General features: G+C 36.7%; 3 protein-coding genes and 1 pseudogene across 4 annotated transcripts; 2 read left to right on the top strand and 2 right to left on the bottom strand.

Annotated features, from left to right (window-relative positions):
• Positions 1-12,107: 12,107 nt before the first annotated feature.
• LOC120072827 (ribosomal protein S5 domain protein) lies at positions 12,108-14,908 on the top strand. The gene is made up of 6 exons (XM_039025338.2): positions 12,108-12,487; positions 12,787-12,828; positions 13,587-13,702; positions 13,903-14,008; positions 14,162-14,215; positions 14,535-14,908. Exons 1-6 carry the CDS (start codon positions 12,191-12,193, stop codon positions 14,691-14,693), a joined length of 774 nt encoding a protein of 257 aa, XP_038881266.1. The 5' UTR covers positions 12,108-12,190; the 3' UTR covers positions 14,694-14,908.
• Positions 14,909-16,498: 1,590 nt separating this feature from the next.
• On the top strand, positions 16,499-17,325 carry LOC150037152 (uncharacterized). The gene is made up of 2 exons (XM_090311894.1): positions 16,499-16,558; positions 16,721-17,325. The coding sequence occupies exons 1-2, from the start codon at positions 16,499-16,501 to the stop codon at positions 17,138-17,140; spliced, it is 480 nt and encodes a 159-aa protein (XP_090168020.1). The 3' UTR covers positions 17,141-17,325.
• A 14,456-nt stretch (positions 17,326-31,781) lies between these two features.
• On the bottom strand, positions 31,782-32,944 carry LOC120074409 (transcription factor bHLH131-like; annotated as a pseudogene). The gene is made up of 2 exons (XR_016528729.1): positions 32,523-32,944; positions 31,782-32,431 (listed from the first exon to the last, which is right to left on the bottom strand). The product of XR_016528729.1 is annotated as a transcription factor bHLH131-like (transcript).
• Positions 32,945-45,506: 12,562 nt separating this feature from the next.
• LOC120073488 (uncharacterized) lies at positions 45,507-69,674 on the bottom strand. Its single transcript, XM_090311893.1, has 2 exons — positions 69,226-69,674; positions 45,507-45,621 (listed from the first exon to the last, which is right to left on the bottom strand). The coding sequence occupies exons 1-2, from the start codon at positions 69,672-69,674 to the stop codon at positions 45,507-45,509; spliced, it is 564 nt and encodes a 187-aa protein (XP_090168019.1).
• Positions 69,675-72,089: the final 2,415 nt, after the last annotated feature.

Genomic DNA, 72,089 nt, shown 5'->3' with positions numbered 1-72,089 from the left:
AAGCCTAGCATAAATCTCACGGTGTGTACTCTTAGGGACGAGAGAGCTAAGAATAACATATCATATATGTTATTAATCTCGTACTGAAGTGTTCTATTTGTTTTAGGTAAACATTTACTTAGGTATATTTCGGTTAATAAAACAACTAAGTCTAAGTGATTTTCCAAATATAATTTTTATATTTGGATTAACCTATTATGTCTAGGTGACAAATCAGTTTTAAAACCTCACATCGCTTACGCATGCTCATAAAATTGGGTTAACAATGCTCAATTATTCGGCTATAATCTCCAAGTAGCAGGTGTTCCATAAACCGTCAACTTAAGTACCTCCAACCTTATACAAGATTATAGACCGGTTGAGTTTGTAACCATGGTTTTACAAGATAACAACCTATTTTAACTATTAAAACAAGTTGTTATTTATTAACCCTAAGTGACATGCATCTAATCTTTGTTATAGATTTTAAATGTCTAATTCATTTTATAATACTTTATAAAATATAGATATACTTCTAATCCATAACATACACCAAGCATTTCAACATTTAATATAACACTTTATATTAAACATGAAACCCTAACACATGCATACTATATATTATAACCATTTATAACATACTTTCAATGCATGCTATATGCATCCTGTGATGGGATTTTAAATCTACATGGCATACTATATGCACATACACGATTTATTTAATTATAACAAACATTCATAATGCATAAATAATTAAATACACACTAATATGAACCAATTTTGGCATCCTAAGCAATCAAACAATCTAAATTATTACAATAATAATTAGAAACAGCTTCAAATAGCCTTGAACCATACGAACCAACCCGAACCACCCGAACCGGATCTCCAAGGCTTAAAAAAGGGTTGAATCGGCCAAAACCAGACTAAACCAGACCTCCAAGCCCCAAACCGACCAAACCAGTTCACTTGAACTGTCGGTCGAGTTGCGCACATGCATTCTGGGCTGGGATGAGCAGCGTTGCGATGCTTCATCTCAGCATTGTAAGGTCATGAGAATTTGCCTCATTTTTAGGCTATCTGAAGAGCAGCATTACGACGCTCTACAGGCAGCGTTGCAACGCTGTATTGTAATAACTTCATTTCTAGTTTTGCAGCTGATCTTTCTTACTTCTTTCTTCAATTACAACCTAATTGCAACTCTATTAACTCTAACAAATTTATAGATCTTTAATCACACATTAAGGCCCATAAAAAAAGAGCCAATTACAACAATTAACACGGAACTGAAAGGAAATTTAATGCCAAAATTGAAATTATTCAACCTATGAAAATCACCCTCTAAGCTAAAATTAACACGAATTGAGCGCTTAAATCATGCTTTGATACCAAATGTTGGTGTTGACATTCAACATGCGAAAGCGATTAGGATCTTAAGCCCTCTAATTTCATCAATTTTAGTATAAAAACATGCAAGTTCATAAACTAAAAATGGGAATTTGAAGATATATCTTTGAAGAACTCTTCAATCTTCAAATCCAACTTGAATCTTCACTCCAAATGTTTGTAGACCACCACTTGATCTTTCCTATTATTCTCTAGGACCTTATGTTAGATTGTAGGATCCAAAATGAGCTGAATTTAGGGAGGATTGGAAAGGAAATTTGTTTTGGTGTTCAAGGTTTTGAAGAACCTTTCTTCAACAAATTTTTTCTGCAAAAATTCAAATTGCATGTAATGTACTTAGCTGGAATTTAGTATGCCACTCTCTTGTCTCATAATTTGACACCAAAACACTTTAATTTGAGTGGAGATCTTGGTGGACTAAGTGAGAAAAACCCAGTTAATCTATTTTACAAATTTTAAAATTTTAAATTGAATTAATTTTATTGAATTTTTAACCAAATTTAACTTTAATTTAATTTTCCAAAAAGAAAATTAAAACAAAAATGATTTAAATATTTGAATTTTTATGAAAATTCAAAAAATCAATTTTAAATAAAATTAATTCAAATAATTAATTAAACAATTCAATTAATTAAAATAATTTAATATCCAATATTAAATTATTAAATCACCAATTCCACAATCATGAATCCCTATTCGTGCATTTAATATCTAAATCAAATTTAAATATTATTCAATTCTCCAATTCTGTTTAATTCAATAATTAAACATGTAATTATATCGTATATAATCACTTATTCCCTAATTTTGAATTTGAACGTTTCAAATTGACTCATCACGCTATTCTAAGATTTAATCCATTTGTGAGCTAGTAGGGGACCTAATGGACCTACAGATCATGGGCTCCAACGATCTGAGATTAATTAGCTAAACTCTTTAAACCGAATTAATCAACATTTGTTAACTGCCAGGTCACTCTACTAAAGCCCAGTAGTTTCACTCTCTTCACCGTAGATATATTTTTGTTCACTCGATATAACCATAATCAGTAGATCGGTCCTTCACCGATTGTTCGTAATAATGGCCGGGTAAAAAGTTGTTTTACCCCCAAGATTACATCTTGTTCCTTAGGTCCCACTAATCCTCTAATGAACAATTGGTTTGTGATCCAATCACTAAACCGAGTCCCTTTCGGGCCAATTAGAGGATGGGGCCCCTTGTTCAAGACTTGGAGTCAGCACTTAAGGGAACAACCTCTCTACTGTTGGGTTTTATGTCTTAAAAACTCGTAGTTTGTAAAATGATAAATATTTTCTATTATTAATATACTTGTTATTGATCTCATAAATTGTATGAAAGTATAAATCCAATAAACTAAGACCCATGACTATTGCATGAGTACTTGAACTTTATGTGGAGACATAGGAGTGGATTAGGTTCGAGTAAATAGTCAAAATGATCTTTGGTACATGAATGAGGTTGGGTACCTTATTCTGGTAACACCGTTGGATGCGGCCTACTCTGTAGTTACAAAGAATTGTAAAGTACTACATATGATGTGATCCTAATTCGTACATGTTATGACATGAGGAGTGGGGGCGTCCTATGCAATGAGTTTGCATGAGATCAGGACCAAGAAATAAGTCACTCTTACTTTATAATGTTGTTTACTGTTTAAGACTTGACTATTTCACCTAGATGGCCTAGGTAACTCGATCTTAATCCTGAGCTAACTATGAACTGTTTATTCGGGATTGCCCTTAGATTTGCATAGTTGAGGGTTGGCTCAACAGCGCCGGCTCAATAAAACTCCCATTTCAGGGGTAAGACTGGATAGATAACTGGGGATATAGGATGCAAGACGGAGTTCACCCCTACCCGATTTAGGGATATGAGAAAGGTTGTTCTCTTAAGTACTGAATTCAGGTCTTGAATAAGGGGCTCCACCCTCTCACTGGGCTGAGAGAGTTTAGTTTGGTGATTGGATCACAAATCAATTGTTCATTAGAGAATCAGTAGGGACTTGAAGAATAAGACGTAATCTCGAGGGTAAAACAGATATTTGACCCAGCCGTTATTACGAACAACCTGTGAAGGGTCAACTTGCTGATTATGGTTAAATCATGTGGACATAATATATCTACAGTGAAGGGAGTGCAACTATAGGCTTTAGCAGAGTGACCCATTAGTTAATGAATGGGGATTAATTTGGTCTAATGAGTTTAGTCGATTAATCTCGGATTGTTGGAGCCCATGATCTGTAGGTCTGCGAGATCCCCCTACTAACTCTAATGGATTAGCTCTAGAATAGTGTGATAAGTTAATTTGAAACGTTCAAATTAGAATTAAGAGAATTAGTAATTATATGAGATATAATTATGTTTAATTTAGAATTAAACAGTATAGGAGAATTTATATATTTAAATATGATTTAAATATATAAAGATGGATATGTGTCAAAATTAATTTAATATTTGATATTAAATTAATTAAGTTTTATTTAATAATTAATTTATGAAATTATTTAATTTTTCATTTTTAAAATCAAATAGATTTATAGAATCAAATTTTGATTTTAGATAAAATTGAAAAATTGGAAAACAAAAATATAAAATGGAAAAATGGATTTTTCCATTATCCATTACCAAAGTAGCTCACACATGAAGCATTAACATTGCCTTGTCTTCTCCAAGCACGAGCTGCAACTCATGCAATTTTTCTCTTTGCATGTTGATCTGCAATATAATGAGAAGATTGGAGTGAAAATTGGGCATGCAATCCATAGAGCTTTTTAGAACTGGTTTGAAGAAAGGTTCTTCAACAAGGTTACAATAGTGAGTTTTTCTCCTTCATCCCTTGATTCAAGCTTATTTTGAGTCCCCTAACTCAATCTAGATCACTAAGAGTATAGTGGGGAAGATCGAGCTGGTCTACAACAAGATATGGAGAAGATTGCAGCTGGAGAAGAAGCTTTGAAGAAGTTCTACAAGAGGTATGTCTTGAAATCCATTTTTTCTACAGAAGCATGCTTTATTATGTCAAAATTAGTGAATTTGAGTACTTAGATGATCCTTGTGCTTCCGCTGCTGTTGATACAATCCTACCTTTACTATCCCTAAAAGCGGGTAGGAGTGAATTACATCTTGCACCCTATGTCCTTAGTGAAGGAAATAAAACATGAGGATTTCCATGATCAGCAGAAGAGATCGTTCCAAATTCCATTCAAATGAACACAATTAATTAAAGTCTAAATGGAAACTAACAGGTCATGCACAACATGATAAACGATGATAAAAGGGATAGAGGATGCACACCTTTGAAGAACCATTCTTCACGAATCCCTCGAGCAATCTACAAGTGTCCAAGAATAACACACTCAAACATAACAATTGGTACAGCCAACAAACATGAACACAATGAATGCAGCCTCCATGAACTCAATCGAGTCTAACTCGATCCACGAACTGAGTGAGGACACCACCACAATGGTTACCTTGGTATTCTCGGTGTGAGAATCTGATGACATGTAGAAATGCATGTCATCGTAAGTCGTTTACTTAGAATTATGAAGGTTGTTAGGCAAAATATGCATCAATCATGTTAGGAATTCACGTGAAAAAGAGTTTGCGTCGATCAGCATGTCGAATCTCAGCTAACCCGTTATTTTGCATTAATTATGTGTTCAATGTTCTATTTTTGTAACTAATGTAGGAAATGAATGCAAATGCAGAAACCGGACCACCGCATAGACGACCACATGTAGAGAAACACTCCATCGCGAAGGCAAATGCATCGATCAACGCATGGATGTTGCGGAAATCAACCATATGTGTCCATCGCATGGGAGTTACGCTTGTCAAGCGATTGCGGTCATCATGTAGAGTTGCGGTGTTAAGGGAATGTGGCCATTTAATGATTACGGCTACGCAACAACGCATTCTAATGGGATCAACATAAGGTAGGTGGAATGAATGCATCAACGCATCTACCTCGAGAAAATCCAAAGCTGATGCTGACATTTCACCTACCGCGCTGTTGGTGGCAGAGGTTCATAAAGGACTAACGCGCCGAACGTCAGACTCAGAGCAGTCTAATTAATGCTGTCAGTGATCTAAACTCTATAAATAGAAGCCGATGAGCAAAATTTCAAGTCATTCAAGGGACCAACCTTGTGAACCGGGGATTTTCCCTACGATCCAGACAAACTACGTGAGAAAATGGCTGAGAGTTCTTCACCTCCTTCATCCATTTCGAATGACGACCGGAGCCTTCGATCGGAGCTAGATCTCAGTCCGGCGTAATCGAAGTTGTAGTCAAAACAAACGAGACAACTCCTCTGTCCGGCGCAAGCCAAAACAAACGAGACAAAAGTTGAGTTGAATATGGAACACAATCGAAGTTGGATGCTCGCATGACACACGTGGGGGTAAGCCAAAACGAAGGGCGTAACCAGGTTCAACGCCGTATTTGAATAAGTCATCGCAAAGTTTTGAAGTATTTATGAATGAATGTATTCTCAAAAGCTAAACACAAATTTGCAGTGAATGAATAAAAATTTTTTAACAAAGGCTTGCCGGATCTAAACTTAGACAAGATCTTTTTGAAGAAGCAGACAAAGTGGAGGAGAGTATTGCGGTGATAGTCAAAAGTGTGTGTAAATTATATTATAAGAAGCATGTCATCGCAAAAGAAAGCATGAAGGAGAGTTAGAATTTCTTGAGTATAACGCATGCTTAAGGACAAACATGATTTTAAGTTTGGGGGTGTGATGACATGCAGAAATGCATGTCATCTTAGGCCTTTTACTTAGAATTATGAAGGTTGTTAGGCAAAATATGCATTAATCATGTTAGGAATTCACGTGAAAAAGAGTTTGCATCGATCAGCATATCGAATCTCAGCTAACCCATTATTTTGCGTTAATTATACGTTCAATATTCTATTTTTGTAGCTAATGCAGGAAATGAATGCAAACGCGGAAATCGGGCCACCGCATAGACGACCGCATGTGGAGAAACACTCCATTGCAAAGGCAAACACATCGATCAACGCATGTATATTGTGGAAATCAGCCGTATGCGTCCATCGCATGGGAGTTGCGTTCGTCAAGCGATTGCAGTCATCATGTAGAGTTGCGGTGTTAAGCGAATGCGGCCATTGAATGATTGCAGCTACGCGACAACGCATTCTAATGGGATCAACGCAAGGTAGGTGGAATGAACGTATCAACGCATCTACCTCGAGAAAATCCAAATCTGATGCTGACATTTCACCTACTGCACCGTTGGTGGTAGAGGTTCAAAAAGGACTAACACGCCGAACGTCAGACTCAAGAGCAGTCCAATTAATGCTGTCGGCGATCCAAACTATATAAATAGAAGCCGATGAGCAAAATTCTAAGTCATCCGGGGGATGATCCTTGTGAACCGGGGATTTTTCCCATGATCCAAACAAACTGCGTGAGAAGATGGCTGAGAGTTGTTCACCTTCTTTATCCATTCCGAGTGACGATCGGAGCTAGATCTTGAGAGAGTCGGCTCCTCCACCCATCCATGGCACCACCGACAGCCTTGACGCACATCTGCTGGAAGCAAAGTTTGCTTCCAGCCGGTCATTTCTTTTTCTTTTCTTTTCCTAAAGTGTATTGTATGACATTTTGAATTAATAAATTAATACAATGTGTTTTCAATGCATTTCTCTATTCCTTCGACTTTATCTCCATCTTCTTGCTTAGCATCTTTACTTTCATTGCAACACTTAGTGGGAGTGCTTGGGTATTGCATACTTAGTCATGTGGATTAGGAATATGAAGCATGAAGCAACCCACCGAGAGATGTACGTTGCACGAGTATGTGAGTAATCTTATTTGCTTAGTGTGAAACTGTTGCAACGCTTATCTATAGGCTAACGCATTGCTCATCTATGAGTGAAGTCAGCAACAATCAACTACCCGAGAGGGTAAGTGGTTGGATGCATTAAGCAAGGTATACATTGTTCACTAGGGATAATAACAATCTTAGGTCAGCGAAGTTTATGCGATTGTCTTGTATTATGTATGCTTCATTCGTCCATTAGGGATACTTGGAAGGGTAGTCTAAGGACAGGATCTAGGCTTGGAAAGGTCAGGTCAGAATCTAGGCTCGGGAGAGTCAGATTAGAATGCATAATAAGAGAGATAGGCGCTTAGGAATGAGCACTATTTGTTATTAATTCATCACATGCATCCTAGAGAGAGGATACGATTGTATGCTGTCACCTTACTTTCATGCATTTTGCATCATCGCATAGGATAAGAGTAGAGACTTAGGAATAAGCTTATGGATACTTTGCATTCAACACATGCGTCTTAGACTTAGGAGCATCGCATTTGCATTGGGAAATGACTTGCCGTGTATGGTTGTAACATGACCGCATAGTCTGACGCTGACTAAGGTTGCCCTTGCAGTCATTCTTAAGTATTTCAATGAAAACATCTCCACATTTTATCTATTTTTCCATACATTTATTTCATGTCAAGTGTTTTCATATCTCTCCTCTCATGCATATTCTCATTGCGTCGTCTGTTAGATAGGAGTAGGAGTAGGATTAACTTAGCAACGTCCCCTCCATTCTTTTATTTAAACTGACGCATGCACATGACCGCAAACATATAGTTACAAGTCCCTGTGTTCGATCTCGGATTACCCGAGAAACTTGCGATGGAATTATACTTGGTTCTAGCGCAAGAAAACTTGTGGCAGAACGCATGGTTATCACATACATTCATTAATGCATTATCAGTCAAATGCATGACCATTGACACATGACTATCAACGCATATCTTAGGAACAAGCATCGCATAACGCGTCCACGGGATTTTGGTTGTCGAGTAAAATTGACTTCCAATTTCCTGCCATCAGAATCCAGGAGTTGTGGGCTTTGTATGATCTTGGCTTGAGGAAGAGACTGGAGGTCTACGATCGTGTAGACGATCGAGAAAGTGGGAGATAAGATATTGTATATCATATAGATGAAGTGCTCGAGCATTTAGTAAACGACAGCCTATCGTATAGACTTAGCCACTCGATCTTGTAGCTACGATCAGCTGAATGACTATCGTATAGTCAAAGGCAAGCGATCATTTAGTCTCTGCATAGCTATCGCTTAGTGAAACTCTTTCATTTGATAGCTTGTCTCCGTGAGTTATTTCCGAATTAAGTAACTCTCTAAATTTAGGAATACAAATTTTCTTTTTATGTCACGGTTACCATAAAGCCACCAATAATCTCCCACTCAATCGGTTATTAGAGATTAATTATCATATAATTAATATATTATAAATAAATATGATAACCAACTTATCATACTATATTTATAACCTATAGTTTTAATTTTTCATCTCATGAAACATGCAAACCATAGTTCTTTTTCTATTGTATGGTACTTAATGTAAATCATATTTACATTAATTCCTCCAAATAATTTATTTCATACATCACACCAATTATATCATATATAATTAAATTTCCTCTTGTTAATTTAAACACTTCAAACTAACCCCAATAACTGATTCTCAACTTGAACCCATTAAGCTACCAAGGGGACCTTATGGACCTGTATCTTGAAGCTCCAACGGTACGTGAATAGCTGACTAAACTCTTTAGTCACAAGATCTACCATCCGTTAACTGTCGAGCACTCCACTAAAGATCGACAGCTGCACTCTTCTCACTACAGATTTATTTCTGTGTCCATATAACCAATCAACAATGCGATAACCCTTCACAGATCGCTCATAAGTCCAGCTGGACCAATTTATCATTTTGCCCCTGTAGTTACATCTAACTCCTTAAGTACCACTGATTCTCCTAATGAACAATAAGTCATAGTTCTACTATGACTGGGTTCTCTCTTGGAAGAGAGGATGTGGCCACTATGTTCAAGACCCGAAATCAGCCCTCAAGGGAGATCTATCTACTTACTCTTGCTTCGGGGAAGGAGTGAATTCCGTCTTGTGTAACTGAGTTCCCAGCTCCCCAATCAGACAAATCCTCAAAAAGGTAGACTTGTTAAGTTGGCAATATGGCCACTCTTACCCATACTAATCAAAGGACAGCCCTCATAGGCAGGAGTTCTCAAAACACTCAGGATTGAGGTCATGTCACCTATGGTCATTTTAGTGAGATGTAAGTCTTAATTATCAACGACATTATATAAAGAGACGAATCATCTCATGGTCCGGTCTTATACAAACTCTTTGTATAGAATACCTCTGCTCACATGTTTCCACATGAATGGTTAGGATCAGACCATCTGTAGTAGTTCACAATACTTGTAAACCTCTACAAAGCGGGCTGTATCCATAGTGTCACCAGGATAAGGTATCTCTCCTTTATCCTTATACTACAGACCTTTTAGGTTATTACTTAAGACATGATCCACTCGTATATCTCATATACATGCTTAAGTTTATATACAATAACCACAGATCTTTGATTATTAGATATGAGTAAATGCAAATAAAATAACTCTTATATTATTAATAACAATGTGTACAATGTTTACAAACTATGAGACTCCGGGAGAATTAGGACACCAATCCCAACACCTAGTTATCTACCCCATTTTACCCTTGAAATGGGGGGCTTATTGAGTCGGTGCTGTTGAGCCAACCCTCACCCATATAAATCTAAGGATAATCCCGAATAAACAGGAGTTCTTAGTTTTCTCTAGATTAAGGTCGAGTTACCTAGGTTATCGCTTTGAAATAGCCAGTCTTAAATAGTAAACAGTGTTATAAAGTAAGAGTGACTTATTTCTTGGTCTAGTCTTATACAAACTCTTTGCATAGGATGCTCCCACTCACATGTCTCCACATGAACGATTCAGGATTACATCGTTTGTACTAAATACAAAGTGGGCTGCATCCAATAGTGTTTTCAGAACAAGACCTAGCCTTATCCATATATTATAGACCGTTTTGGCTATCTACTCGAACTTTATCCATTCTTATGTCTCCACATAAAGTCCAAGTACTCATGTAATAACCATGAATCTTAGTTTATTGGATTTAGTGCAATTTACATATTCAATAATAGTTTTATTGAACAAAATCTCAATAACATCTTTATTGCAAATAAAATATGTTTCATTTTACAAATTGCAAGTTTTAGGACATACAACCCAATATATATATATAATATGAATTTATAAGTAATTGAAGGTTAAAAAGTAATTGTTAAATAGAAGAAAAAATGTTCTTTTTATTCTAATATGACATGTATTTTGGTGGAAAAATATCATTGTTTCACAATTAAGTGTTCAAATTGTGTGATTAAAATTAAATATGTTACATTTTTTGAAAAGAGAAAAAATGTTGTCCAATTTTTAAGAAGCATCCATGTTTGAGTGCTAAGTACTTGTGTTTAGTTATAATTTATTTGGAATATGTTTGGTGTTTAGAAATGAAGAAGAAATATGTTATGTAATTGAATGTTTAAAAATTGAATTGAAAATTTTGTGTTTAGTATATAAATATTTTGTAGAGAATCTGTTATATTTTAAGAATGAAAAAAAATAGATTTTTTTTTTGTTTCTGTTTTAAAAAAGTTAGGAAAATAGGTATATAATTGAAAATTAAAATCCACAATAAAAGAAAAAAAAAAAGACATAACCAATTTCACTTAAAAAAACCCGCACTAGATATTTCAACTCAATTCTACACTCCAAACACATACTTTCTTATTCAATTCAAACTCAATACTCTAAACATAGATAATAATTACCAAACTCACCTCAATTCTGTATAGAGAAATTTTTACAGATAGAAAAAATGTCAAACTATTTACAGAAATAGCAAAAAAAAAAAATTTTAAGATACTGATAGACTTCTATCAGCATATATCAGTGAGAGATTTCTATCAAAGACGATTAAAATTTTGTTAGTTTATGTAAATAATTTCTCTTATTTTTTTATTTTTGAAAATCCCCCCAACACAGATAATTTAACTTCACAAACAATAATTATCCAAACGCCCCCTAAGAGAGCCGCTCACTCCAACTATCGTCTATGTATGATCCATATTAGATCTGACCAACTATCCATCCTACCTCCTCCTCCTTATTATATACAACTCATTTAACAATTTCTTGCATGAGGAGAAAAAAAAACTTTATATTATAAATTTGGTTCTATGCTTTTAAAAGTTAAAATTTAATCATTATGATTCGATAAAACCTTATAAATAATTTCTATGTTTGATAAAATCTTTATAAATAACTTTGATAGTAGAGACTATTTATGAGAAATAATCCAATGCTATAGACTATTTATAAAATTTTTATCAAACTATATAGATCCTTTTTTAAAAAAAATGATAAAGACTAGATTTTAATTATAAAATATAATATCTAAATTCTATCTTCCTAACAATAGAACTAAATTTGTAGTTTACCAAAAAAAATAAAAATAGAAAGAAAAATTTTCACATATAAAAAAATGTCAAACTATTTATAAAAACATTGATAGATTTTTATTAATCATAATAAAAATAACATTGATAGATGATACATCGACATCGTCTACTTCTATCTATTTTTGTCTCTCATAAATATCGATAAATTTTTATTAATCTCTATTAAAGAAGATTAAAATTTTACTATTTTATATAAATAATTTTCCTTATTTTTCTATTTTTGAAAATCTCCCAAAAAAAACATATATTTTTTTTTTGTTTCATTTTCATTGAAACGACGTTGGTAATAATCAACTTTTTGAAACGAGAACCGCCCTCGTCTTGTCCAAAGAGAATCGGAGGCTCCAACAAATGCCTGTGGCAATTGCAATTGCAGCAGCGCCAAATCTTCGTCACTTCAAGAAACTGGGCGCGATTATCAATACTCGAGAGAAGAAATTCAATACTCGATTATCTTCCTCACTGGGCGCGGTTCCTCGAGAGAAGAAAGATATGGTTGCAACAGCCAGTAGCAGTAGCGGAGATTCAGGCGCATACACGACGATTAAAGAGATTGTAAGATTTGAAAGAGAAATCAAGAAGAGCAAGTTCATCGCAATTGCTGGTCCTGTCTCTAATGAGCAATCTGCCTTCTCTTTTCTCTCCCAGGTGTTCTATGCTTTTCCAGATTTTTTATTCCTTCATATCTGGTTCTCATGGAGTGAGTTACCTGAAATTGATCCTCTTTTGTTCTCTTGGACTCCATATGGCGTTTTGTTTGAAGTTGTAAATTATATCGCAATTTTATATCATAGATGATTTTGATTCAATTGGTAAAGTTATCTATGCTCTTGTGAAATTCGTAATTGTTAATTGTAGTATGACATTAGCATCGCTCTTTTCATTTATAATATAGTGGAGAATTTAGAATCCACTCATCTGATAGCCATTGCTGTCCTGAAACACAGGTGCGGGATCCGCGAGCTACTCACAATTGCTGGGCGTATCAGGTGCTTAGTCTTTATCTCTTGTAGGTTGTTAAAGTTCTTGAAGAATATATATTATGGGGTTGTTCGTCATCCTTCACAGTGGTCTCATATTATGCTCATCACGTGATCTGTCGAAAGTGTAATGTAAAAGAATTGTGCTAAATGATATGATAAAATAATGCAATTCTAAATCTGCCGTCTCTTTTATATTTTTACAAAAAATAATATACGAATATGGTTTTTAAATATAATGAGGAAGATGCTGTGGTTGGTTTCTATTTCACATTTCTACACTATGTTTATCTTGGTAAATTTGAAAATTTGCTGCTGCGATTGTAATATCAATTTCTTTTCTGTCATTCCCTCGTATTTTAAAGCTGGCAAAACTAGAGTCCAGAGATTTAGGATCCATTTGGATTGATTAGAGAAAAAAACCAAAAACATCATTTTTATTTTAACCCTCTTGATAAAAAAGGTTTAAAATGAATTTTGAAAGGGTTTCAAAAGCTATTTTGAGTGGTTGCCAAATACGTCAATTTTTTACCAAATGACTTATTTTCAAAATTAAATACTTGAAAAGTTAATCCAAACATACCCTTAATTTGTCGGTCAATTATTTGATGGTTAGTTGTGTTATTACTTCAAAATGCAATGTTCCAGTTTTTCAGGAAGTTTTTTGGTCAAGAGGATTCCCTTGAAGAGATGTTGGAAGGGTACATAATACATTTATTCCACTGTTCTGAATTCCTTTATTTAGTACTTGTTCTGCGTCTTTTCAGGTTGGAGATCAATACAGGTCTAATGATGATGGCGAGCCATCTGGTACAGCTGGTAAACCAATTCATTCTGCAATTGTTTCTTCAGGTATTGACAGAGTCATGGTGGTTGTGATCAGGTATTCTCTCTGCAAATGATAAGTACTCGGTTGAAATATATTGTTCAGGATCTATCTGTATGAAATTTCCTTGGGCAAAATACTTGCAAATCAGTGAATTGGAATCCTCTTGTTGATACTGCTGGTTGATATGAATGTGTATGCTTGCCATGTGCTATAGCTAACTTCATATGATATCTTTTCCCTCTACCAAAATTTAGGCATTTTGGAGGTATCAAACTTGGCACTGGGGGACTAGTCAGGGCTTATGGAGGAGTAGCTTCTGAATGCCTGAAGAGTGCCCAAACTTGTGTTGTGAAATCTAAGGTGCTTCTTCTTTCCCTTAATGTGTTCTGTCAGTCGTCACCTTGTGCTGCTAGTGTTACACAGAAGTTTAATGAAGCAAATTAACTATTAAACCATTTTAAATTGATTTTAATATGAAATGTTGTTTTTGATAAACTGGGTTACATGTTTTAGGTTCCAATGGGTGTGGAGGTACCATTCGATCTTTTAGGGGTCTTGTACCACCAGGTAAATTTATCTATGTGATTGAGAGTCATCTTGTATGCCCATATCATGGGTTTGTACCATGGGCACTGATTTTGCATTCGTTTCTACTTTGTCTTTTCCCCTAACTAATTCTTATGTCATCGTCAATGTTGCATTTACTTTTGGTTTTGGGTGGAAACATGTTAGTATAATTCAAATCATCACTTATATACCACAGAGTGATGATCTTTCGGCTCCAGCAATACATGGTTATACAGTTTTCTTATGCACTCATGCGTTTTTCCAGACAATTTTTAAATGGAGATTATTGTAAATCTGAAACCGTTGTTGGTGGTTGCAGTTACAATCTTTTCAAGTTGAGGACATTAAACAGGATTATGACAGTGGTAAAGATGGTATTACGATGGTGACATTCAAGGTTGATTTCGATTGTGTTGAGAAGTTGGAGGATGCTATCAAATCTAACTGTAGCCGTGATTTAGTCTTTTACAAGCGATAAATTATACAGCTTAGTACGTCTACATAAATGCAGAGAGGGACAGAGGGGAGATGCACATCAATATAACGATGAAATCAAGTGCGCATCCAATAAATGGTGGGCGGTATGAGGTAGGTGACTGATGACTTTGTACAACTAGTTACATTGCAGAATTAGATGTTCTCTGTATAATACATTTCCGATATTAATGAATATTTAGTTTGTTCACTGCTTCATTTTTATGTTCCTTCATTAACCTATATGCAATGCTACTGGCATGGTCACGTAGAAACATCATATTTTTCAGAAGCAAGCGGCAGTACATTCTTATTTAATTGATGATGACAACTATCAAGGAACCTTTGTCAATTTAAGGAGTTGTTTCATTTGACTATGGTTTCATGGGAAGCAATAATTGAAATGGGATTATGGTGGAAGTCGTGGTGCTACCTAAAGGTATATTAATTTTGTTTTGGTGGAAGTCGTGGTGCCTACCTAAAGGTATATTAATTTTGTTTCTTTCAACCTTCATCTGGTTATAATAGCATCCACTGCTCAGCGGAAGTTCACATCAACCATCAGACCCAGAACTGCAAACAGTCCAAAATATAGCATTACCTATAGGCTAGTGGAAGCCATTCTATGTTTAAATGGGAGTCTTGTGTTGAAGAAGATGAGATTTTGATGGAAACCATTTTATGTTTGAATAGAAGGACAAGGATCTTGGGTGTATTTACCAATCATTATACTTGTGTGAAACATTGAAGAACCAATAGAAGATCTTTGAGCAAGTTTAGCTGTCTACTTGCCAAAACAATTTATGAGAATTACGGTAAAAACCAAATGATTGAAAACCACGCTTGACTGGAATGAATAAATTCCAACATACCAGAAATAATAGTGTAAAGAAAAACGACTTTGAAACTACAGTTTGGTAGTTTGATTAAGAGTTGCTTCCATATATATGGAAAAGGATATCATCACATTCAGGCTGATGCCTCAATGTGGTCAAATTATTGAATGATGAGTGATGGAAAAGGACATTATCACATTCAGGTTGATGCCCCAATGTAGCGGGGGAAAATATTAGGTCAAATCCATGACCAAACCAGAGAAATGCATCCCTAAGGTTGAGAGAGAGTTATCCAAGAATCAACATTCTATATTCGAAGTGATATTAAAAAAACTTCTTATTACAATCCTAAAGTGGCTATTTATAGCCTTGCAAGGAAATGAGATAATTAATTAATTAATTCTAAAATACTAATGATTTTCAAGTAATGATTAAACTAGATATTAACTAACATATACTAATTATCTAATTATCCTCGTTAGTTAGGAGATCGATTTTTTAAACTAAGCATTCTTATTGAGGTTGATTTTCTTTTTCATTTGACGCTTGGTATTGTAACCTTATAGTTCATCACCTTGCTAATTATGTTTATCGTAACTGTGTGTGAATCTTAAGAACAAAACTTTTCTTGCTGGCTTTTGACTTAAATATGTCTGATAGTCTTAGTCTTCACTATCCCAGTTATTGTATTGGTTCGGGTGCATAGACCTCTTTTTAATGGTTTGATGATTTTTATTTTTATTTTTTTAAAAAAGGACATTAACTTCTCAATTTTTTTAGTTCAACCATATATGGGGTGAAGATTTGAACTTCTAATTTCTTGATCAATAGTATATATTTTAGGTCAGTTGAGCTATGTTCAAGTGGAGTACTCTTCTCCACACTCTCCATAGACATAAGTTTGAATGAAAAGTACGAAGTATTATAATATCTCAGCTAATGAAACCTATTGGCATAAATAAATATCCAAACGATGGAGCTCATACTGTATGAAAGGCCACCTCTACTAAAACTCAAGAAACAAGATCATACAGTAAGGCCTTCATTGTGATAGAAACCTCATGACATATACGAACTCACTCAAGCCATTACAAGGAACAAAGACAACATATAACGGACAAACACAGAAATATGCAAAGTCCACCAACAATGATAGATCATAAGTATAAATCCGAAGAACAAAACTAGAAGATAGTGGAGTAGGAGCTGCAATGCCCTTAAACTTCAGGTGGTTCATTTTGATGGAGGTGGCGATGAGAAAGGAGAGGCCAGCAATGGCACGGTTGGTGGTGTGGTAGGAACTAAGGGAATTGTTGGTAATGGTGGCAAAGGAGGTAAGGTAGCCTTTGGCAATGCTGGTGCTGAAGGCAATGGAGGCAATGTAGCTCTTGGCACAGTTGGCATCGGAGGGAGCGGAGGCAAGGCAGCGTTTGGCAGCGGTGGCAATGTGGCCTTGGGCAAAGGTGGCAGTGGAGGAATTGGAGGTGGAGCTGTTGGTGTATCAAGAAGGCGACGAGAACTAGCAAAGCTCATGTTGATGTTTGCCAATGACAAGGATACAAACAATAGTAACTTCAAGCAGCTGTTGAAAGAAGCCATGGTTTTGAATCAGTAAGAGGCAAGCCTTTTCCAATCCTAGTGAACTGTATTGATTGATTCTGTTTGTTGCTTGAGTTGAAGGAGCATTTGGCCATGATGGATATTTATAAACTTGAGCTTTGACCGTACTTGAGTTTGATGGGATGTAGTTGGGGAGAGAAGAATTAGTTCATCTTCTCAACAACAGAAGATCCTGTTAACGAGACCTACCAAATTTCTTTTGTAGAAGAGGTTCTCAGATTCAATAAACTATAATCCAACCAACTGCATGTTGAGAGTAATTTCAAAATAGTAAAAATCATTTTTATCCTATTCAAAATCACCATAAAATACGTCTTTATTCACTCAAATTGATATAGAGTTTGATTTTACACTTTTACGTACAATTGTCATACAATCAAAATTGATTTTAAATTATTAAAGTCATACTTCATGGTTCTCGTGAACATGATTAAAAGTGAGTTTGACTCTTACAAAATTACTTTCAAACACGCTTGAAAATGTTTGCTTGCTTGGAAGTAATTGAGTTAAAATTACTTTTGTCATGCTCCAAATCATTATCAAACATGTCTTTAATCATTTAAAATTATTGAAAGATAGAAAGAAAAGAGACAAGACAAGGTTTATGTGGAAAACCCTAATCCAAAGAGAAAAAACCACGATTAAAAAATTTTATTGTTTAATGTCATGCTTACAAGAGACCCCAATTTTAGATATAAATGGAATGAGGGGAAATCCTAATTTAGTAAATATTGAGTAAACTACAAATATACCCTTAGGGCTAATGCAACATATTTCAACACTTCCTCTCAAGTTGGGGCGTAGATATCGGCAAGACCCAACTTGCTAACACAAGCTTCAAACGTCTGTCTCGATAACCCTTTGGTAAGAACATCTGTAACCTGTTGGACTGAAGGTACATATGGAATACAGATAACCCCGTGGTCTAACTTATCTTTAATAAAATGTCTGTCAATTTCCACGTGCTTGGTTCTATCATGTTGTACTGGATTATTAGCAATACTCATGGCAGCCTTTTTATCACAATACAACTTCATGGGACTCGGACTGTCCTGGTGAAGATCAGACAAAACTTTCTGCAACCAGATTTCTTCACACATTCCCAGACTCATAGCTCTATACTCTGCCTCAACACTGCTTTTGGCCACTACACCCTGTTTTTTACTCCGCCAAGTCAACAAATTTCCCCACACAAAGGTACAGTATTCTGAGGTTGACTTTCTATCAGTCACTGATCCTGCCCAATCTGAGTCAGTAAGCGCTTCGATGCTTCGTGTGTCATATTTTCTGAACACTAAGCCCTTCCCAGGGGTGGACTTCAGGTATCTCAGAATTCGAGTCATTGCTTCCATGTGATCCTCATATGGATTCTGCATGAACTGCTTATCACACTCACAGCATAGGAGATGTTAGGCCTAGTATGAGATAAGTAAATCAGTTTTCCTACCAGGCGTTGATACCTCTCCTTATTTACAGGAACTCCTTTCGAAATGTTTTTCAGTTTGCCATTGACCTTAATAGGAGTGTCAATGGGTTTGCATCCAGTCATTCCTGTTTCCTTTAACAAGTCTAGAGTGTATTTCCGTTGAGATACATATATTCCTGCTTTTGATCTCGCCATTTCCATCCCGATAAAATACCTCAGACTACCAAGATCCTTGATTTCAAATTCGCCTGCCATCCTTTGTTTCAACTTAACAATTTCTATCTTGTCATCTCCTGATAAAATGATGTCATCAACGTACACCACCAACACAGCAATCTTCCCTAAAGGATTTTTTGGTAAACAATGTATGATTAGAATGCCCTTGAACAAACCCTTGGGACTTAACAAACACTGTGAACCTGTCGAACCATGCCCTAGGGGACTGTTTCAACCCATATAAGGACTTCCTGAGTTTGCAAGCATGATTCCCAAAATTAGCTTCGAAACCTGGAGGCGGACTCATGTAAACCTCCTCTTCTAACTCACCATTTAGGAAGACATTTTTTACATCTAGTTAATGTAGGGGTCGATCTTTATTCACGGTAACGACGGAAGAACTCGGATCATGTTTAGCTTAGCCACTGGGGAAAACGTTTCTAAATAATCAATCCCATACATCTGAGGTGAACCCTTTAGCAACTAACCTGGCCTTATATCTCTCGAGCGTTCTGTCAGACCTATACTTCATTGTGAACACCCATTTGCAGCCAACTGTCTTGTGACCTCTAGGGAGAGCTACTAACTCCCAAGTCTTATTTGCCTCGAGAGCTCTCATTTCTTCCATTACTGCCGCTTTCCACTCGAGAACTTCCATGGCCGCATGTACACTAGTAGGTATTGCAGAGCATCCAGTTGGGTAGTGAAACCCTTAAAAACAGGAGATAAGTTACTATAGGTCATAAAACTTACAGAGGGTACTTTGTACATGACCTGGTTCCCTTCCTTAGAGCAATTGGCATATCCAGAGTGGTATCATAATTCCCAATTTTCGTCGATCTCTCTCCAGTATCAGACTTCTAAGACAATTCTGCATCTCCCTGAGGATCTTCCAGCACCTCATTACCTCCTAAAATTTCAACCTCCTCTGAGCTCGTCTCATCATTTTCTATGTTCCCAGACTTCTCTTCAAGAATCTCCTCTAAAACCACAGGATCTTGAACCTGAGCTGGTTTCGATGCTTGGACACTTTCCGATGGAACACCAGGGGTTTCCTGAGTTTCCTTTATGAAATTCTTCCTATAGTATGTTATCCAGGGCACTTGTCTTGTAGGAAGGACAAACACTGGAATAGCAGAATTAGGCTCGAGACTAGGTAGATTAGATTCAAGAATATTAGGACTAGGCTCAAGATTGAAGCTAATAGTTACGGAGTATGTGGAACTGTTAGTCTCTTCATTCGTGGTATCCCTCTGAAGATTACTAACGGGAAAGAATGATTTATCTTCAAGGAACGGGACATCCATAGTAACAAAGTATTTTCTGGAAGATGGGTGAAACATTTATAGCCTCGTGATGAAGAGGATACCCGAAACACACACACTTTTGAGCTCGTGGGGAAAACTTAGTCTGGTGTAGATCATGAGTGTGAACAAAGGCTGTACACCTAAACACACGAAGAGGAACCTTAGGAATAAGATGGGTAGACTGGCAAGACTCTTTGAAGCACTCAAGGGGTGTTTAAAACTTTAGAACCCCTGAAGGCGTCCTATTAATGAGATGGGTTGCGGTAAGGACCGCATCTCCCCACAGGTACGAAAGGAGAGACACTGGAATCATCAAGGAGCGAGCAACTTCAATGAGATGGCAATTTTTCTGTTCAACCACCCTGTTTCGTTGTGGAGTATACGCACAAGAGTTTTGATGGGTGATCCTTTTTTATGCTAGGAATTCCTGGAGGGTGTGATTGACAACCTTACGACCATTGTCACTCCGAAGAATGACAATATTTGTATTGAACTGTGTTAAGATAGTGGTATAGAATTTTTTGAAGGTAGACAGAACCTCAGACTTATCAGCAAGGAGATATACCCATGTAAGTTAGGTATGATCATCGATGAATGTTACAAACTACCGTTTACCAGACAAGGTAAAGATGTTTGAAGGACCCCAAACATCACTGTGGATCAAGTGGAAAGGCTGGGTAGGTTTATAGGGCTGAGAAACAAAAGACACACGAGGTTGTTTAGCACGTATACAGACATCACAAGATAACGAAGAAACATTCACATTATGATATAAGTGCATAAACAAATATCTCATATATTGAAAACTTGGATGTCCAAGACGAAAATGCCACAATAAATAATCTTTTTCAGACATAGTAAATGAAGATAAAAGGCTAGTCCTAAAAAAGTTTCTGGAAGAAGCATCTTCAGAAAGGAAATAGAGGCCCCTGTCATATCGGACAGTGCCAATCGTCTTTTCCGAGCTCAAGTCCTGAAACAAAGCAGCATCTGGTGAGAAGACAACTCTACAGTACAAATCTTTTGTTATTTTACTTATTGATAACAAGTTGTAAAAAAGTTTTGGCACATGTAGGACATCTTGTAAAATTAATCCCTGAAATGGTTACAGTCTGCCTTTTCCAGCAACAGAAGCGAATGACCCATCTGTAATTCGAATCCTCTCATTTCCAGCACTCGGATAGTACGAGAGAAATCGATCAGATAAGCCAGTCAAATGATCGATTGCGCCTGAATCTAGAATCCATAACTCATTCCCTTCAACAAGGAAACTAAAAGATTGAGGGTTACCTGATTGAGCAACTGTTCCAATCCCTATGGTACCTGAATCATCTGGGTTGGTCACCGGAGGTTGTGTTTGGGGTTTTGTGGCCTCTTCAACCGATTCATTCACTAGAGCACGACCAGATTTTGACTTGTCATTTGGAGGGCGACGTTTACCATTTGGAGATCGGCCATGCAGTTTCCAGCATTGATCCTTCGTGTGCCACTGTTTTTTGGAATGCTCACATACTTGGGGTGTTTTGCTATTTTTCTTGTCACCATTAGATCCAGCGAATTTCACCCCAAAGGTAGCTGACTCTACAATGATAACACTAGGCCCATTCATTGCACTTGATCTATTCTCTTCCAATCTAACCTCTGAACAGACCTCCATGAGGGACGATATCGGTTTCTGCCCTAGTATTCGACTCCAAACCATACCAAATTTGGGGTGCAACCCCGCAAGAAAATCATACACACGCTTAACTTCTTCTATCTTTGAGTACTGAATTCCGTCATGCAGGTAGTTCCAGATGATCTCCCGACATAGATCCATTTCTTGCCATAACAAAGACATCTTGTTGAAGTATGACGTTACATCCATGCTCCCTTATTTGCATTCATGAACCTGTTTACATAGAGTATACAGGCGGAATGCGTTCTGACGTCTCGAATATAACCATCGGACTGCATCCCAAATATCTAGTGCGGTGGCTGAATAGAGTAAAGGTTTCCCAATTTGTTGTTCCATACTACTGATCAACATTGAGTAGAGCAATGAATCCTTGCTCTGATATCATATTGAAAGATAGAAAGAAAAGAGACAAGACAAGGTTTACGTGGAAAACCCTAATTCAGGGAGAAAAAACCACGATAGAAAAGTTTTTATCATTTAATGTCATGCTTATAAGAGACCCCAACCTCAGATATAAATACAATGAGGGGAAACCCTAATTTAGTAAATATAGAGTAAACTACAAATATGCCCTTAGGGCTAATGCAACATATTTCAACAAAAATCAATCAAATATTTGATTTTACATTTTTCATGACAATTTTATACCGTCAAAATTAATTTTAAAATATTAATATTTTAGAATAATCTTGACATTCTCAAATATGATTTTAACTATTCAAAATTATTCTCACATATGTAAAACTAAGTTGACAAGTGACAATTATTATGGAAAGAGGATTATCTAAAAACCAAACTATTAAGGAAACATAATTCAATTTCAACTCAATAAACAAAAGCTTCAGAATTTTTGGTAAAACTTATTGCCATTTTTTAACTAAATGTTGTATGTCTGTAGAGAGGCTAGCGGATGATAGAGATTATTTTTTGGAAACATAAATAATTTCTTTCCACTCACATCTTGAAAAGGTTACATTACTGTTGAAATTAGGGTTTTGCGCTCTAGGGGCAATTTTTTCTTTTTCATTGTTCCCTATGGTTTCTCTGTTCTCTATTTAAGCCTACTGTATTCCATTGTATCAGTTTTCTAATAAGAATCCATTTATCCCGTGGGTTTTCTCCCTAATTAGGGTTTTCTACGTAAATCTTTGGTGTGCTATTTTCTTTTCCCTGCTCTATTTTTCATCATGGTATCAGAGCATGGAGACGAAACCTTGGCCACCATTGAGGAAAATCAAACAGGAGAATCCCAAACCAATAACCCAGATATAACCAATATTATCCAAAAAGCCATTGACAGGTACTTCCAAACCCTTCTTCCCCACTTTCGTGAAGACCAACCGTCACCGCCCTACCCACCGCCGGCCATCTCCTTCGCAGACCCAACAACCAGCTGCCAGAACCAGCGATTGGCGACCAGCGAACTAGCCGCTACCCACCCGATCCAGCCACGCGCAGATGAAGACAGCAGCGAACCAACCGATACTTACCCGATTCGGACACATGCAGACACGATCGACCAGCGGCCGGCCACTCAAATCTTGTCCAACCGATCTCAAACGGTGCTGACCAATGCCTTGGAGCCCCGATCTGATGTACCCACCGGCTACAGGTCCAGATCTGTGATGCCCACTGCCGATTTTCGTCCGTTGGAGCCCCTTGCTATCCCCACTGCCGACTGGTCCAGAACCGTGATGCCCAACGCCGATCAGTCAAGTTTCCATCCGTTGGGTGTGCTGCCGACCTTCTCATCTTAGATCGGTGTCTCATCTCAATCTATGCCGCACCAAAGGACAGATGGGAGAACTATGGGTATTTTCCAGCCAGGTATGAACAACCGAATAGGGTAGTTTTCACCAATCACAGATGAGTTTGGAGGGGTGAGTCTTCGTCATACCACTAGGACCAAGGAAATATAATCCAAGATCAGGTTACCCAGTTGCAGTTGCAGATTAATCGACAGAACGAGATGTTTCAGCAACAGCTTGCTGCTATTGGGGAAGCCCTGGGATCGACATCCAAGATCCAACCATACCCTGAAAACTCGGTAAGTTCGTTCCCTACTTACCCTTCAAATTTATGTTCTGGAACTATAGGCAATTCCTCTGGAATTATTATAGGAGAAAAGTTGAATGGTGATAATTACTTCTCTTGGTCTCAATCTATTAAAATGGCCCTGAAGGGCCGTCATAAATTTGGATATCTGACAGGTGAAATACTAAAACCAAGGATCGGTGATCCCCAAGAACAAATGTGGAAAGGAGAGGATTCTTTGTTGTGGTCGATTTTAATTGGAAGTATGGAACCTTAGGTTGGGAAACCTTTATTGTATGCAGCTACAACCCGTGATATTTGGGAGGCAGCCTAGAAACTCTACTCCAGGAGACAGAATGCCTCACGGTTATATACTTTACCTAAGTAGGTTCATGAATGCAAACAGGGAACGATGGACGTTACTGCTTACTTTAACAAGCTATCTCTGTTGTGGCAAGAGATAGATTTGTGCCGTGAGATGATTTGGAACTGTTCGTGTGGAGGAGTGTTACATTATCAGTCTGAAGAAATAGATCGCGTGTATGACTTTCTTGCAGGACTCAACTCTAAATTTGATACAATGCACAATCGTATACTGGGGACCAGACCTATACCATCCCTAATAGAGGTCTGTTCTAAAGTTTGCTTAGAAGAAGATAGGTCGAGAGCCATGAACAGTACACCTATAACACCAATAGATTCCGCTGCTTTAAAAACATCAGGCCCTGTATAAGATAAACAAAACAGTAAGCCGCCCCCAGTGTGCGAACATTGCAAAAAACCCTGGCACACTAAAGATCAGTGCTGGAAACTCCATGGCCGACCGCCTAATGGTAAGAAACGACAGCCAAGTCGGGCTCTCGTAGGTGAATCTGTTACTGAAGATACTTAGACTCAGAACTAGGAAACTACTCAGAACACTACTACACTGGGTGTAAGTGCAATTGCCCATACAGGTACTTTTCAATCTTTTGGTCTTGTGAATATAACTGGTAATAAATCGCGGATATTAGACTCAGGAGCCACAGATCACCTCATTGGTCCTTCTGATCAATTTTTGTCTTATCAACCTAGTGCTGGAAATGAAAGAATCAGAATTGTAGATGGGTCCTTTGCTCCTATTGCTAGAAAAGGACGAGTGTCACCCTTTGTTGGCCTAATACTTCAAGATGTGTTGCATGTGCCAAAAGTGTCTTACAATTTGTTATCTATTAGTAAACTAACAAGAGATTTGCAGTGTCGTTTAGTTTCTCACCTGATGATGTTGTTTTTCAGGATCTGACCTCGAGGAGGACGATTGGCACTGCCCGGCATGACAGGGGACTCTATTTCCTTACTAAAGAAGCTTCCTTTAGGCTATATGATAGGACTAGTTTGTTTTCTTCTCATTTTTCCATTTCTGAAACTGATTATATGTTGTGGCATTATCGTCTTGGCCATCCTAATTTCCAGTATATGAACTATTTGTTTCCTCATCTTTTTTGCAATATTAATATGTCTAAATTGAAATGTGATGTGTGTGTCCAGGAAAAACAGCCTCGTGTTTCTTTCTTTTCTCAGCCCTATAAGCCCTCTAAACCGTTTACTCTATTCCATAGCGATGTCTGAGGTCCTTCACCAGTCACTACCACAACTGGGAAGCGTTGGTTTGTAACCTTTATTGACGACCATACTCGTCTAACCTGGGTTTTCTTTTTGACAGATAAATCAGAAGTCACTTCAGTTTTTCAACAATTTTACAATTCAATAGAAACCCAGTTCAACGCTAGAATCGCTATTCTCAAGAGTGATAATGGTCGAGAATACTTAGTAACACCTCACGAGAATTCCTTATCTCCAAAGGTGTTGTCCATCAGAGTTCCTGTGCGTACACTCCTCAACAAAATGGAGTGGCCGAACGGAAAAACCGTCACCTGGTCGAAGTTGCCCACTCTCTTATGTTGTCAACCTCTCTTCCCTTTTATTTGTGGGCAACTTCGTTTTTGTAGGGTATCTTCTACATCAGCGTGGGTACAAGTATTATCACCCTCCTTCCAGAAAATACTGTCTCTATAGATGTGACCTTCTTCGAAGATCATCCATTCTTTTCCAATGGTTCTCTTCAGGGGGAGCATTCCAGTGAAGAAACCAATTGGAGTCTCAGCCTTTCTGCCTTACCTGAACCTGAACCCATCCTTGATGTCAGTGTCAGTACCAACGCACCTATCCTCCTAACCGAATAAGTCCTTTGGATCACATACTATAGAAAGAATCTCAAGAAGGAAATAACGCCACCTGTTATCTCTCTGGCTCCAGTTCATGATTCTGAACAGAGATCAGTTCTAGGTACTAGTAGTCCTATCCTTGATCATGATAATAAATGTGATAACACTGATGCTTGTGTTGAAAATGTTGAGAGCAAAAGTAGGGAAGATAATGGTAGCAGGGATGTGATTAAGGTTGATGATGGTGCAGAGACAGATGAGTGTGTGACTCTTGAGGACATGGTAGAACCTGGAAAAGAAGCTTCTCTTATTCCCACTGGAAAAAATGTTGAGAGTGGGAAAATAACAGAACCGAAGGAAGAATGCAATATGTCAGATGAAAATAAAGATAGAGATGAATCCCTTGATCTTCCGATTGCCCTAAGGAAAGATATGAAATCATGTACTAAATATCCGTTGCAAAGTTACTTGTCCTATAGTAATTTATCTCCTAAGTTCAAGGCCCTCACTACAAGCCTAGACACAGTGGTGATACCAAACAGTATACACACAACATTGGAAAATCCTGAATGGAAAGCAGCAGTTATAGAAGAAATGAAAGCTTTCGAGAAAAATCATATGTGGGATCAAGTCAATCTTCCAAATGGTCATAAAGCAGTCGGAAGTAAATGGGTGTTCACAATAAAATATAAGCCCAATGGAACTGTTGACAGATACAAAGCTAGATTAGTGGCCAGGGGTTTTACTTAGACATTTGGGGTTGATTATTCAGAGACCTTTTCGCCAGTTGCAAAGCTAAATACTGTTCGGGTCCTCCTTTCTATTACAGTTAATAAGGATTGGCCCCTTCACCAGCTTGATGTGAAGAATGCTTTTCTCAATGGAGAATTGGAGGAAGAAGTCTATATGAGTCCCCCCCAGGATTTGAGAAACAGTTTGATCACCGAGTTTGCAGATTAAGAAAGTCCTTATATGGGCTAAAACAGTCACCAAGGGCTTGGTTTGGCAGATTTACTATGTTTGTAAAGTCTCAAGGATATAAACAGGGTCATTCTGATCATACTCTTTTTACTAAAAGGTCTGTATCCGGGAAAATCGCAATTTTGATTGTTTATGTTGATGACATTGTTATTTCAGGTGATGATACCTCAAAGATTGACTGATTGAAGGCAAAGATGGCTGAGGAATTCGAGATCAAGGATCTTGGAAAACTAAGATACTTCCTCGGAATGGAAGTAGCTTGATCAAGAGAAGGAATTTCAGTTTTCCAACGGAAGTATACTCTGGACCTGCTCAAGGAAACAGGTATGACGGGGTGCAAACCAGTTGATACCCCTATAGAAGCCAATACAAAGTTAAGTAATATAAGTAAAAGTGTTCCAGTGAGCAAAGAAAAATATCAGCGACTTGTTGGGAAATTAATATATCTTTCTCATACTAGACCCGACATCTCTTATGCAGTAAGTATGGTAAGTCAGTTCATGCAGTCACCATACGAAGAACACATCAGGGCAGTAGAGCGCATTTTGAGATATCTGAAAACTTCTCCAAGGAAAGGCTTGATGTTCGGGAAAACTGAAAAACGTATTATCGAAGCATACACCGATGCTGATTGGGCATGATCTGTAGTAGACAGAAAATCAACATCAGGATATTGTACCTTTGTGTGGGGCAATCTTGTTACATGGAGAAGCAAAAAACAAGGTGTTGTTGCCATAAGTGATAACTTGTAGAAATACAAGTTATTTATGCTGCCTTATCTAGATATTGCAGCCAAAAGAGAAGGAATATGCATTGATTGTGTGAAAATTAGCTCAGAAATTCAATAATTATGAATTAACGCAATTACACCTATTAACATCGTCAAGATGGTAGAAGAGGATATTTTTACTCTGTTTTGCAGGAAACCAAGTCACCGCTTGCGATCAAGGCTCAACAAGAAACTAAACAACGCATCTCTGTTACATTGCACCCGTCAATTAACAATGAAGAGACGATTAACGCAATGACGGCGCAATGTGACAGTCGATCCTGAGCTGAATTTCAATCGCATGCGGTAATAAAAACAACACCGCATGCGAGTAACTGATCGAAAGATGCAGCTGAGCAACGCAAAGGCGGAGGATTGCGACACGTGTACAACTAACCATTGTGCAGATTTGATGGTCTGATTGCATAACAGAAGAAATATTTATTCCTCCATCTTCGGAATTTCTATAATAAGAAGTGGGGTCCACAGCCAAGAGTCAAAGCTTTTCACCTATAAATACTCCCATAGAATTCACAGAAGATATACTGGATATGGGTATAATTGATACGAGGGCTAAGTGTTGCTAAATTACTGAGAGAGAGACTGAGCTGAGTATTGAACGGAAGAAATCCGGGAAGAAAAGAGACAAGGCCGAGAGGTGAGTCTCAGTGCTATTCTGCCAGATCCCCGCCGCGAAGCTCTATACTCAGATCCCTGCTACCGGTTGAGCAAGCCTGAGAAGGAAGCTCATCCGTCCGCACGATCCGTCTACATTGGCAAGCAAATCTCCATCCAGATCGGCGCTAAGATGTTGGCGTTTATTTTGATTTGTTTCTAACTCTTTTCATCAAGTGTATTTCACATTCTTAATCTCTTCATTCACAAATCATGTATCAGACGCTGAATAGAAATATTGAATGTCTCGATCGATTTCATATCCCCTTCTCTGTCTATTTCCATTCCTCCGATTATCGCTTTCTTCATAAAGTCTTCTTAATTCCTTGGTAATTAATATGAATTAAACAAGTAATTTACTCTGTGCTAAAGAAATAAGAATGTTTAGCTAAAGCATGCTAGACGACATCTTCACCTGTGAGAGCAGAAGTGAAGATGCCATTCTGATCTGTCGAGAGAAGGTTAGAAGAAGGCGTTAACTAAAGCAAGAAGTACTTCCAAAGATGGAAGCAACCTTTCGTTCATTACATTTGTCCCTGTTTCACTACAGAGATGTGGGAGCGCGACCGATCACCAAGAGGTGTACGTCAAAGGAAAAGTAGAATCGTACTTATACCTTTAGCGCAATTAGGAAACATGCGATGTTTGTATTAATTATCTTTTTTGTTTCTGCTTCGTACATAAGACTTGTCCCTGCAATACACGATCTTTGCACAATCTTCACAGCCAGCCTTGACCTCAGTATCTTGTATCGTGAAAACCTGTATTTTGTATCATTTTAGCTTAGATTTACTTTAACGCAATTTATTTTATTATCGCATCTTTACCGCTTTACTTTACTTTATCGTATGTTTATATTCTTGTACACAACAACTTTTATTAATTGAAAACCCCTGGTCGCATGTATCACAAGCATAACGCAATAACCTCAAATAGCCCCTGTGTTCGACCTCGGATCACATCAAGAAACTTACAGTGAAATTATACTTGGTTTCAACGCAAGGAAACTTGTGACAATGCATAGCATACTACAAGAACGTTGTTAATTAACGCATATCTAGAAGTAGTATCACATGGGCATGAACCTTGCATGCATCATCATCATTTCATCACAGTTCATGCATAACAAGGAAGCTAAATTTCGCGTTACAAGAAGCAGTGTTGAGGCTGAATACAGGGCCATGAGTCTGGGAATCTGTGAAGAGATCTGGCTTGAAAAAGTCTTGAAAGACATTGATCAAGATCATACCAGTCCAATGAAACTCTATTGTGATAATAAAGTAGCCATAAGCATAGCAAACAACCTAGTTCAACATGACAGAACAAAGTATGTGGAGATTGACCGACACTTTATCAAGGAAAGACTCGATAGTGGCAACATTTGTGTTCCTTATATTCCCTCCAATCAACAAATTGCAGATATCTTAACAAAGGGGCTTTCCAAACAGTTGTTTGACGCATGTGTGAGCAAGTTGGGATTTATTGACATCTACGCCCCAACTTGAGAGGGAGTGTTGAAATTAGGATTTTGCGCTCTAGGGGCAATTTTGTCTTTATCATTGTATCCTAGAGTTTCCCTGTTCTCTATTTAAGCTGTTGGTTTACTGTATTCCATTGTATCAGTTTTCTAATAAGAATCCCTTTATCCCGTGGTTTTTCTCCCTAATTAAGGTTTTCCACATAAATCTTTGGTGTGCTATTTTCTTTTCCCTACTCTATTTTTCATCAATTACAATAACCTGTAAGGTCAATTTATTTTTTAATTGAGTTTCATTTACAACATAAGAAGAAAAAAAAGTCAGTGATCACTATTATGTCCGGATGTATATGAATTAGAGTCTGGATGGTTCCAGAAATGCCATCAGAACTGACCACTACTTATAAACGGCTAATTCTGTTACTTAATAAAAGTAGTGGTGTTTTGCTCATCAAGATGAGTTAAGTTGGTATAAACTCAATATTTGCCTACTAATTTTAAGTGTTGGTAGAATTGAGTTGGTATATTTTACGAACTCACCAAAACTCACTCCAACTCTTCCTTCTTCCAATATTTTCAATGGCTCCATTTATCGACCACTGTCGGCAACTATTGTTGCCACATTCTGATAACCAACTCTGGATTTCGACAACCACCTCCGATGACAACTCCAATGACCAATTCCGGACTTTGACAACCACTTCCGATAACAACTCCAGTGACCTAACTCCGATGACCACCTTCGCGCGATCAACTCCAACGACTAATTTTGGACTCCAGCAACCACCTCCAACAATAAACTCTGATGACAAATTTTAACAACCACCTTTGTAGGCTCCCACAACCATCTCCGACTATAAACTCCGACAAAAATCACCTTCAATAACCAACTTCGAGCGAGCAACTCCGACGACCAACTCTGAGCTTCGACAAGCACCTCTGACAACTATTTCCAATATCATCTTCATGTGACTAACTTCGAGCTCTGACAACCACCTCCAATGACAAACTCTGACAAAAATCATCTTCGATGATCAACTTCGACGACCAACTTCGATGACCAACTTTGGGCTTCGAAAACCTCCTTCGATGACCAACTTCAATACCATCTTCATGCGACCAACTTCAAGCTCTGACAACTACCTCCAACTACAAACTCCAACAAAAAATCATCTTTAATATCAACTTCGACAACCACTTTCGACTATTATAAGACCGATGAATGCTAAAATACGTTGTAGGGTTATTGATTATATAAATAATAGTATTTTGTCTACAATAAGTGCAATATATATGTAGAAATTTGCAAAATATATTTTTATTTAATTGAATTTACATATAAAATGAGTGTTAATAATATTTAGAAAAATATGTATATAGTTGAATAGTACATAACACATTAAAAAAACCATAAATGAAGATTTTTTTTCCTAGAACATTCTTTAGTAAGAAATATTGAGAAATGAAGATGTATTTTGTAATGATCCTCCAAATTTGAAGCAACTGAAAGTAAAATTATCGAAAAAATGTTGTGCCATTCCATTGGCTACTAAGATGATGAATGAAATTCAATTAATTTTTTTTTTAACAAAGTAAAAATACAAAACAATAATAGGAAAAAGAAAAAAAGAAGAAGATGATGAAGCTCATAGAGAAAATAAGAATCAAAAGTTCTAATTTCTCTTTGGTTTCTCATTTTATTTAACTATATTCCTACAAGAAATGTAGTGAATTAATTGTTGTTCATTACCCAAAAAAGAAAGATAAAAATTAAAAAAAACAAAAATAACAATCCATATTTTATTCAACACAAAAATTGGTAAAATTATTGAATAAAAAAGTTTCAAAACAAAAATAATCATCATAAAAGCACATTATTGAATTCAAAAAACTGCACAAAATATCTTGGATATATAAAATCAACTCTGCACCCCAAATACAGACACATGAATTCAGATTAAATAATGCTATACCCCAAACAAAGACAGAGACTTCACAGACATATAAACTCTAGATATCATATCTCAGTTCAACATCCAAACAGCTCCTAAGAGATTTTTTCGAGAAATCAGCCTGTTAACAGCTAACTTTTTAGCTGTTGGAGCTCGAGAGTGCCAAGAATTTCTGGGTTTTCTAGCAATCCATGAAGTCCTCCACATAACAGCCTCCAAAACTCTCTTAAGCCCACCAGGTCCTTTAGGCCTTTGCATCCACAGAGAACTTGTTCCTTCCACCCACAGTCACCAGTTCAGCTCTCAGCAGCTTCACTTTCACTGTCTTCAGTGCTTTTGCCAATTCTGCCATGATATCCTGCCTGTCCTCGTAGCTCATTACAGCCTTCACCATCCCTTTACCACCATCACATTGTTCTAAGCTCAGTGTATCTGCCCACTAGGTATCCCACAATCCCTAAACTCACGATTGGCCGCTCTCTTTTCTGATACAAGCTTCTTAAGCTCCTTCACCCTACGGATTGTCTCAGAAAGCACAAAAGCCTTTTTCAGCTTACTCTTATCTGTCTGTTCATAATATAATCATTTCTTTTCAACTGTCAATATACAGAAAATATTTCAATTGAAGATAGATTTTTGAGAGGAAGTTTGGACTAACTTTAGATAGGCGGGGAAGGATGGCACGGAGGGTGGCGTATTGGCCACTGATTCTGTTCCTTCTTTTCTGCTCTGCGAAATGGTGCTTCAGGGCTGCATGTAATTTAGGCTCCTTCCTTGGAAAGGATGAGAATGGGCAGCCGTAATGCTTGATCATTGAAGGTTGTGCTTCAGGATAGATCTGATGCATAGTTCCTGAAGTTGGGTAGCTCTGGATGGACTGCATGACTAGTTCAGACTATGAAACAACGCATATAGATTGAAGAAGAAAAATAAAAGGTTCACAAGTATCAAAAAGGAAAGGAATAGTGTTCATTGGTGTAAAGTACGGCTATTGATGTTTTTTCAAATAAGGAAAATCTCCTTTTTCAGAGAGTGGGAGAGAAGGAATCAAGAGTTTGTGGAGACTGGAATTAAGTTTTAAGTGGGAAGTCTTTATAGTTGTAAAAGATGATGAAACTTCTGATTATGTCAATGTATCCTTGAATTTGAAAGGATTTAGTGAATTGTCAATTTGGAACTAGAGTAGCATGAAATGTGGAGAATACTATGGACATTATCATGTTACCATTGGTAAATTCTGTTCATGCGAATGGTTGATATGTGATTTTGTTAAAGCACTCCGACTCTCCATATCTTATCATTATAAATACATAATCTTACATAATCAACCACAAATAAATAAGGCAATTATGAGAAAATGGCAATATTAGTCTTCATATCTTGTCATTATCAAAATGCATAGTAAATGGCAAGTATGAGGCTGGATATTGCATCATCATCCTTAACCACAAATAAATAAAACAATGGTTGGTTCAAATGATGCACCGAAGTAACTTGTTCTTAATATTGTGTCAGGAGTGAATATTTTGGTCTCAATATTGAGTATATGGCTAACATCAGTCCAAATCAGTCCAATAATATATACCCAAGACTACATGTTAATTTGGGTTAGAAATCTATGGAGAAAAGGCATCGAGGTATTTTTCGTTGAAATGAAATATTTGAAAAGAAGGGCTCTTACGCTATTTTTGGGGGGTTTTCTCAACCCCACACTTACGCTATTCTGTGTTCTTTTAGAATATATTCCTTTCACTGCTACTTATCCAAACAAAGAATATATATTGGAAAAGAAGAGAACAATAGACGTCCATTAAAATTCAATCAAATAAGGTGGTCAAGCAAATGAGCAATTACTCTATTTCAGGTGAATTGCCAACTTTCTATCTCTATCCTCCTAATAAAAGTAATCCATTGAATCAAGAGAACTTTGTGAAGTTATCACTTCCGCTTTATCCCCTGAAATGATTAAGCAGTACTACAAACAGCTAGAGAAAATGATATACAAAAATCTGTATGATGTCTGCATCATGCCTATACTTGCAAAGGATGCATAACAAGGAGCCTGATCAGACCCTTAATCAATGAACAAAGACAAACCAACACATTGAAAGTTCAATACCTTCCTGCTAAATCCACTCTATGCTAAAAATCTAAAGACTAGGAAAATTCTGTGGAACAATCACTACGTTCTTGTAGGAAGTTTGGAAAGAGAGGAATAGATGGATCTTCGGAAAGCAAGTGATCCTTAATGTGGTAACCTTTGTTATAACCACTTATGTATGCATGTGCCAATTGGAGACCCTTTTTAATTCGTTTACCTTTTGACCTTATAACCTTTTTACATTACAAGATAGCTCTTTGATTCTTATGAAAAGGGAAGAAAAATCAATAACCAAGAGAACGTTAGAGAGAACTTACAAAGCAAGGACCTCATTTTCGTACTTCAAGAGAGAACTTTTCAGTATTCATTCACTAGTCTTTGCCTATACAAAATAATTTGGGAACGAACAAAAAGCATCACTCTAAACACAAAGCTGCTACCTCCAACACTAAGCTTAATGCACTTTATTTTATTTTCTGTCCCTCCCAAGTTTCCTACATCAAAGATCTGCTAAATCAACATAGATATCATCATCATCCATGTAAAATTTCAGCTCACCAGATTCCCCGATGAGTCCATTTTCCAAATGATCAGCCATCAATATCTGTCTATTTTCAATCTCACTTCTGAGTTTTTACCCAATCTGCACATCTGAAAGTTCCCCACCAGTTCTTGACCGTGACTGAATAATCTCTTGCTTTGCACGATCATCTTCGTCTATGGTACCCAATTTCTCCTGCAACTTTTCACAAAATTCCTTAACATTCAGATAGCCTGAACTATACTCGTGGTTCGCAATCACCCTTCTCCGTTGTATGTTATTACAACCAATATCGAAAAATTTCACAAAATGACCCAAAATCCAAAAACTTTTCTACCAATAACCTTTTCCTAAAAACTTTTCTACCACTAACCTTTTGGCCATGGGAAATTCCAAAATTACCCCCAGTTTTAAAAAAACCTTCAAACTGTTTGGTGAACGCACGTCTTTATGAATACTTTACAATGATAGAGTCTCCCTCCATTTCCTGCTCAAAGCATTTCTCTTCGAAGCGTTTTCTTTCAATTTTACTCTTGTTTTCTCTCCGAAACCGAGCACTCCTTGCAGGTTTCTTACCGTCGTCTCTACACACTTGCCACCGTCGTCGTGATATGAAAGGTATGAGACTCTTTTCCTTGAAGAATGCATGTTGATATTTGAGGTTTGACTATCTTTTAGGGTTTAATCGTGTGTTCGTTCGTAATCGATCGTTGAGAGAATACTAACCAATCGGATAGAGAATACTAAGCGAGTGTTTAGAGAATATTAAGCGAGCGTTTAGATATTACTAAGCGATCGGATAGAGATTACTAAGCGATCAGATTGTTTAGGTTTATATCGTGTGATCGTTTAGCTAATTGTTACGTGATCGTTTAGATATCTGTTATGCAATCGTTTAGCTAACTGTTATGTGATCATTTAGATATCCATTATGCGATCGTTTGGCTAACTGTTATGTGATCGTTTAGTTTTTGTTATGCGATCGTTTAATTCTTGTTATACGATCATTTAGGTTTTGTTATGCAATTGCTTAGTTTTTGTTATGCGATTGCTTACTAATTCTTGTAATGTACACGATTGTTAGATTGATAATATGACCGTCCCTTGTGAGAAATATTTTCCTGCTACAATCGCTTGCCAAGTCCACAAAATTGCTCCTGTCATTAAGAAAAAGTTGACAGAAGAACAGATGTGACTGTATAGGCAAACGTCCTTTGGTCCTCTGTTGGATATAGATCTTGTTTTCAATGGGCAACTTTTGCACCACTTTCTATTAAGGGATGTAGCAGATGCGAACCCAGACGTTATTTCATTCAACATTCTAAGGAAGAAGGTAACATTCTCCCAAGAGGATTTTAACTTGATAACTAGGTTGTGGTCGACAAGGGAAACAGTGGAAAGAGAAACAAGTGGTGAAAGGCTGCGAAAACTCATTCTTAGACCTAAGGATCCAAATGGAAAGGATAGTTCTTGTAAGGATGTGGAGATCGCCTTCGAGAATTTCAATTTTACTAATGACGAAGATGCTGTCAAGGTTGCATTGGCATGGTTCATTGAAACGGTTATGATTGGAAAAGACAAGAAAACCCAGTTCGATAGCAATATATTTGGGATTGTCGATGATCACGACGTCATCATACATTATGACTGGTCTTCCTTCTTCTATGGACGTACATGGAATAGCATGAAGACTATCATGCGTGGGAAGAAGGAGGCATATGATTCAAAGAAAGCAGAAGGTGATCACCACGCCTCATATTACTGTATAAAGGGATTCGTACTTGCATACTAGGTATGTACTTTTATTTCTGATTCACTTTAATATACATTGAACCTGTGTTATGTTTGTCTAAGAAGTTTACATATCGTAGGTTTGGGCTTACGAAATTTTATCTACATCGAGTAAGTTCATAGCCACCAAAGTCAGCAAGGTTGCAATCCCTAGAATTCTTAGATAGACTTGTTTTCGTGCTCCATCTTATAAATCATTGAACAATAATGTTTTCCAGCCAAAAAAAGTAAGTAACCGATCACTTCTGACTTACTCATTTTTTTATAGTTTCATGCACTCTGACTTGCTCATGTTTATGTATAGACTATTGTTGTGTCGAGACTTGTACCTAGCACAGAGGAGTTAAGGTACAAGGAAAACCGACTTGAATGACTTAATGTGGTTCCTGTTGTTGGAGAAAAGAGGATTGGAGGGGTTGAACACTGTCGACACTCGCGAGTCCTTTGAGAGGCATGAAGAGCATGAACCCCATGTAGAAAGCTCTGTTAATGTGCAATATATAGAGCCAAAACCTCGTATGCCAGTTCAGACTAACCAAATAGAGCCGGAACTACGTAAGCAAGTCTTTTAGACATCATTATTCTAGATCGTACAAGATTCTTAGGGAAGAAATAAAAGAAGTTCGGAAAGATTTGGCGAACTTGACTACCATGGTCCGTCAGATGGGAGATACATTTACTGTCTAACATCATCTGATGGGCCAACAACTGAATGAGATAAAGATATGTATTTACTGTCCATTGTCTGTCTAAAGTATGTATTTCTGTACATTCGTTTAGATGTTCTCAAATGGATGATCATTTAGAAATTCTAACTAATCGTTTAGATTTTTTTAGAAAATCGTATATATTGTCTAAGTGTTCGTTTATATTTTCTAGACAATCGTTCATATCTTTTAGATGATTGTATAGATTGTCTAGACGATCGTTTAGATTTCATAGACGATCGTATAGAGTTTTTAAACGATCGTTTACATATTCTTAGATGATTGATTACCTCCCTTGACAGAATAGTTCATTTGATTTGTTCAGGATAGTATTATAATATAAGGACTCATCATGATGAGGGACCTCGTGATGATAATAATGGTGATGGTAACAATAATCAGGAACCTCATAATGATGATGATCCCCCACAGACCGATGCACAAGATCGCCCTCAGACCCACCAAGAAACCCACAGTGAACAACCAGCTGGGACGATCAGTGAGTAGTCCAAAACTGTCAGTGATCAGGATCCAATATCTTGATTGATGGACACCTCTTTCAATGAACCAATTGTCAATAAACATCCAGTTCCTCAAACCGTTGATGAAATATTGGAGCCAATTGTGGGGACGTCAACTGAAGCGTTCAGTCTTGGGGTCCATTTCAATTCGGGGACGTCAACTGAAAAGGATGCCACTAAGGTCGAGATATGACTATTGCATGAATTAGTATTCTTAAAATTGTTGATTTATAATTTAAATATAGGAAATAAATGGTCGAGAGCGCCAGAAAAGGAAAAAATCAGCCAAGTTCACACCTGAGTGTTCCAAAAGGGGAAAGAAGTTTAAAACTCAGCCTCAATCTTCTCAGCCCCATTCTCAACCACATTCAGAAACAATTCAACCTCATTCACCTCCAAGATCTCCTCAGCCCCAATCTGAAGAAGTTGAACCACCTATAGTGGTACTGAAATTGGCCGCTGGTGTTATCAATCTCAACCCCTCGGTCCCTGTACCTGAGTTCCCCTTAAGGATCGTTCATTCCTATGACCCATGCTTCCCAGTCCCTGATGTTCTATGGAATGCATACAATAAATGAAAAAGCCATCCTAAAACAAAAAACGAGGAGCGGACGGCAGTATATACATTCAGGACCAAGGATTTCTTCAAAACGCTTGAGCAAAACACATGGGTGCTTGGAGACGTGAGTATTTATGTTAATTCATTAACCTAGATCGATTGTTCAAAAAAATCTGTATGATCGTTCAGAAAATTCTAATCGCTCGTTTAGAAATTTTAAACGATTGATTAGAATTAGAATTCTAATAAACGATCGATTCGAATTTTCTAAACAATCGCTTAGAAACTTTTAAATGATCGTTTAGAAACTTCTAAGCGATCGATTAGAAGTTTCTAATCGATCGCTTAGAAGTTTCTAAATGATCGTTTATAATTTTCTTTTAGTAACTTTTATGCTCAACTTTACTTTTCTTTGTTGTACCAAACTATGGATCTCCTTTTGATGCACGTGCATCAGAAGCTACACTTGAAACTTGACCTCTGTACGATTCGATTCACGGTCATTAATTTGAGCTTCACGGTATGGAAATTTCTCATATTTGTTGAAACTACTGTTAACTCAAGCATGTATTTACATCTTGCCTTTCCCAGAATCGTTTGATGGAGCCAGAGAGTGTTGCTTCTAAGATCCGGCCAGACGGTATTGAAATAGAGGATGGCAAAGTGGTATGCTGGATGGATCAAGAAGTATACATGAGGTTTTGGGTGGACCCTCACTTCTTCCTTGACTACTTGCTTGGACAGTACAAAGAATACAAGCCTGCATGGACGGATGTTGACTTTGTATTTGGGTCAATCAACATCAAACAATACTGATTTATGCTTGCCATCGATCTACAGGGGTGCACAATCTTTGTATACGAATCCATGTCGAACTACATCTGTGGCGACATAGTTAAAGGTTATCTGAAGCTCATGGCCAGAGCAATACCGTCCATGTTCATTTCTGTCGGATTCGACAAACAACATAAGAAGTTCAAGTACGAGCAATGGGAAGTTAAGAGATTGAATGTGACCCTCCAAGAGGGCAAGTCTCTAGATTGTGGAATATTTTGTGCTAAATTTATAGAATATTGTGTAACTGGAGCTGATAAGGCTGACTTAAAATAGGTGAATATGAGATTGTATAGGAAACAATATGTTGCCCAGTTGTGGGCAAATAAATATTTATGGTAATATTTTTTGTGATAAATTTGTTCTAAATTTGTAGAATATAATTGGTGTTGTACATTTAACTAAGCAAATAAATAACTAGGCAAATAAATAATTAAGCAATCACCCAAAACTAAGTAAAAGATCATTTAATATTATGTGCAAGATTGTTTAAGAATATGTAAACGATCTTCTAGAAAATCTAAAAGATCGTTTAAGAATATGGTAGGTGTTATCATTATTTGTCTACACGTTTTCTTGTTATGTCCTTTCTGACCACATCATGTACACCCATGTATTTTTCGTGGCTTCTCTCCAATAGAAGGTATCCTGACGGTTTGACGTCGATCGACACTTGCTACCTTTCGTGGTGGTAGAACTTCAAAATCGTCAAAATATGTACTTCGACTTCATTCTTGTCTATGTCTTACTAGGAAGATTGGTTCAGTATAAGCAGCAAGCATACACTCAATGGTAAACCATTTAGCACATAATGTTTGAACATTAATATTTCTAAGGGTTGCTGCTGATATTACATGGGAGCATGGGATCTCCATGCAATTAAACTCCATACAAGTACATGTCCGTGAACGAAGATCAACCAACCCCCCAAATATCCATCATCCACATTAATTATATGCATATCCACCAGGGAAATACGATATGTTCTAGACATCAATTTTAATTCCTTAAGAATACTCATTGCGTAATCAGTTACAATGTTTGTGCATGCCATTACATGTGTATGTCGGATATAGAACCAACCTTGTAGCCACTCACGGATATGCTCTAATAGCTTCGTGATTGGTAGTTCTTGTGCATCTTTCAACACTCCATTGAGGCATTCTACTATATTTGTCGTCATCTTGTCATACTTACAATGGACTTGATAAACCCTTGCCCATCGTTGTATCCAACCTCCTTAAGATAGGCCGTCACACCAGGATATTGATGGAGTTTAGCCCAAGACATTTGAAACTCGGACATTCTATAAGCTTTCGCCGCCAGGTAAAAGTATGGGATTATGTCCTTATTCTTGAATTTGTCAACCAAATTATTTCAAATATGGTATATACATAGGGCATGAAATGCATCAGGGAATATACTTGCAACAACCTTTGCAATTGAGATGTGACGATTTGATATAATCACTAAATTGGGAACGTCTCCTATCGAAGCCTTCAAATGAGTTATGAACCAAGTCCATGATGCATCGTTTTCACCATCTATAATACTGAAGGTAATTGGATATATGTTGTTCTTGTCATTGATACATGTTACTATTAACAACACATCTTTGTATTTCTCGTGCAAATGGGTCCCATCAATAACGATTACTGGGCGGATGCAGCTTAGAAAACCCTTGATACATGAACCAGATGCCATGAAGATGTACTTAAAATGTTATCCGTCCTCTACTTCAACCTTAAATATCGTATCTGGATTTACAAGCTTAAGTGCCTCATTATATGCCCTAACAGTAGCATATGATCCTTCTGGCGACCCTCGTGCGAACACCAATCTGTACTCTCTAGTGCGATAAGCCTGCTCGTAACTTATGTTCACTTTATAATCTCTTCGGATGTCCTCAATTATATCCCTTAGGTGGTATGTTCGACCAAATTATTTGTATTTGGACTTGATTAAGTGTCCAATAACCCAACTTTTTGCTTGTCGATGATTACCAATTCTCATTTCAAGAGAACATGTATGTTCGTTTGGATATTTTGTCACTTTGAAGGAATCACTTTCTTTCAAATTTTTTTTTTACACAGCATTTCTCCACTGAACACCAGATAGTTAGCTCTTTGTTGACTTTTTTACACGGTAGTCAAAGTTCTTTCCTATTGCAAGCATCGATAATTTAACTGAAAAATCATATTTCAAAAAGAAAATTTAACCGACCTTTATATCCTCGTCATTCAGACAATCATGAGGTATTGTGATGAGGTCGTCATACGATGGGCCCTCTGATGGTATGGATATATCAATAAATGGTTCGGTTGGAAGGTGGAATGCATTTGAACCGAAGGCCTCACAACTGGTGGGATGGGAGCAGATGGGTTTGGAACATGGATGTTAATTGTTGGAGAAGTTTGTGGTTCTGAAGATTGTTTATATCCATGTTCAATATCGAATTGTGAAGTACATTTGGGTTCACTGTTGTGACCAAACCAAGCTTCACTTCGGTCATCCCCCAAGTTACATGGCTCAATATGATCATCAAGTGAAGACATGGTATGAATATTACGTGTCAAAATGGTTGCAAACCCACAATTTTGACTAGTTGAAATAGGTGATTAGTTGGATTGCAATGTTGGTACATATTGTTCATGTGTACTCCATGACTTTTGCAAGGTGTAACTTATACAAATAATGGCATCTAAGATGTATAACTGCCTTCTAAAAAGAAGCTAAGATCTTCATCATCGATTATGTCAATTGGGGAAGTTAGGACCAATAAATTGTAACAACATTTGATGTATATATCAAACATATTCGGATTGATATTCAGTCGTTGGTGCATCATACTCACTAATTCGCTGACTGTTATATCATTTCTGACTTTCAGACCTTTCATATGACCACAAAGATAATTTCTTTTGCACTCATCCCAATCCCCACCAAATCGTACAAAGATGCGAAGTAGCGTCATTGATCTACAATGGAATAAACAAATCATTGATAAGTGAACGATCATTTATACATTACTATAAGATCATTTATAAATGTTTACACGATCGTTTATAAATTACTACACGATCGTTTATTATTTACTAAACAATCATGTATAACTTACTATACGGTCGTTTATAACGTACTATACAATCGTATTGTAATTTATGAATGATCGTCTAGTAATTTATGAACTATCGTTCATATTATAATGAACGATTGTGTATATATTACCATACTATCGTTCATTTAATGCTAAACGACACTTATTATGAAAGCGATTTGAGACAAGAAATCGTAGAATATCACTTACATTATCTCCATTTCTGAATCTGACGATAAAAACGATCAACGAAGATGTTGGACTGAAACTCTGAGAGAAAGCTATGAGAGAACAATGGGAGAATTTCGTGGGGAGTTCGACAAAAAGTGAATACTGAGAGTAACCTTCCATTCTCTTCATACCAATGTTATTCAATGTTATTGGTAGAATATTAGTTGGGAATAAATGTTTTGGTAGAATGTTGGTGTTGTATTAAATGCACATTGAATTTTCTGAATAAATCGTTGAAGGAAGAGGAAATGTGGTGCGGTTTGAGGAGTTTTAAAAAGTGGGGGTAATTTTGGTATTTCGCATGGGCAAAAGGTCAATGGTAGAAAAATTTTTAGGAAGAGGTCATTGGTAGAAAAGTTTTTGGGTTTTGGGTCATTTTGTGAAATTTTCCACCAGCATCGACATCAATAAGATCCTCAGTTTTACAACCTACAACCATCTTACTGTCAACATCAAAAGGAAATTTCGTATGCATGGGTCAAATTTTAAGGCCCACTCAAAATTTGGCCTATTTTAAAAAACACTAAAATTTTGGCCTTCTGCTGAGGTCAGCCGCATGTGAAATGTTCGTTTAGTCCTCAAACCGTTTGAAAACGCGTGCACATCCCATTTACTTGTTCGTTCATCTTGTTTCACACTCATTCCTCTCGTTCTTTATCATAATGAAATTGAACGTTTTAAATTTAAAATTTAAGACTTCTTCATTTCTCTCGCTTCATCTTCTTTCCTCCCCTCCAGTACGATATTTTTATCTCTCTCATTACAATTGAAATTGAACGCCACGACTTGCATGTGATTTGATTTCTGTATCGTCGATCACCAAAAAATTTCATACCGTCTTCTTCCACTGGTGAATTGTCTCGTTTGCTCCTTTCTACACCTCCAAAAGTTAAGGTAACACTGATAAATTGTGGTTTACGTTTTTCATTTCTTGTATGTAATTCCATTTCTGTATAAAGTTAAGGAGAGAAAGAACGAGAGAAAGAATGAGAGAAACACTTGTACAAATTGTGGTTTACGTTTTCAATTTCTTGCATGCGATTCCATTTTTGTATTAAGTTAAGGAGAGAAAGAACAAAACAAAGAACAAAAGAAAGAACGAGATGAAGAAACAAGAAGAACGAGAGGAATGAGTGAGATCTTGGAAAGAGAGTTTTCCAGAATGCTCAATAATGTGATTTTGTTCCTTTTTTTTTCTTTAATTATTTTTTCTTTTACCTGCATTTGTAATAGTTAATCTTCATATTGCTATAAAGGATCATTTTCCTAGACAGGCTACAACCCTTTCATCTCACATTGGAATCGCAAATAAGATAATCAAAGGAAAACTTATAGAGAGGCAACTTCAAATGTTTAGGACAACTGTGTTTGGAAAATTCGTGGATATGGTCATAGTCTTCAATAGCCCACTAGCCCATCATATATTATCGAGTGAGGTGGAAAGTAGTAGGCCTGGTTCCATGACTTTTGACTTGGATGGAACAATTATTGAATTTTCGAAGGAGGATTTCCTATTGGTGATGGGATTGTGGCAATCACCTATTAAACTGGTTCGTTGTGTTGAAGTGACGGAATCTCTATGATTGAAGTATTTCAAGAATTTAATGGCGATAGAGGTGCATTTCACCAAGTTTGAAGAATTTTATAAGGCATTAAAGTTAGAAAATGACTTGGATGCAGTGAAAGTTATACTTGTATATTATTATGAGTTGGGGTTGATAGGAAAAAACAAGACAAAAAGTAGCATTGATAAATCGTTGTTGGATGATGTGGAGGACCTTAAATTGGGGACATATTTTATGGGAGCGAACCTTCAATGGTCTGAAGAAAACGTTAAAGGACAAGGTCACCTCATATAGGAGAAGATGAAAACAAATAAAAGGTATGTGCTGAAGTACAATCTACTTGAATTTCCTCACGCATTCCAGGTATCAGTTCTTACATTTTCTTTACCATAAATGTGTAATGAATTGTCATTACTTTCTATAAACTAAAATGGTCTTATAGGTTTGGGTATATGAGATTATATCCACCATTGCTGGGAGAGCTACAGTTCGACTTAACAATAATGTCGTGCCTCAATTTCTAAGGTGGTCATGCTCTGAAAACAAATAAAAGGTATGTGCTGAAGTACAATCTACTTGAATTTCCTCACGCATTCCAGGTATCAGTTCTTACATTTTCTTTACCATAAATGTGTAATGAATTGTCATTACTTTCTATAAACTAAAATGGTCTTATAGGTTTGGGTATATGAGATTATATCCACCATTGCTGGGAAGCTACAGTTCGACTTAACAATAATGTCGTGCCTCAATTTCTAAGGTGGTCATGCTCTCATTCATTGCCCAACAAACTATTGTAGAAAGGTGTCTTCAATTCCCCTTCAGTGAGTAACAAGCACCACCTCATATTGTTTTAGTATTTAACGTTATTTAACATTGTTTACAATATGTTTGTCATGTAGTTGGTGATCAGGTCATTATCGATATCCGATGCATAGAGGAAATTTAGGGACACTCGAGTTGATGAACGCCCAGTGTATTTGGAGTTTTAGGAGGAGGATCTGATGTTGTCAATGTCAAGGACCTCAGAAGAAGAATATGCAGACATTGACCAAGAGGATGTATCTGGCAAACATGAACCTCATGAGGGGGACCATATGCCTTTCCAATTTGAGCTTTAGTCTTGCCACGAAGAGGAATTTAAGATTCATGAGTCAAATCGTCGTGTACCAGAGCCCAATGTCAACTCAAACAGGACGAGCATTCAGAGTAGAGACTACTTGCAAATCTTAGATGAGCGAGTCTCGAGAATGGAGACTACATTGAGGGAAGTAAAGTTAGATTTAGTGGAGGTGAAGTCTGATTTGGTGAAGGTGAAGTCTGATTTAAGGGAGGTGAAGGTACAACTACAGGCAATCATTGAGATATTGCAAACATTATGTCGGGTATGTATATTTCACGATTTTTGGATGAATGGGTGTGTTTCGTGCATTACGTACTAATGATATGGAGTAATTATGTAGAATAATGCAGAAGACGAGTCACGTGGCCATGATGGTGAGGACGAGCAACATGACCATGATGGTGAGGACGAGCCAGATGACCATGATGGTGTGAATGAAGAACATGACAAGAGGAATCCTATTGACCCTATCTCCGATCCCAGCCTCCCGAGCACCACTTCTATCGACCCTATCTCTGATCCAAGCCTCTTGAGCACCACTCCTATTGACTCTTATCTCTGATCCCACTCTATCAAGCACCACTTCTATCGACCCTATCTCCGATCCCAGCCTCTCTAACACCACTGCCATTATGCCTGTAACCACCACTGACGCCACACTCACCACCACCAATGTCATCGAGCCACCTATACCAAATCCATCATCTATAGATGATGATATCCATCTATGCCTGATCCTGCCTCCAAAGAAGAAGTTGAAGATCAAGGTGGAGAAAAAATCCGAGAAGGTCATTGAGGTTTCAAGACATACAGGTAGGAAAAGGAAAGAGATTAAGTCTTAAATGTAGGATTGTATCAGCAATAGCGGAAGTAACAAGGATCATTATGCACTCTAATTCATTAATTTTGGCAGAATATAAAGCATGCTCTTACAGAAACAAGTGGGTTCCAAGACATACCTTTGTAGAACTTCTTCAAAGCTTGGTTTCCAGTTACTAACTTCTCCAATTTTTATTGTAGACCACCTCAAGATCTTCCCCATTATTCTCTTGGTGCTCTAGATTGAGTTGTGGGACTCAAAACAAGCTTGAATAAAGGGAATTCTGAGAAGAGCTCATAGCAACAATCCAGTTGAAGAACTCCTTCAACCCGAATTTTTCTCAAAAATTCTATCGATTGCATGCTTCAAATTCACTCCAATCTCTTCAATATGTTGCAGACCATCATGCAAGAAAGATAGCTGCATGAGATGCAGCTCATGCTTGGAGTAATTGAAGACAAAAGAGATGGATTTTGTTTGAGCAACTTCAAAAAAGATAATGGAATAAACCATAATTCCATTTATGTTTTTCCATCTTTTTCCAACTTTTCCAAAATTGATTTCAAAAATCAATTTTATTTATAAAATTGGAAAAATTATTAATTTTACAAAATTAATTTCATAAATTAATTTTTCTTATAAAATTAATAAATAATTATTTAAACAATTTAAATAATTTTAATTAATTTAATATCAAATATTAAATTAATTTTTACACAAATCCACTTTCATATATTTAAATCATATTTAAATATTAATTCTCCTATTCCGTTTAATTCTCAAAATTAAACACGTAATTATATCTCATGTAATTACTAATTCCCTTAATTCTAATTTGAATGTTTCAAATTAACTTATCATACTACTCTAGAACTAATCCATTTATGAGCTAGTAGAGGGCAGACTTACAGATCATGGGCTCCAACGATTTGAGATTAATTGGCTAAACTCATTAGACCAAATTAACCCCCATTCGTTAACTAATGGGTCACTCCACTAAAGTCCATAGTTGCACTCCTAGATATATTATGTCAACATGATTTAACCACAATTAGTCAACCCTTCACAAGTTGTTCGTAATAACGGCTGGGTCAAATATCTGTTTATCCCCGAAATTACTTCTTGTTCCTCAAGTTCCTATTGATCCTCTAATGAACAGCTGGTCTGTGATCCAATCACTAAACCAAAACTCTCTCAGCCTAGCGAGAGGGTGGGGCCTCTTTTTCAAGACATAGATTTAGTACTTGAAAGAACAACCTTTCTCCTATCCCTAAATTGGGTATGCGTGAATTTCATCTTGTACCCTATGTCCTCAGCTATCTATTAGGTCTTACCCCTGAAATGGGAGGCTTATTGAGCCGGTGCTGTTGAGTCAACCCTCACCTATGCAAATCTAAAAATAATCCCGAATAAACAGGAGTTCATAGTTAGCTTAGAATTAAGATCGAGTTACCTAGGTCATCTAAGTGAAATAGTCAGTCTTATACAATAAACAACGTTATAAAGTAAGAGTGACTTATTTCTTGGTCTGATCTTATGCAAACTCATTACATAAGACACCCCCACTCCTCATGTCATAACATGTACGAATTAGGATCACTTTGTATGTAGTACTTTACAACTCTTTGTAACAACTACAGAGTAGGCCGCATCCAATAGTGTTACCAGAGTAAGGTACCCAACCTTATTCATATACTATAGATCATTTTGACTATTTACTCGAACCTGATCCACTCTTATGTCTCTACATAAAATTCAAGTACTCATGTAATAGTCATGGGTCTTAGTTTATTGGATTTATACTTTTACAAAATCAATAATAAGTTTATTGACTATAGAAAATGTTTATCATTTTACAAACTACGAGTTTTAGGACATAGCAATCGTGTAGCTATGGCGCTCATCGATGCGATGAAGTTCTATGCGATGGAACTAAGTGATCATGTAGCTGCGGCACTCAATGATGCGATGAAGTTCTTTGCGATGGAACTAAGCGATCGTGTAGTTACAGTGGTCAACGATGCGATGAAGTTCTATGTGATGAAACTAAGCGATCGTGTAGCTACAGCGGACACTAAACGATGACAAGAAGCGTTGTGCGATGGTATTAAGCGATCGTGTAGTTCTACCTGAGAGCTAAACGATCACACTATGCGATAGACAGAAGACACTAAGTGATCGTGTACCTCTACTCAATGCAAGACGATGGTGTTAGACGATAGCCTTCAGTGATACACGATCGACCTTAGCAAGATTTTGAGGTTGGACCGAGAGTAGCTAGTTCGATCGGTTTTCTCGAGGTCCAATCTGGTTTAGCCTCAAAGGGTTTTTGGCTGGTCTAGTTCAGACTTTGTTGGTCTGGTTTAGACTTATCCAGTCCAGTTCAAGATGCTTGGGTTCGGTTTGGAGCGGTTCGAGCGGTTCAAAAACGATTTTGAAGCTGTTTGTAATAGTTAGGTTTTTTTGGGCTTGTTTATGCCAAACTAAAACCATATCAGTCTATGTTTAATTATTTATGCATTTGATGTATGTTATAATTAAATAAATCTTGTATGTGCATACAGTATGCCATTTAGATTTAAAATCCCTCCATAGGAAGCATGTTACATGCATTGAAAGTATGTTATAATTTGTTATAATATATAGTATGCATATAAGGGTTTCTTGTATTTAATATAAGTGTTATATTAAATATTGAATGTCTTTATGTATGTTATGGATTGGTATGTCTAAAGTTTTATAAGTTGTTATAAAATTGAGTTAGACGTTTAAAATCCATAAAGAACAGTTGCATGCTCACGTAAGGTGACCACTTGTTTTAATAGTTAAAACTTATAAAATTTGGTTTCAAACTCATATCGGTTCATAAACCTGTCTAAGGTTGGGGGTACTTAAGTTGACGGTTTACGGAACACCTTCTATCTTGGGATTATGACCGAGAGATTGAGCATTGGTAATCGGTTTTATGAGCATACGTGAGCGACGTGAGGTAATAAAATGGTTTATCACCTAGACATCATAGATTTAAATCCATTTATAAGTGTTATACTTGGATAAACAACTTAGACTTAGGGTTGTTTTATTAGCCAAAAAGAACCTAAGTATAAATTTACCCAATTAATAGAACACTTCAGTGGGAGTTTAATAACTTCTATATGATAAAGTTATTAGAACACTTCAGTGGGAAATTAATAACATATACAATATGTTATTTTTAGCTCTCACGTCCCTAAGAATTCACAATCCAGATTTAAGCAGTACTTCGTGTCACCCTGGAAGTGATCTCCATTTGGAAATTATTTTTTAACATAAATCTAGATTTTGATGAATAAGGGGAAGTAGTTCAAATATAAGTATATTATATGATATATAGATTTCAACTACTACGTCTCCACGATAGTTCACACCGTGAGATTTATATGACGCTTCGTGTCAGCCTGCAAGTAACCTCTATTCGGAAAGTGTTTGTATGATTCAATAACAAGGTGAAAAGAGGAAGTAGTTTATAGTAAGTGGGTGAAGGATATGTGTCAATATATCCTGCGCTCCCTTCCGTTAGTTTGGACCGTGACATTCCTATGTTGCGCCTGCTAGTTTTCTTTAGGCAGCCTTTTCTAGTCGTGAATGTTGGGAATGTCCTAGAACTCACAGTTCGTGTTAAACATTCTGTTTCATCAATAATAATGACTTGTTGATTTTGCATCTTATTATGAAAATCCAATAAACGCATCATTGGCTATAGTCTGAATGTTGTAACTTTATGTAGTGACATAAACAGGATCAAGTTGACAGTATATAGCCTAAATGGTCTAATAAGTATATGGATGAAATTGGGTATCTCATCCTGGTAACACTATTGGATGCTGCCCACTTTGTAGTTGTTACAAGAAGTTGTAAAGTACTACAAACAATGTGATCTACAAATCGTTCATGTTGAGACATGAGAATGGGGGCATTTTATGCAATGAGTTTGCATATAGACTAGACTACGAAAATAGTCACTTTTCTTTATAACGACCGTTTACTGTTAAAACTGACTATTTCATTTATTATATAACCTAGGTTAACTCGATCTTAATCATAAGCTAGCTATGAACTCCTGTTTGTTTGGGATTATCCTTTGATCTGAAAATGGTGAGAGTAGTCCAACAGCACTGTTCAATAAGTTTACCATTTTGGGATAAGACCAGATGAATAGCTGGGGACATAGCCTTACAAAATGGAATTCACTCCTACCCTATTTAGGGTACCAGATAGATTGTTCTCTTAAGTACTGATTCTAGGTCTTGAAAAATCGAGGCCCCGCCTTCTCATGATATAGAAAGGATTTGATTCATAAAGATTATGAATCAAAATTGTTCATTAGAGGATCAGTAGGAACTTAAGGAACAAAATGTATTCACAGGGGTAAAACGGTATTTTTGACCTAGCTGTGATTACGAACAACCTATGAAGGATCGACTTACTGATTATGGTTATTAAATGGACATAATATATCTACAGTGAGGGGAGTTCAACTATGAGCTATAGTGGAGTGTCCCATTAGTTCACGAAAGGGGGTTAGATCAGACTAATAAGTTTAGCCGATTAATCTCGAATCATTGGAGCCCATGATCTGTAGGTCCGTGAGGTCCCTCTACTAGCTCTAAATGGATAAGCTTTAGGGTAGCTTGAGAAATTAATTTGAAACGTTCAAATTAAATAGAACAAGAGAATATATATTTAAATATGATTTAAATATATGAAGATGATAATTGTGCAAAAATTAATTTAATATTTAATATTAAATTAATTAATATTTTAAATTAATTTATGAAATTAATTTAAGAAAATCATTTTTGAATTAAAATGATTTTAGAATTTATTTTATGTTCTAAAAGAAAAAAATGGAAAATCGTTTTGCATGATTGCATAAAATGGAGATTGAATTTTCTCCATTACCTTTATCTTCATGCTCACACAAAGGTCATTATTCTCTCTACATTGATTCTCCAAGCATGAGCTGCAAGCCATGCACTCCACTTCTTTGCATGTTCATCTACTATATATAAAGAAGATTAAAGTCATTTGAAAAGGATGAAATGCAGAATTTTTTAAAGACAAACTTCTGTTAAAAGAAACGATCCTTCTTATCAGCTACTGTGAGTTCTTCTTGGTTCTTCACTTCTTCAAGCTGTTCTTGAATCCTACAACTCTGCCTAAAGCTCCAAGAGGAAGGCTTTGAGGTGGTTCACGGTGATATCAAGTGAAGACTGTTGCTGTACACTCGTTTTCTTGGAGAGTTCTTCAAATGTATGATCTTAAAACCCACTTTTTAGAAAAGCATGCTTTAGTTTCTGCCAAAATTAGTGAATTTGAATGCTTATGGATCCTTGATACTTCCGCTACATGTTATTTAGCTCTTTCAATTGGTATCAGAGAATCTTTTAAACTTTCAATTCGGTCTAATTTTGGCAAAGTGGGTGTTTTTCATGAGATGTATGAAACTGATGCACTGCTATGGTTTTGTGAGTTTTAGCATCTTAATTCTCTTTAATTTCTCGATTAAATTTGTAATTGGCTCTTTTTTTATGAGCATTTATGTGTTAGCAACAGTCTGTAATTTATTTGGAGTCATTAGAGTTGAAATTAAGATGTAATTGAAGAAAAGCTAGACGATTGTTTAGTAATATGCACTGGTTGTTGTGATGTTGAATGCTAAACGATCGTGTACCTGCGGGAGCTAAACGATGTGTTCATTTGCTATACGATAGCATTACACGATCGTTTAGTTTTTTTGTGGGAACTAAACGATACGTTGATTTTGCTAAACGATGGTGTTATACGATTGTTTAGCAATGTGCGCTAAGCGATGCGATGAAGTGCTACGCGATAGCACTGAGCGATCGTTTGGTCGCGGAGCTAAGCAATCATGTAGATAAATGCTATGCAATGCGATGATGTTCTATATGATGGAGCTAAGCGATCGTTTAGTTGTGGCAGATACTAAACGATGACATGAATGCACTGGGTGATGGTGTTAAGCGATCACTTAGTACAATGCGATGGAGCTAAGTGATTGCACTGCGATGGAACTAAGAAATCGTCTAGTCCTATGCGATAGAGCTAAAAAAATTTTTAGCTTTCAGAAAACACTATGCGATCGTCTATTTCCTATCAACCTAAGGCAATGACATTAGAGAATTACCTCCAGGCGTTAAACGATCGGCCTTAGTAGCACATTGAGGTTGGATCGAGAGCAGCGGTTCGATCGGTTTACTCAAGGTTCAATCCGGTTCAGCCTCAAATGGTTTTGGTTGGTCCGGTTCAGGCTTTGTTGGTCCAGTTCAGACTCATCCAGCCCAATTCAAGTTGTTTTGAGTTTGGTTTGGAGCGGTTCGAGCGGTTCAAAGACGGTTACGAAGTTGTTTGTAATAGTTAGCTATCTGTTTGCTTGTTTATGCCAAAATGAAAACCATAATAGTTAGTATTTAATTGTTTATGCATGAGATGTATGTGATAATTAAATAATTCATGTATATGCATACAGTATGCCATATAGATTTAAAACCCCACCGTAGGAAGCATGTTACATGCATTGACAGTATGTTATAATTATTATAATATATAGTATGCATGTTAGGGTTATGTTTAATATAATAGTTATATTAGATACCTTTGTTGAATGTTGTGGATGTTAAGCATGTCTAAATTTTGTAAGTTGTTATAAAATTGGTTAGATGTTTAAAATCCATGACAAGAACAGCTGCATGCTCACTTAGGTTAACAACCATTTTTAAATGTTAAAATAGATTGTTACCTTATAAAATACGATTACAAACTCATATCGGTCCATAAACCTGTCTAAGACTGGGGTACTTAAGTTGACGGTTTACGGAACACCTCCTACCTGGGGATTATGGCCGAACTATTGAGAGTTGTTAACTGATTTTATGAGCTTGCGTGAGTGATGTGAGGTAATAAAATGATTTATCACCTAGACATTGTAGGTTAAATCCAATTATAAGAGTTTGGATAATCTACTTAGACTTAGGTTGTATGAAATTAGCGTCATGCCTAAGTAAATTACCCAAACATTTAGCATGCTTCAGTGGGAAATTAACAATATATTTGATATATAGTTATTAGCTCTCACGTCCTCAAGAGTTCACACCGTGAGATCCATGCTCGGCTTCTTGTCGATTTTACCTCGACTGCTCCATACGGAAAGTGTTTGCATGTGTCAATAACAAGGTGAATGAGGGAAGTGGTTCATAGTAAGTGGGTGAAGGAAATGTGTCAACATTGACCTACGATCTCCTCCATCCCTACGAAGGGTTGTAACATAGGATTCAGAACAACCCAAGCTTCAGTAAAATGAATAGGATCTTATAGTTCCGTCTTGGATATTGTCTTCTATCTCGGAGGCATATTCATACCGTCCTATAAGATCTGAAAATGGTGGGTCACACTCACAAGAATTACTAAGTGTTAGTAAAGATCTTGACAAAAAACGATAACCAAAAGAACTATTGGAATATGAGTTAGTCTAGATAATAGTATTTGGTCAAGAACTGTCTTGCTTTTGTGAAGGAATTCTTGACTACCCCATGGTAGCACTTGTTCTAAATCACTTAAGTATCGTTGCAAATAAATAAAGATTTATTGGGTATTTTATTAGTTTTGCTAAAATGGATTTAGATACATATTTAATAGAGTTTGTTTAAAATGTTTCAGCAATGTCGAACTCGATTATACAACTGCTTGCTTCTAACAAATTTAACGGAGAGGGTTACTTGAATTGGAAATCAAATATCATACAATATTAGTAGTAGATGATTTGAGGTTTATGTTAACGGAGGAGCGTCCTCCAGTTCCCAGTTCAATGGCGACCCGAAATGTTCGGGATGTTTATGATAGGTGGGTGAGAGCAAAAAAAAAAGCCCGAGCTTATATCTTGGCGAGTATATCTGATGTACTCAACAAGAAACATGAGGTCATGCCCACAGCTCATGAGATCATGGCATCATTAGAGGAGATGTTCAGGCAACCGTCATCCTCTATTAGACATGAAGCCATCAAATATGTGTATGTGACACGTATGAAGGATGGGACCAACGTAAGAGAACACGTTCTCGACATGATGGTCCATTTTCACATCGTGGAGGCTCACGGGGCTATGATAGATGAAACAAGTCAAGTAAGCATGATACTAGAATCTCTTCCTGAGAGCTATCTGTCGTTCCGGACAAATGCTGTCATGAACAAAATCACTTATAACTTAACGACATTGTTGAATGAATTGCAAACTTATCAATCTATGATAAAACTCAAGGAAAAAGAAATAAATGTTATTTCCAAACCGAAGAAGTTTTACAAAGGGTCCACGTTTGGTACGAAACTCGTTGATGATAAGAAAGTTGGTCCTTCTTCTTCTAAAGATAAAACCGTTCAAATGAAGAAGAAAGGAAAAGGGAAAAAGAAAACCGCTGCGAAGAAAAACAAAAAACAAAGTTCCTTGATCACGAACGTTCGATCACAGTAACACAACAAAACACGAACGTTCATCCAACATGACCGCTACACTGCACGAACACCACACACTCAAGCTAAGCGATCGCCAAGGTCACGAACACCCCAAACACTGTGAATGACCTCCACAGAACCTCGACTGTATCGAGTTGAGTATGACACCACCAAGAAGGTTACCTTGGTATTCTCTGTGTGAGAATCCAGAGGGTGGGCTCTATGTGGACTTGGTTTGAGGTAGAAAATCGAAGGAAGAACAATCGTGTAAACGGTTGAGCAAGTGGGAGAGGAAACAGCCTATCGTATAGGTCGATGCCCAATTGTTTAGGAAAAGTTATGCGATCGTTTAGCTAGTCATCTAGCTAAGTGTCTATCATGTAAGAACACTTTATGATAGTTTAGCTAACTCCAAGCTGTCACTTAGTAAATCTTATTTACTTGACAACTATTCGTGAGTAATTTCCGAGAGAGAAAATCTCAAGTTCACAATTTTGCAAATCTTATCAATCCTTCTAAAATTAGGAAAATATTTTTTCCTTTTATCTCACGGTTATAATAAAACCACCAATAACCTCTCATTCAATTGGTTATTAGAGAAAAATAAATAATTATCCAATAATTAATATAAATATAAATGATAACTAACTTACCATAATATATTTTAACTTACAATTTTAATATTTTATCTCATGAAACATACAAACTATAGCTCTTTTTCTATTCCATGGCACTTAATGTAAATCTCGTTTACATTAATCCTCCACTTGATGTATCTCATACACCATACCGATCATATCATATATAATCTAATTACCTCTTGTCAATTTGAATATTTCAAATCAACACCAAGAACTGATTCTCAACTAGAATCCATTGAGCTACCAAGGGGACCTTATGGACCTGTAGTTTTAAGCTCCAACGGTACGTGAATAACTGATAAACTCTTTAGTCATGAGATCCACCATCCGTTAACTTTCAGGCACTCCACTAAAGACTAATAGTTGAACTCTTCTTACAACAGATATATTATATGTTAATCTTAACCAATCAACAGTGCGACAACCATTCACAGATCGCTCATAAGTATAGCTCGGCCAATAACAGTTATGCCCCTATGTTACATCTAACTCCTTAAGTACCACTGATCCCTCTAATGAATAATAATCCATAGTCCTACTATGACTGAATCCTCTCTTCCAAAGAGAAGTTGTGGCCACTATGTCCAAGCCCCGGAATCAGCCCTTAAAGGAGCATTCTATCTACTTACCCCTGCTTTGGGTAAGGAGTGAATTTCATCTTGTGTAACTGAGTTCCCAGCTCCTAAATCAGACAAGTCCCCAAAAAAGTGGCATGTTTAGTTGGCAATTTGGCCACTCTCATCTACACTAATCAAAGGACCGCCCTCAAAGGCAGAAGTTCCCAAAACACTCAGGATTGAGGTCATGTCACCTATGGTCGTTTAGGTGAGATGTAAGTCTCCAGTATCAACAACGTTATATACAAAGACGAATCATCTTGTGGTTCGGTCTTATACAAACTCTTTGTATAGGACACCCCCACTCGCATGTCTCTACATGAATGGTCAGGATCTACCATCTGGAGTAGTTCACAACATTTGCAAACCTCTACAAAGCGGGTCGTATTCGTAGTGTCACCAGAATCAGAAATCCCTCCTTAATCCTTATACTACAGACCTATTTAGGTTATCACTTAAGGCACGATCCACTTGTATATCTCATATACATGCTTAAGTTTATATACGATAACCATGAAGCTTTGTTTATTGGATATGAGTAAATGCTAGAATGAAATAACTCTTATTTTATTCATAACAATGTGTATATATTACAAACAACGAGACTCCGGGAGAATTAGGACACCAATCTCAATAGTAGATCAATCTGAAGGGGTAAAACTCATCAGTTGCAAATGGATCTACAAGAGAAAACGAGACCAAGCTGGTAAGGTATAGACCTACAAAGCAAGACTTGTGGCAAAAGGGTTTACCCAAAGAGACGGGGTAGACTATGAAGAAATTATCTCACGGGTTGCCATGATAAAGTCAACTAGAATAATCTTGTCCATAGCTACATTTTATGATTATGAAATATGAGAAATGGATGTCAAGACAGCTTTTATGAATCGCTATCTTGAAGAGAGTATCTATATATCTCAACAAGAAGGGTTTATATAGCAGGATCAAGAGCAAAAGGTTTGCAAACTTAATCGATCCATTTATGGGTTGAAACAAGCTTCTAGATCCTGGAATATGAGATTTGACACTGCGATCAAATCTTATGACTTTGAACAAAATGTTGAAAAACCCTATGTATATAAGAAAATTGTTAACAAAACTGTCGCTTTTCTGGTGTTGTATGTTGACGATATTCTACTCATTAGGAATGAGATAGAATTTCTAGCTGACGTTAAGAGATGGCTGGCTTCACAATTCCAAATGAAAGATTTGGGAGAATCACAGTATGTTCTTGGGATCCAAATAGTTCAAAACCGCAAGAACAGAACATTAGCATTATCTTAAGCATCTTATATAGACAAGATGTTGTCTAGGTATAAAACAAGAAAGGATTGTTACCTTTTAGATATGGAATTCACTTGTCTAAGGAACAAAGTCCTAAGACACCTCAAGGGGTTGAGGAGATGAATCAAATTCCATATGCATCAGTAGTAGGAAGTTTAATATATGCAATGTTGTGTACTCGTCCCGATATATGCTATGTCGCAGGAATAGTCAGCAGATTTTAGTCCAATCCTGGATATAATCATTGGACTACTGTTAAGAACATGCTCAAGTATCTTTGGAGAATGAGAGATTATATGCTTGTGTATGGTGTTAAGGATCTGATCCTTACTAGATACGTTGAGTCTGACTTTCAAACTTATATTGATTCAAGAAAATCAACTTCGGGGTCAGTATTCACTCTAAATGGAGGAGCAGTTGTGTAGAGAAGCATCAAGTAGAGTTGTATTGTTGACTCCACAATGGAAGTTGAGTATGTAACTGCAAATGAAGCAGCAAAAGAAGCAGTATAGCTCAGAAAGCTCCTGACAGATCTAGAAGTAGTTCCTAATATGCACCTGTCTATCACTCTCTATTGTGACAACAGCGGAGCAGTTGCAAATTCAAAGAATTGTATAGCCATAAAAGAGGAAAGCATATCAAGCGGAAGTACTATCTCATCAGGGAGATTGTACATAGAGGAGACGTAATTGTTACCCAGATTGCTTCACAAGACAACTTAGCTGATCCGTTTACAAAAGGCCCTCTCGACTAAAGTGTTCGAAGGTCACCTAGTAGGACTAGGTCTACGAGTTTGTCATCACTAGGGCAAGTCTGAGAATTTATGGGTATTGTAATGTCCTAGTTTATTGTATTTGTACATTTTATTCTCTCCATGTAAACTCAACATTGTATATATTTGTATATACTGATCCACTGGAGTTTTTAATCCAAGTAGGAGTTTTGTTGGGTTTTATGTACTAAAACTCGCAGTTTGTAAAATGATAAACATTTTCTATAGTCAATAAACTTATTATTGATTTTATAAAAGTATAAATCCAATAAACTAAGACCCATGACTATTAAATGAGTACTTAAACTTTATGTAGAGACATAAGAGTGGATCAAGTTCGAGTAAATAGTCAAAATGATTTATAGTATATGAATAAAGTTGGGTACCTTATTCTGGTAACACTATTGGATGCAACCTACTCTGTAGTTGTTACAAAGAGTTGTAAAGTGCTACATACGAAGTGATCCTAATTCGTACATGTTATGACATGAGGAGTAGGGGTGTCTTATGCAATGATTTTGCATAAGATCGTACCAAGAAATAAGTCACTCTTACTTTATAACGTTGTTTACTGTATAAGTCTGACTATTTCACTTAGATGACCTAGGTAACTCGATCTTAATCCTGAGCTAACTATGAAATCCTGTTTATTTGGGACTATCTTTAGATTTGCATAGGTGAGGGTTGGCTCAATAGCACCGGCTCAATAAGCCTCCCCATTTCAGGGGTAAGGCCTAATAGATAGCTAGAGACTTAGAGTGCAAGATAGAATTCACGCCTATCCAATTTAGGGATAGGAGAAAGGTTCTTCTCTCAAGTACTGAATCTAGTCTTGAACACGGGGTCCCACCTTCTCACTAGGCTGAGAGATTTTTGGTTTAGTGATTGGATTACAAACTAGTTGTTCATTAGAGGATCAGTAGGAACTTGAGGAACAAGAAATAATATCGGAGGTAAAACAGATATTTGACCCAGCCATTATTACGAACAACCTTTGAAGGGTTGACTTACTAATTATGGTTAAATCATGTGGACATAATATATATACAGTGAAGGGAGTGCAACTATGGGCTTTAGTGGAGTGACCCATTAGTTAACGAATGGGGGTTAATTTGGTCTAATGAGTTTAGCCAATTAATCTCGGATCGTTGGAGCATATGATCTATAGGTCTACGAGGTCCCCCTACTAGCTCATAAATAGATTAGCTCTAGAGTAGCGTGATAAGTTAGTTTAAAACATTCAAATTAGAATTAAGGGAATTAGTGATTACATGAGATATAATTATGTGTTTAATTTTGAGAATTAAACAGAATAGGAGAATTAATATTTAAATATGATTTAAATATATGAAGGTGGATTTGTGTAAAAATCAATTTAATATTTGATATTAAATTAATTAGAATTATTTAAATTGTTTAAATAATTATTTATTAATTTTATAAGAAAAATAATTTATGAAATTAATTTTGTAAAATTAATAATTTTTCCAATTTTATAAATAAAATTGATTTTTGAAATCAATTTTGGAAAAGTTGGAAAAAGATGAAAAAACATAAATGGAATTATGGTTTATTCCATTATCTTTTTTGAAGTTGCTCAAACAAAATCAATCTCTTTTGTCTTCAATTACTCCAACCATGAGCTGCATCTCATGCAGGTATCTTTCTTACATGATGATCTACAATATATTGAAGAGATTGGAGTGAATTTGAGGCATGCAATCGATAGAATTTTTTAGAAAAATTCAGGTTGAAGGAACTCTTCAACTGGATTGTTACTGTGAGCTCTTCTCAGAATTCCCTTGATTCAAGCTTGTTTTGAGTCCCACAACTCAATCTAAAGCATCAAGAGAATAGTGGGGAAGATCTTGAGGTGGTCTACAACAAAAATTGGAGAAGTTAACAGCTGAAAACCGAGCTTTGAAGAAGTTCTACAAAGGTATGTCTTGAAATCCACTTGTTTCTGCAAGAGCATACTTTATATTTTGCCAAAATTAATGAATTAGAGTGCTTAATGATCCTTGTTGCTTCTTTTGTTGCTGATATAATCCTACATTATATTCCTTCGGTTGAAGTGAAACGACCGAATTTGAAGAGGAAGTACTACGATCCAAGTGCTTGTCTTCCTAATATGGTTGATAGGGTTAGATACGATCCAACCCATCCAATCCTAAAGGAAATGTTTAACACTTTCCTACAATGGCCGACGAGTGATGATGTGGAGCCTCACGTACCTGTCATGGGGGCTTAATTTAGGACAGACAGAAGCACAAAAGAACTGTTTCGTGAGTTGACGAAGGATAAAGAATGGATCGAGTGTGATGGACTAATTTTGTTGTACAAGTTTTATATCGTTACATGTACTATGTTTTGGTAACATGTTGGACTTTCATATGTAGGTGCTTGAGAGCATATTCATGTTTTTTAGGAGAAAGTTGCTTGCTCAGCCCGTGATATTCATCCATAAGTTCACAACGTTCCCATCAGGAATATTGGTATGTATATACTTTCTTAATTAATTCATTTTGTATACTTAGTTCATTAACAATTAATTCATTCTTTTCCAACAGCGCCATTTGAACTTTTTCACCCCCGGAAGCTTGTACAGAGCCATATACGATAAGACCGAGGAAGAAGCCGTAGCTGTATGCGCGAAATAAGATAGTATAACTAACCTTGTGCTTGGTTTGGATCCAAATCACCAACAAGGATGGGTTGACGTAAAGTACGTGTATAATGCAATCCACCTACGTGAACATTGGATCCTAATCGTGATTGACGTGAACAGAGGATGGATATTGTTATATGACTCTATGCCATCTTAATGAATGATATTGCACTAATGTGGATGCCTTTGACACATACATTGTCTTCATTGGCTCACTTTTGCATGCTCTATCAGAAGAAACCAGACTTACATCATGACCCATTGCAAGTTTATCATGCAGAAACAGGAGATATACAGGTCACAATACATTAGATTATGGTGTCTTCTGTTCAAAAACTTTTTTAGCATATGGTTACTGGATCTCCAACGAAAGAGGTGTTGGCGGACTTTAGACTTCAGTATGCTTGTGAGCTATGGGCTGATACATTCATTTACTAGATTGTATTTTTCAAGCTATACTTATTTGTGCAAATTGTGAATGTAAAATGTAGTACAAATCGTGAATGTAAAAAAAGTACAATTTGTGAATGTAAAAATTAGTACAACTTGTGAATGTTAACAAACTTGTGACAAACTTGGCCGTTTATATTCATGAGTGGCTCATTACAAGTATGTCTATTATGGCCGACACCACCACATCATTTGTATTTTCTCGAGGGTCGATGTTCTCCAACGGATGGGATCCTCTGTACCCGCCTTCGTTCTACTCGAATGTGTAGGAACTCTTATACAAGAGTACCAATGAGTGGAAGCGGATCTTTCCAATTCATTGTGACAGAATTTTCACATTTACATTCACACATACAGATATGCATCAAACAACTAAATTACTTGCATGCTTACAGATAAACAACACAGAGAACAAGACATTTACCAATTGAAGACTCTCTTCTTGGCAAATCTCGCTCTCTCCACGAATAGCCTTCTTGCGCTCTCGCTAGAACAACAGGCTATCGTTCAACAACACCCAGTCGTCTACCATGAATGGCAACAGTAGGAAGATGGGGACGACACCACCACTTGGAGCCCTTAGTATTCTTGGAGTGAGAATCTAAAGTGTGGGCTCTATTTGGATTTGGTAGAGGTGGGGAGGAAAAGTCATATATAATGATCAAGTAAGTGGGAGAAGGCAACAACTATCATATAGTCAGGATGCTTGATTGTTTAGGCGAGGTACACGATCTGTAAGAGTGTATCAACATACAGCGGAAGCAACAAGGATCAATAAGTATTCAAATTCACTAATTTTGGTAGAAACTAAAGCATGTTCATCTAAAATAAGAGGGTTTGTGATCATATCTTTGTAGAACTCTTCAAGATCTCGATCAATCAGCAACGGTCTTGTCCAAAAAACATCGTGAACAGCCTCAAGATTTTTTCCACTATCCTCTTGGAGATTTAGAACGAGTTGTGGGACTCAAGAATAGCTTGAAGCAATGAAAACACAAGGAGAAGCTCACAGCAACATACTACTTGAAGAACCTTTCTTCCAGCCGAAATTTTCTCTAAAATTCTGTAAAATGCTTGCCTCAAATTCACTCCAATCTTCTTTATTTATTGCAGGTGAACATGCAAAGGAGAACACTACATGACTTGTAACTCATGCTTGGAGTTAATGAAGATGAGAAAATGGGTTTTGTGTGAGCATGAAGAAGATGGTTAGTAGAATATCTCATTTTTCCATTTGTGCATGTATTTCAACTTTCCAATTTTTCTCAAAATCAAAACTTGATTTCAAAATCTATTTTGATTTTAAAACTGAAAATTTAATTTTATAAAATTAATTTCATAAATTATTTTTTAAATAATACTTAATTAATTTAATTTCAAATATTAAATTAATTTTTGCACAAATCCATCTTCATATATTTAAATCATATTTAAATATATATTCTCCTATTCCGTTTAATTTTAATTTGAATGTTTCAAATTAATGTATCATGCTACTCTAAAGCTTATCTATTTACGAGCTAGTAGGGAACCTCGGGGACCTACAGATCATTGGCTCCAACGATTCGAGATTAATCGGGTAAACTCATTATCTAACCCACGTTCGTTAACTAATGGGACACTCCACTATAGACCATAGTTGAACTCCCCTCACTGTAGATATATTATGTCCACTTAATAACCATAATTAGTAAGACGATCCTTCACAGGTTGTCCGTAATCACAGTTGGGTCAAGATAACCATTTTACCCCTATGAATACATCTTGTTCCTTAAGTTCCCATTGACCCTCTAATGAACAATTATGATTCATAACACCTATGAATCAAGTTCTTTCTCTATCATGAGAATGCGGGGTCCTGATTGTTCAAGACCTGGAATCAGTACTTAAGAGAACAACCTATCTGCTAACCCTAAATCAAGTAGGAGTGAATTTCATCTTGCAGGGCTATGTCCCCAGCTATTCATCCGGTTTTATCCCTAAAATGAGAAGCATATTGAGCAGTGCTATTGAACTACTCTCACCGTTTGCAGATTAAAGGATAATCCCGAAAAAACAGGAGTTCATAGCTTGCTCAGGATTAAGATCGAGTTAACCTAGGTTATTTATAAATGAAATAGTCAATTTTAACAGTAAACGGTCGTTATAAAGAAAAGTGACTATTTTCGTGGTCCAGTCTATATGCAAACTCATTGCATAGAATGCCCCACTCACATGTCTCAACATGAATGATCTGCAGATCACATCGTTTGTAGCACTTTACTACTTCTTGTAACAACTACAAAATGGTTGTTTCCAATAGTGTTGTCAGGATGAGATAGCCAATTTTATCCATATACTTATTAGACCATTTAGGCTATATACTGTTAACTTGATCCTGTTTATGTCATACATAAAGTTATAGTATTCAGACTATAGCCATGGATATGTTTATTGGATTTTCATAATAGAATGCAAAATCAACAATTTATTATTATTGATAAATAGAATGTTTAACACGAACTGCGAGTTCTAGGACATTCCCAACAATCTCCCACTTGAACTAAAACTCCAGTGAGAACAAATATATATAATATAATGTTGAGAAACATAATGGGAAAAATACAATAAACAAAGGCATCCATAATTCCATAGCTATTCTCCTATTTTCCCTAGATTACACTACTTGGAGTCCTAGTCCAACTAGGTGGCCCTTGAACACTTTAGTCGAGAAGGCCTTTGTAAATGGATCAGCAAGGTTTTCTTCTGGTGCACGAAAATTGGAAGTCAATTTTACTCGACAACCAAAATCTCGTGGACACGTTATGCGATGCATGTTCTTAAGATATGCGTTGATAGTCATACATTGATGGTCATGCGTTGGAATGAAAATTGTGTTAACGAATGTATGCGATGACCATACGTCCTACCACAAGTTTTCTTGCGTTCACACCAAGTATAACATGAACGCAAGTTTCTCGGGTAATCTGAGGTTGAACACAGGGACTTGTAACTATATGTTTGTGGTGATTGTGCATGCGGCGGTTGAATAAAAGAATGGAGGGGATATTGCTAAATTAATCCTACTCCTACTCCTACTCCTATCTATCAGACAACTCAATGAGAATATGCATGAGAGGTAGAGGTGCGACAAACCTTGACATGAAATAAATGTATGGGAAAGAAAATAAAATGCGGAGATGTTTTCATTGCAAAACTTAAGAGTGATCGCAAGGGCAACCCTAGTCAACGCAATCCATGCAATCATGCAACCCACATACAATAGTAAACCACCTCTCGGTGCGAATGCTACAGTTTTTAATGCTAGAACGCATGCGATATATGTGCTAAGTCTACAGGGCCTACACATAAGCCTCTATTCCTATTTATGCGATGACAAAATGACATCCACACGAATATGCGACCACATAATATCATTCCTATTCCTAGGGTGCATGCGATGTGTTGACAAACAAAGCTTATCTCTAAGATCCCCATTCTTGCCTATGCATTTCAATCCGCTCTCTCGAGTCTTAGATTTGGATTTTAGACTACTCTCTCAAGTATACCTAAATGATGAATGATGCGCTCATAGGACAAGGTAACCACATGAACTTGATTGACGCAAGGTTGTTACTATCCCTAGTGAACAACGCAAACATTGCTTAATGCGACCAACCACTTACCCTCCTAGACAGTTGGTTGTTACTGACTTTACTCATAGAAAAGCATTGCATTAGCCTATAGACAGGCATTGCCGCAGCTTCACACTAAGTAAATAAGGTTACTCACACACTCACGCAATGCATACCTCTCGGTAGGTTACTACATGCTTCATATCCCTAATCCACATGACTAAGTATGCAATACCCAAGCAATCTCATTAAGTGTTGCAATGAAAGTAAAGATGCTAAGCAAAGAAGATGGAGATGGAGTCGAAGGAACAGAGAAATGCATTGAAAACACATTGTATTAATTTCTTAATTCAAAATGTCATACAATACAATAAAGGAAAAGAAAGGAAAAAGAAATGATCGACTGGAAGCAAAACTTTGCTTCCAACGGATACGTGTCAAGGCTGCCGGTGGTGCCATGGATGGGCGGAGGAGCTAACTCTCTCGAGATCTAGCTCTGGTCGAAGGCTCCGGTCGTCACTTGGAATGGATGAAGGAGGTGAAGAACTCTCAGCGTCTTCTCATGCAGTTTGTCTGGATCACAAGGATCCGCCCCAGGCGAACCTCAGGCGAAAACCTTGTATAAAATGAATTTTAGCTCATCGGCTTCTATTTATAGAGCTTGGCCGCCGACAGCATTAATTGGACTGCTCTGAGTCTGACGTTCGGCATGTTCGTCCTTTCTGAACCTCTGCCACCAACGGCGTGGTAGGTGAAATGTCAGCATCAGCTTTGGATTTTCTCGAGATAGATGCGTTGATGCGTTCATTCCACTAACCTTGCGTTGATCCCATTAGAATGCGTTGTCGCATAGCCGCAATCATTCAATGGCCGTATTTGCTTAACACCGCAACTCTACATGATGATCGCTATCGCTTGACGAGTGCAACTCCCATGCAATGGACCCATACGGCTGATTACCGCAACATCCATGCATTGGTTAATGTGTTTGCCTTGCAATGGAGTGTTTCTCTACATGCGGTCGTCTATGCGATGGTCCGATTTCTGCATTTGCGTTCATTTCCTGCATTGGCTACAAAAATAGAACATTGAATGCATAATTAACGCAAAGTAATGGGTTAGCTGAGATTCTATATGTTGATCAATGCAAACTCATATTCTCGTGAATTTTTATTATGATCGACGCAATTTCTGCCTAATAACTTTCATAATTCTAAGTAAAAGGACTAAAATGGCATGCATTTCTGCATGTCATCATCTTCAGAAACTATCTTTGTGACGACCACATCTCCTCTGTGTACTATCTCCTAAATGAGATGGTACTTTCTTTCAATATGTTTTCCACGTTTGTAATTCCTTGGTTCTTTTGAATTGGCAACAACATCACTATTGTCACAATATAGTGTGATAGGCAAGTGCATATCTGGAACTACTTCCAAATCAGCCAAGAATTTGCATAGCCATACTGCTTCTTTAGCAGCTTCACATGCAGCCACGTATTTCGCTTCCATTGTGGAGTCAGCGATGCAACTTTTCTTAATGCTTCTCCAAACTATAGCTCCTCCGTTAAGAGTGAAAACTAATCCTAAAGTAGATTTCCTGGAATCTATGTCAGTTTGAAAATAAGAATCAGTGTGAGTAAGGATCAAATCCTTAGGTCCATACACAAGCATATAATCCCTCGTTCTCCTTAGATACTTGAGGATATTTTTTATAGTAGTCCAATGACTATGTCCTGGATTGGATTGGAACCTGTTGACGATTCCAACTGCAAAGCATATGTTAGGACATGCAGACAACATGGCATACATCAAACTCCCAACTGCAGATGCATATAGAATTTCATTCATCTCCTCAACATCTTGAGGTGTCTTAGGACACTGTTCCTTCGAAAAATGAATCCCATGTCTAAAAGGTTTACCTTTCTTGGAATTTTGCATATTATATCTTGATAACATCTTGTCAATATAAGATGCCTGAGATAGTGCCAATGTTCTATTCTTTCAATTCCGAAAATTCTGTATTCCTAGAACATATTGAGCATCACCCAAATCTTTCATTTGGAACTGTGTTGCTAATCATCTCTTTACGTCAGCAAGAAAACTTTACTCATTCCCAATGAGCAAGATATCATCAACATAAAGAACTAAGAATGCTATAGTTTTGTTGATTATCTTCTTGTATACACACGGTTCATCAACATTCTATTCAAAGCTATAAGATTTGATCGCAGTGTCAAACCTTATATTCAAGGATCTAGACGCTTGTTTCAATCCATAAATGGATTAATTAAGCTTACAGACTTTTTGTCCTATTCTTTTTCGATGAACCTTTTTGGTTGAGACATAAAAATACTTTCATCAAGATAGCCATTCAGAAAAGCTATCTTGACATCCATTTTCCATATCTCATAGTCATAATATGCGGCAATAGAAAGAAGTATTCTTATAGATTTTATCATGCCAACAGGAGAAAAAGTTTCTTCATAATCAACTCCTTATCGTTGGGTAAAACCTTTTGCCATGAGTCTGGCTTTATAGTTCTGCACCTTGCCAGTTTAGTCAAGTTTCCTCTTATAGATCCATTTGCAACCTATAGGTGTAACCCCATATGGTTCATCTACAAGTTCCTAGGCAAAATTGAAGTACATAGACTCCATTTCATCGTCCATGGCTTTTATCCACTGTTCCCAGTCAACATCTTCCATTGCCTACTTAGAGGTTAATGGGTCCTCTAAACCATCATCTTGTATGATGTTTTGAGTTTCTGTTAAACCCATATAGCATTCAGGTTGTTGAATAACCATCCCACTAGGTCGAGGCATCCTCAACTCTTGGGATGGACGTGACGGGACAATAACCGTTGTTGATGGACCAGCTTGATCAACAACTCTAGTTGATGTTATTGTAGTATCTTTAGTCAGTTCTTGCAATATTAGTTTACTGCGAGGTAGATGATTTTTAATATGATCCTCTTCAAAAAAATGTAGCGTTTGTCGATACAAACACTTTATCTTCTTGGGGATCATAAAACAATCCTCCTTTTGTTTCTTTGGGATATCCTACAAATAGGCATGATTTTGAATGTGTTTCCAATTTTTTAGGATTCTGTACCAACACTGTGCTAATAACCCCAAATATGGAAATGACGTAAAATTGTTTTGCGTTCTTTCCATAATTCATACGGTGTTTCTGAAACACTTTTTGATGGAACAAAGTTTAAGATAAATACTGCAGTCTGTATCGCATACCCCCAAAAGGACTGAGGTAACTGAGCATAACTCATCATAGACCGAACCATATCCAACAAGGTTCGATTTCTCCTTTCTGCAACACTGTTTTATTATGGTGTTCCAGGTGCTGTGAATTGGGATTGAATTCCATAATCTACTAGATAGTTCAGGAATTGTAAATCCATATACTCACCACCTCGATCAGATCGAAGTATTTTGATTCTTTACTTAACAGATTTTCAGTCTCAACCTCAAATTCTTTGAACTTTTCAGGAGTTTTAGATTTCTGACTAATTATTAAGTAAATGTAGCCATATCTAGAGTAATCATCAATAAAACTGATGAAGTACTGAAAACCTCCTTGGGCTTTTACATTCATCGAACCACATAGGTCTGGTGGCTACCTCGAGGTACTATCTTATTATGAGGTAGTATATTATTATGCATAGTATCTCAATGGAAAACCACTATGTCTATGTTCTTTCGTGTCGAAAGTATGGATCCACTTAAAAACTTATAATCCAAACTCTTTTTTTTTTACTGTTCAAAAAAAATTATTATCGAGCTATGAAAAAGATTCAACAAAAGACAGAAACAAATCCACTATCTGTTTTACGTCAAGCAATACGTGGAGTAACTCTTGATATAGCAGACATGTAGGCGGATCAACTCATCAAGTTCCTATTGAAATAAGATCCACACAAGGGATGTATAAGTTCGAGAAGCTCTTTGGCACGAAGACCTTTGTCAGAAAAAGATCTTTTAGTCATATTTCCTTTAAGACGTGATTCACATGGAGGTAAGGAACTATCTTCTAACTAATTTAGATGACTATTTTTTACCAATCTCTCAATCCTGTTGAGATTAATATGACCAAGCCTAAGGTGCCAAAGATAGGTGTTAGGAGAAATTTTCCGCTTATTATTATGAGTCTCAGTCATTTTAAATATCTCTATATTTAAAATGGCTCTCGCTTCAGTTGGTTTTAATATGTACAAGTTGCTATCAAGTCTTATAGAACAAATATGTACACCTCTTGAATAAACAAATACTTCATTACATTTAAAATATTTTCTAATAGACAGGAAATGGAAACCAGATTTCTTTTCATCTTAGGTACATAGAACACATTCTTAAGCAAGATAAAAGAATCTCCAAAAAATAACTTTACATCTCCCACTGCTTCAGCTGAAATGATTTCACCCATTCCTACCTTGAAAGTCATCTCATATTCAGAAAGTCTTCTCCAAGAACTAGTTTCTTATAGAAAAGTGCAAACATGATTAGCAGCGCCTGAATCCAATATCTGGGTAAGGTGGGAATTTTCCACTAGACATGTTTTAACAACTAGTAAATCATATTTACCTTGTTTTGCCTTTTTTGCTTTCTTCTTAGCCAAATATTTTAGGCAGTTTTGTTTCCAGTTCCCAACTTCTCTGCAATGGAAACATTTTCCTTTGGGAGTTTTGTTTTTGTTTTTCTTTGCAGTGGCTTTCTTTTTCCCTTTTCCTTTCTTCTTTATTTGTACGGTTTTATCCTTAGAAGAAGAAGGACTAGATTTCTTATCATTAGTGTGTTTCGTTCCTGACATCGACCCCTTATAAAACTTCTTAGGTTTCAAAATAATGTTTATTTCTTTTTCCTTTAGTTTCATCATTGATTGATAAGTCTGTAACTCATTCAACAACATCGTCAAATTATAAGTGATTTTATTCATAGCAGCATTTGTTCTAAACGGAAGATAACTCTTTGGGAGAGATTCCAATATCATGCTCACTTGACTCGTCTCATCTATCATTGCCTCGTGAGCCTCCGCAACATTAAAATGAACGATCATATCGAGAACGTGTTCTCTTACGTTGATTCCATCTTTCATGTGCGTAACATAGACATACTTGATGGCTTCATGTCTAACAGAAGATGACGGTTGCCCGAACATCTCCTGTAATGATGCCATTATCTCACGGGCAGTGAGCATGACCTCATGCTTTTTGTTGAGTACATCAGATATACTCGCTAAGATATAGACCCAGGCTTTCTCGTTCGCCCTCACCCATCTATCATAGACATCTCGAACATTTTGGGTGGTTGTTGAACTGGGAACTGGAGGACACTCCTCCGTCAACACAAACCTCATATCGTCTACAACTAATATCGTATTGATGTTTGATTTTCAGTTCGAATAACCCTTTCCATTAAATTTATCAAAAGCAAGTAATTGTACGATTGAGTTCGACATTGCTGAAACATTTTAAACAAACTCTATTAAATATGCATCTAAATCCATTTTTAGAAAAAACAATAAAGTACCTAATAAATCTTTATTTATTTGCAATGATACTTTAGTGATTTAGAGCAATTACTACCAAGGGGTAGTCAAGAATTCCTTCATAGAAGCAAGACAGTTCTTGATCAAATACTATCTCCAAAATAACTCATATTGTGATAGTTCTTTTGGTTATCGTTTTCAGTCAAGATCTTTACTAACAGTTAGTAATTCTTGTAAGCGTGACCCGCCATTTTCAAATCTTATAGGACAAGACAATACCCAAGACGAAACTATAAGATTATTCATTTTACTGAAGGCTAAGTTGTTTCGAATCCTATGTTACAACCTTTCGAGGGGATTGTCACAGTCAACAACTAGCTAGTGCTGCCTAAAAATGACAGCATGCGCAACATAGGAATCTCACGGTTCAAACTAATGAAGGAGACCGTAGGACAATGTTGACAAATTTCCTTCACCCACTTATTATGAACTACCTCCCTCATTCACCTCGTTATTGACCCATGCAAACACTTTCCGAATGGAGCATCGTGGTAAAAGTGAAAGAAGTCGAGCATGGATCTCATGTTGTGAACTCTTGAGGACGTGAGAGCTAATAACCATATATCGAATATATTGTTGATCTCCCATGAAATGTTCTAAATGTTTGGGTATTTTACTTAGGTGTATCAGCTAATTCTAATAACCTAAGTCTAAGTGGTTTATCAAAGTATAATGCTTATAATTGGATTTAACCTATAATGTCTAGGTGATAAACCATTTTATTACCTCACATCGTTCAATGAGTTACCAATGCTCAATCTTTCAGTCATAATCCCCAGGTAGAAGGTGTTCCTATTGGAAAGGTACCAACATGAAGCGGAAGCAACGAGGATCGATAAGCACTCTAATTGATTAATTTTGGCAAAAAAAGAAAGCATGCTCAAACAGAATTTAATGGGTTTCAAGACATACCTTTGAAGAACCATTGAAATCTTGATTTCTAGCCACTAATTTCTCCAAATCTTTGTGCAGACCACCACAAGATATTTCCTACTATTCTCTTGGTGCTTTAGATTGAGTTGTGGGACTCAAAATAAGTTGGAATCAAAGGAAATTTGGTGAAAGCTCACTGCAACAACCTAAATGAAGAACACCTTCTTCTTCAAGAATTTTTCAGCTAAAATTCTTTCGGTTGAAACCCAATAAAATCACTCAAATCTCTTCAATATATTGCAGACTATCATGCAAAGAGATTTACTATATGGGATGCAGCTCATGCTTAGAGTAATTGAAGGTTGAAGATAATGGGTTCTTTGTGAGCAACTTTGAAGATGAAGATGAAAAATCTCATTTTTCCTTTTATGTAATATTATTTCCAAAATCCGAATTTTATTTTAAAATCATATTTTATTACTAAAATCAAAATTTATTAATATTACGAATTAATTTCATAAATTAATTTTCTAATAAAATTAATATATAATTATTTAAACAATTTAAATAATTCTAATTAATTTAATATCCAATATTAAATTAATTTTTACACAAATCCATCTTCATATATTTAAATCATATTTAAATATATATTCTCTAATTCCGTTTGATTCTAATTTGAACGTTTCAAATTAACTTATCACGCTACTCTAGAGCTAATCCATTTTCGAGCTAGTAGGGGGACCTTGTGGACCTACAGATCATGGGCTCCAACGATCCGAGATTAATCGGCTAAACTCATTAAACCGATACCCCCATTCGTTAACTAATGGGTCACTACACTAAAGTCCATAGTTGAACTCCCCTCACTGTAGATATATTATGTCCACTCGATATAATCATGATTAGTAAGTCAACCCTTCACAGTTGTTCGTAATAACGACTGGGTTAATTCTCTGTTTTACCCTCGAAATTACCTCTTGTTCCTTAAGTCCCCACTGATCCCCTAATGAACAATTATTTTGTGATTCAATCAACAAAATCGAGTCCCTCTAAGCCAATGAGAGGGCGGGGCCCCTTGTTCAATACTCAGAATCAGCACTTAAGGGAACAACCTCTCTACTATCCCTAAAGTGGGTAGGAGTGAATTCCGTCTTGCACCCTATGTCCCTAGCTATCTATCTAATCTTACCCCTGAAATGGGAGGTTTATTGAGTCGGCGCTGTTGAGCAACCCTCACCTATGAAAATCTAAGGATAATTCCAAATAAATAGGAGTTCATAGTTAGCTAAGGATTAAGGTCAAGTTACCTAGGTCATCGCTTTGAAATAATCAGTCTAAAACAGTAAA

Source organism: Benincasa hispida, chromosome 3 (genome assembly GCF_027475165.1).
Source record: "Benincasa hispida cultivar pf3 chromosome 3, pf3_genome.v1.1, whole genome shotgun sequence".
NCBI lineage: Eukaryota > Viridiplantae > Streptophyta > Magnoliopsida > Cucurbitales > Cucurbitaceae > Benincasa > Benincasa hispida.
The sequence above is the reverse complement of the archived record's forward strand: the minus strand, read 5'-3'. Positions and strand labels throughout refer to the sequence as shown.

Excerpts from the sequence above, each read along its gene's own strand:
- LOC120072827 (XM_039025338.2), top strand. The coding sequence starts at position 12,191 with ATGCCTGTGGCAATTGCAATTGCAGCAGCGCCAAATCTTCGTCACTTC. Across the intron at positions 12,488-12,786 it reads CCTTCTCTTTTCTCTCCCAG|GTGCGGGATCCGCGAGCTAC; the intron begins GTGTTCTATGCT and ends CCTGAAACACAG. Across the intron at positions 12,829-13,586 it reads ACAATTGCTGGGCGTATCAG|GTTGGAGATCAATACAGGTC; the intron begins GTGCTTAGTCTT and ends GCGTCTTTTCAG.
- LOC150037152 (XM_090311894.1), top strand. The coding sequence starts at position 16,499 with ATGGAGCTCATACTGTATGAAAGGCCACCTCTACTAAAACTCAAGAAA. Across the intron at positions 16,559-16,720 it reads TCAAGAAACAAGATCATACA|TGGAGTAGGAGCTGCAATGC; the intron begins GTAAGGCCTTCA and ends ACTAGAAGATAG.
- LOC120073488 (XM_090311893.1), bottom strand. The coding sequence starts at position 69,674 with ATGAGGTTTGTGTTGACGGAGGAGTGTCCTCCAGTTCCCAGTTCAACA. Across the intron at positions 45,622-69,225 it reads ATCACTTATAATTTGACGAT|GTGGCTCGATGACATTGGTG; the intron begins GTTGTTGAATGA and ends GATTTGGTATAG.